The 60948-nt window shown below is 37.3% G+C and overlaps 5 protein-coding genes across 5 annotated transcripts; 2 read left to right on the top strand and 3 right to left on the bottom strand.

Annotated features, from left to right (window-relative positions):
* Positions 1-2407: 2407 nt before the first annotated feature.
* On the bottom strand, positions 2408-4323 carry ndufab1a (NADH:ubiquinone oxidoreductase subunit AB1a). The gene is made up of 5 exons (XM_079811648.1): positions 4144-4323; positions 3281-3409; positions 3091-3178; positions 2758-2864; positions 2408-2669 (listed from the first exon to the last, which is right to left on the bottom strand). Exons 1-4 carry the CDS (start codon positions 4300-4302, stop codon positions 2773-2775), a joined length of 468 nt encoding a protein of 155 aa, XP_079667774.1. The 5' UTR covers positions 4303-4323; the 3' UTR covers positions 2408-2669; positions 2758-2772.
* Positions 4324-4898: 575 nt separating this feature from the next.
* Positions 4899-15670, bottom strand: palb2 (partner and localizer of BRCA2). Its single transcript, XM_079811850.1, has 13 exons — positions 15566-15670; positions 15327-15373; positions 14905-14964; positions 14585-14753; positions 10914-13178; positions 8457-9913; positions 8188-8343; positions 6643-6725; positions 6281-6442; positions 6049-6165; positions 5737-5824; positions 5511-5659; positions 4899-5427 (listed from the first exon to the last, which is right to left on the bottom strand). Exons 2-13 carry the CDS (start codon positions 15363-15365, stop codon positions 5220-5222), a joined length of 4953 nt encoding a protein of 1650 aa, XP_079667976.1. The 5' UTR covers positions 15366-15373; positions 15566-15670; the 3' UTR covers positions 4899-5219.
* Positions 15671-20469: 4799 nt separating this feature from the next.
* rasd3 (RASD family member 3) lies at positions 20470-21105 on the top strand (the record flags this gene model as incomplete). The annotated part of the gene is made up of 1 exon (XM_079811397.1): positions 20470-21105. The coding sequence occupies one exon, from the start codon at positions 20470-20472 to the stop codon at positions 21103-21105; it is 636 nt and encodes a 211-aa protein (XP_079667523.1).
* Positions 21106-25752: 4647 nt separating this feature from the next.
* On the top strand, positions 25753-33118 carry plk1 (polo-like kinase 1). Its single transcript, XM_079811851.1, has 11 exons — positions 25753-26504; positions 27008-27176; positions 27285-27429; positions 27549-27642; positions 27751-27973; positions 28132-28198; positions 30446-30546; positions 30758-30835; positions 31282-31436; positions 31549-31731; positions 32231-33118. The coding sequence occupies exons 1-11, from the start codon at positions 26142-26144 to the stop codon at positions 32435-32437; spliced, it is 1785 nt and encodes a 594-aa protein (XP_079667977.1). The 5' UTR covers positions 25753-26141; the 3' UTR covers positions 32438-33118.
* A 1270-nt stretch (positions 33119-34388) lies between these two features.
* Positions 34389-56858, bottom strand: ern2 (endoplasmic reticulum to nucleus signaling 2). The gene is made up of 22 exons (XM_079813615.1): positions 56469-56858; positions 54211-54328; positions 53923-53956; positions 52992-53064; positions 52830-52902; positions 51686-51808; positions 50459-50563; positions 50079-50346; positions 49022-49100; positions 48792-48945; positions 48078-48205; positions 47365-47493; positions 46186-46405; positions 45747-45837; positions 44637-44826; positions 42830-42929; positions 42446-42645; positions 42144-42291; positions 38513-38640; positions 38311-38434; positions 38094-38161; positions 34389-36503 (listed from the first exon to the last, which is right to left on the bottom strand). The coding sequence occupies exons 1-22, from the start codon at positions 56529-56531 to the stop codon at positions 36333-36335; spliced, it is 2787 nt and encodes a 928-aa protein (XP_079669741.1). The 5' UTR covers positions 56532-56858; the 3' UTR covers positions 34389-36332.
* Positions 56859-60948: the final 4090 nt, after the last annotated feature.

Genomic DNA, 60948 nt, shown 5'->3' on the forward strand with positions numbered 1-60948 from the left:
TTTTAAAAAAACTATACTAAAACATATTTCAAACGCTAATACCAAACTAAGCTTAACCATTCCCAAATGCACAGAAATTCTGACACACTCAAAAAGAAGGAAATGCCTGAAGCGTCCCTCCTTGGCTTCTCATCATCACAGTGAGAGGTGTGTTCACAGACATCCACTGACATACTAACACACACATAAACACAGAGGGAGGGAGAAGGGTTTACTAGTACACTCGAAGGAAATGTGGGCTTATTTAAGTTCATAAGTGGGAGATAGGAGTGTCTTTTAAATCTAAACCCTTTTGAACTTAACAACAACTAAAGTTATTTTGTTTCTTTCATTTAAATGTAGCCTAAACCCCGAGTCTGAATAAAAGCATGCATGATTTTATGACAATGGTATTTTGCTTATTTATTAACCCTCACATGGCCTTTAGGTTCCGTTCGGACCACATTTGATGTTTCCCTCATAAAAAAAGCTGTTCTCTTTATCTCAGTGGGACAAGATTTTGTGACTTTTGTTACATTATCTATCTAAACACACACAAAAAAACCTGGGCTTGATTCGGTTGTTCTGAAGGTATGTAAAAGGTCTTCGGGGCCTGAAAGGAACCCAAAAATAAAAATAAATGGGAAAGGCAAAAAAAAATCTTTTTTTTTTTCATTTTTCAATAAAATCAATAAATCCGGCATAAATCTGAAAATTTTACCACAGAAATGAAGACCTGGTACTATAGCACAAATGCAATGTGGTACAAACATGCTCACTCTCTCTCTCTCTCTCTCTCTCTCTCTCTCTCTCTCTCTCTCTCTCTCTCTCTCTCTCTCTCTCTCTCTCTCTCTCTCTCTCTCTCTCACACACACACACACACAGATGTGACTGCAACAGACAGCATTTGTACAGAATTTGGCAAACAAAATCAGCCACAAATGCAGATATGAAGGGGAGAGCTAACACAAAAACACATGAACGCACACATGCAAACACTTTCGCATACACATGCACACACACTTACACACACACACACGCACACAACTCCTGTTCTTTTCCGCTTATTACTGTTTTTATTTTCATATATTTTTAAATAAATTTTTATTCTAAAGTTAGTGATTTTTTTACATTTGGTTTATTGAAATAAATAATTTGTGAAGACAATCTGACTGTTTTTTTTTTGTGTAAATTTAAGTGTTCACTTCAAAACAACAAAAATTCTAACATATTACAAAAATACTGATTTTAATGTATTTAATAAGTTTTAAATATATTCACAAAATATATAAAATAATGCTAGGATAGGAGTGTTCGGCCACATCCAGAAAAAAAATTATGAATCTCCCATGTTGGACATGGTCAAAACACTCTCCTACAGGTTTTCTTCTAACCAGCAGATGGCAGAATTCTGCCTATTACACATAATCAATTTCCAGAAACCACTCATATTTAATTTAGAATATAAAGTAATAAAAAAAAAGTTTTTATGCAAATGCTCTGTAAATGTATGTTGCCATTGTTGCCACATGTTTACACAGACACATTAGTTCTTTTATGTTCAAGAGCAAATCCTGAAATACACAAACTTTAGAAATGGCATTAAAGGAATTCATGCACAAATGTGAACAAGAATGTGAAAGTACTACTATTTTAAGCCACACTGCAAAAAAAAATGTTAATAGCTTGATATTATTTAGGGTGAGTTAAATGTTATAGTGGAAGATTGTATTAGTTTTATTAGCATTTACTTCAGGGGTGAAGATTAACTACTGGACAAGAAATGTTTCCTAATATAACCTGTTTAAAGTCTTGGCTCCAACTCTGGAAAGTCTTCGGGTAAACTTTTAGACTTGCAAAGCATTTCCAGTAGGTGGTGCTGTAACCAAAAACAACCACTCCTAAATATAAATGTGAGCAATTGCATTTTCTTGTTTTATACATTAGCATTCAAAGGTTTGCGGTCAGTAAGATTTTTTTTTTCTGTTCTGAAACAAATTAAATTATTTTATTATTCAGTAAGAATGCGTTGAATTGATCAAAAGAGAAAGTAAAGACATTTATAATCTTACAAAAGATTTCTATTTGAAATAAATGCTGTTCTTTTGTAATATTAATTAACTACTTACTATAGGGTTATGGTAGGATAAGGGTTAGTTGCATGTAATTAAGCATAATTTACTGTTATTACTATGGTAAGTACACGTAATGTATGTAACAAGGACGCTGTAAAATAAAGTGTTACCAAAACATCTTACCAACCCCAAACATTTGAACGGTAGTGTACTTCACAATGCTACTGAATTCTTATAAATACTGTGTGATTTTGTGTTAAACAACAAAACTAACTAACCTATTAATGGCCGAACCAATCACATTGGCAAAGATTCACAACGTACATCCGAAGACATAAATAAAGTCCTTTAAAGTGATTTAAATCCTTTATTTTTGTAGTATTCATATGATTTTTTCCACATAATCTGCAAGCTCTATTGTATGAATGAGGAGCTTGTGCATGTGTCTAGCATAGAATGCTGCAGATCTGCAAATCACACAAGCACAATTATGAACACCGATTTAAACATGTATCTAAATAAAAAAAGAATAAAGAGTGAAGAAGAACAGCAGAAACATAAACAGTTCATGACAAAACCTCCATGGTCTTTGTCCTCTGACGGGATGATCTTTATCTGGATGAAAAAGAAAAAACAAGCATCCATAAGCATGAGCTCCACCTGAAGTGAATTTTCAGAAGATGTGAATAGTGACTAAACTCACAATGAACGTTTATGCTCATTCATAGACATCCTTCTTGTCTGCGATGTACTGAACAATCTCATGTGGTGACATCAACTTCTCTGCCTCGCCGTCAGGGATCTCAAAACCTGTACACGTGAGAAATCTGTATCAGCTGGGTAAATAAATACACATCTATAACCTTCAAGTGTAAGCATTATATTCTATGAATCCTTATACACCAACAAGAACAATGCATACATTCAAAGATTAAACGAATACAAATCATTGGTCAAAATGCGCTACCAGGGAGAATGGATCTGTGAAATGTAATGCATGAAATTACGGTAGATTATAAACACAGCAAGTACAAACCAAATTCATCTTCCATAGCCATGATGATCTCCACCTGGTCTAAACTGTCCAATCCCAAATCTTTCATGAAGTGGGACGTAGCCTGAAGCTATAAAGATTTGATCAAATAGTTAATCTGCAAAAGTGCAATATATTTGAAATATTTCAGACAAACATGTGGGCCGTCTGATCAAACGGATGGAGTATTTACCTTCTCAGGGTTGATCTTGTCATAGAGCTTCAGGACGTAGAGGACACGGTCACGGATCGTCTCTAGGCTCAATGGGGGCAAGTCCCCGTACGTCCTCCACTGAAAGACCTGCAATGAACTGCCAGAGATCTACAAAACAAAACATTTTAGAAAGTACATTTTAAACAAAAAGTATTTCAACAGACAACTTGAGCGGTGTTGTTTTAATATTATATATTTTAGCAATTTTATATGTTCTATTTTTATATTTATATCTTTATTTTTTACTTCAAATTTTTGTAACGTTAGTAATTCAACAGTTAGTTGCCAAGGCCAAGTTAGTTCTCAAGATTAATTTTCTCATCTAATATTTTATTTCAATTACCAAAAAGTTTTAGTCTTAATTAACAATAACAACACTGAACTGTTCGGTTCAGTGATAACTGATGATACATGAGTATTATGATGAGATAAGTCAATCATATAATCATATAAATTGCTGCCAAGATGCACACCAGGATATACTATATATATATATATATATATATATAAAAAAAACTTTTAAACACTAATAAGGGTTTACGTACAACCATGTAATGCATATTCTAGAAATAACTAATTACAGCAAAAGGGAAAAAAATAAATAAAACATAACACCAGTTTAATTATCTGTTATGCCACATAAAGGTGATAACACATTAAATATGAAACATTATCGTTGACTACATTCAGCTCATTGGGTTCAAACCTTTTTCGTTGATTCACACCGTACATAAAACTGAAATCAAGTGAACAGAGGCTGTTTGTCCATCATGTTGAAGTCATTAGAACTAAAGACACGGGTAGGTCATTGGATGTCATCAGTCAATCACTAACACACACACCTGCGCCAGCGGAGACTTGTGTCCATTAGTCAGATGTGAAAATGTTCGGCCATGGGTGAGCGGAGCAGCTGTTAATGTCGCGGCAGGATTTACACGGTTCAAATATACAGAACGGTGGTTCAGTGATCGGACACACCGGGCAATGATGCGCGCCGCCATGTTTCTCAATCCGCTCCCACAATGCACGAGACTTCACTGCGCATGCGCGACACACTGTCCTTACGGAACATCCGAAAATACTTTTTTGTTTTTTTTAAGTAACCTATAAATGTAAACTTTTATGTGAAAATGACAATTTTTATCTGATCACACATACTATAAAAGGCTACATAATAATACATATGGACTATTCTACAACATAAAATATCAATCTATCCAATTTATGACATTGAGCGTCAACTGTTGTGACCTGTATGTTGCGCTGATATTGGCATTCAATTACAAAAAATGATGGGAAAAATAGTATAGTTCAGCATTCTCTCCACTAAAACCTTAAAAGTAACATTAAAGATATAAAGGCCTGGTTTCACAGATAGGGCTTGGGCCTAAGTTTAATTAGGACATTAAAGTAGCTTTTATAAACGTGCCTTAGAAAAAAAAGACTTTACTGGTGTATCTTGAGACAAAACAATGGCACTGATATATATTCTTAAGATGTCAGTGCACGTTTCTTTCAGTTAAAACAACTCAAACGTGTATTTTAGTCTGGTACTAGGTTTAAGCCTTGTCTGTGAAACAGACAGAAAAAGGGTTTTAGTCTTTCACAGAAAAAGTCCATTCACAGAATCATTTTATTTTGTAAAATATATATATTTATACATATCACATCCAAAAAATACAAATATTTCACTGGTAATGCTTATATTAACTAACAAATAGCTGTGCCAGTATTGAGATTTAATAACTCAACACGAACACAAATTTACAAATCTATCTTGTGTATTCTTTTCATGTTTTTGATGATTTTAACCGTGCAAGATTTTCAATTTCAATTTTGTATTATTTAACAATGGTGTTAACACTATTAACAAGTAATTAAAGTGATTGACAAACATGAACTGGGATGTATGATCCGTTTACGCAGATTTATAATGAAACACACTAACATCCCCACTTAGATATCCAGTCAGCAGAGTGTTTGGCCCTGCCCAGCGAGCTAGTCGACACAACTCATCAGGCACACCAACAACTTTAGCCACGCTTCCTCCGAGATCCCAAACAGCAAGATGACCAGACTGAAAAACGCCAACAAGCCCAGAGCCCAAGACATCACCATCTATTAACCTAGAGAAAGAGAGTAATACTGATTCAACTTTCCTGCTAACAGTGTGTCCTAATATCAAAACATTTATGGCTTCTAGTCTTACTGCTGTTTGTGTTGATCAGGATAGTTTATAGAGGTCAGTGTGATGTGTTTGCCAGTGAGAGGATTTGTGGCAATCAGAGTAAAAAGGGGTGCGTTACTCTCTTCATCACACACATTTGCTGCATTTTGAAGCAATACACACAGCACACCCTGCAGGAATGAAAGCACAAAGTTATTTCTCACACATATTCATTCTAGTACCACAAGAACAATACACAGTTACTTACTCTGTAAGAATATCCCTTCATGCAGTTTGTCATGGTTAAAGTCTTTTCCAGGTATATAGTCTGAAGCAGCTGGCCTGAAATTATGCTCCTGAAATACACAAATATGACAAAAGAGATAATCAATTATAAAATTAAAATACTAACAAAACAAGATATAAGAATTACTAAAAGTCATTTACGGATAACATGCTCAAAAATGGCCTTGTGACCCAAAATTCAACCCAGCCTTTATAATTGATTCAAAAGGTAATAATAAAAAGTCTCAATGTAAAGGATGGATACAATTAATAAAAATGTTGTCCAATTAATCACCATATGAGGAGGGTTTTACATTCTGTCCAACCGATCAGAGCATCTTTTTCACCCTCTACAATGGCAAGATTCCGAATGTTCTGCTTAGCAGAGACCAAGGGAAGAGTGTTCACTACCCTGTTGTGAAATAATGAAACACAGGTGAATAATGCATAGCTCTGCAGAAACATTTCAAGTGAATGATATATTCAAATGGTTTCAGGTCTTTAATATACACATGATGGTTTGTTACCTTCCCTCTCGAGTCACTGTTAACACATTGACTCTTTGTTGATCTCCAGGGGTGGAGCAACACACAAGCCGACAGTTAGACACACCCACCACTGCTTGCAGTGTGTCCTTGCACACCACGTTCTGAGAAAACGGCCCATCCATACTTGGACAGCAGAGGACTCTGCACTCAAGAACAGTGAATTAGCTTAATGTTCAAGTTTATTGAATTCTAAACACATCTTGGTTTTTGAGCGCAGTACTCCAAGGGTTCGAGTTCATTGAGAATGTTTTTAAAAGAGGAATTAAAAAAACAATTGTGGTGATGTGAGTCAAACACTACAGTTTTGGCCCACATACTGGTAATTTTGCAATTTGTATTACCTTGCTTCTGTGATTTCCAAGTGACCCAGAGTCACACAAAGCAAGCCCGAAGAGTCAGGAATCACTTGCAAAGACATGACGGGCTACAAATACAAACACAGGAGTCAAATCAGAGGGACGTAGACATATTTTTAAATGATATTGTGATAAAAGAGTAAGTCAACCACAACTGTAAATTCATCATTTAACATCATCTCACCCGCATGTCATTCCAAACCCATAATACATAATCTTCAAAACACAAATTAAGATATTTTGAATGAAACAAGTTTGTGTCCCTTCATTCAAATTCCAGGTAACTAAAACTTTTATTTACACCTAAACTATGGTCAACACACATACATAGAGCACGTCACATATGGTAAACACAGAATCTCAAACCTGCTTGCGTGTTTCACGAGAATCAATGAGGCTTGTTCTAGCGTATGATGCATACACGTGATGCACGGACAAGCTGTCATGTTTACCATATGTGATGCACTCTATGTATGTGTGTTTATATGTGAATAAAAGCTTAAATTAAATCGGTGCATATAAAATCATCATATCTCTTCACAAGATTTGGTTAAACCACTCGATTCATATGGCTTCGTTTTACAACGCCTTTGTGACCTTTTTAGTTTTTCTAAGTTTTGGTTATTTGAACTTTCAATGGAAGGAAAGACAAATGCAAAATATTGTGTTTCGAAGATTAAAACAAAGTCTTATGGGTTTGGAACTGGATGAGGGTGAGTAAATGATGACAGAATTTTAATTCCTGGGTGAACTATCCCTTTAAAGTTGGCATAAAACAGAAGTTGTGGTAGTCTTTTCTTCACTATTGTGATGTACATCCAGGTGAAATGGCTTCTGGAATGATACAAAAAAATGTAAGGCAGGTTTGATTTTGTTCTCTGTAATTGATTGGATCGTAGGAATTTTGGCATTGCAAACTAAAGCCCTGTTTCCACCGAAATTACCCAGAACAATTTGTCCCAGGAACTCTTTTTCCCCCAGACCTTTCCATCGCGGTCTAAAGTACCTTGAAGATTAGTCCGGTGACGTAGATCAGCATGTTCAACACCCAAGTCTCACCCCCGAAAGTTCCTGAACTTTGAAAAAGTACTACCTCGCGAGCAGGGCTGTTTTGAGGGGGAAATATTTACCCGGAACTTCATTAGACCCCGGTTCCTGCGGTCGAAACACACAGAGTACCACCCCGAAATCCCTAGTTTCTGGGGAAAGTTCCTGCGGTGGAAACTCGGCTTAAATGGAGGCAGACCTGAATGCCAATTTGCAGGCAGTTGTGGAGGATATTTAGTTCCATCTTTTGTCGAGACACGCGTCATGAAGAGAGCAGGTGCCGTTTCGAGGGAGAGAGGAGGTTGACGTTTATGGTTAAAGATTACGAGGGCACATGAATTTTAAAAAATTATGAGCACAGACATTTTTTTTATTATAAACATTATATTTTGATTTCATGGTGACTTTAAACTTGTACGCCATCTTGCAATTCTTTTAATTTATGCTGTCATTTATGATGAAAACTGTAGCAAATTAGATTACCTGTGCAAATGTCCAGGTGTGTAAAAGACTCCACTGCTGAACTCCCTTCATCTGAGCCCAAAGACAAACACTCCATTCTCCTGCCACACAAATGCACCAGTCCTCCGACGGCCATCGCACCAAACACAAGTCCAACACGCATCCTCCCTCCAGTGCCTGAATACAAAGACAAGCACCACCCACATACATATGCAGGTAATTAGACCTTTTAACAATTAAGCACATATCATATCTTTGCATATCAATTATTTCTTATAATTTATTGGCACCTTAAAAGTGTGCATCTCTTGCAGGACTGCAGAACAACCAGCTGCATCAGAGAATGACGTGGCAGTTAGGGTTTCATCATGTAATAATGTCCGATTGTTGGATGCATCAGTGTTAAGTTCCTCTGATTGAGTTCTGTTATTGTCGGAACCTGTCGTTGTTTCCGTTCTCCGATTGGTGGAAGTGTCCAAAGAGGTTGTCTCAACAGGAGTTTGACCTACATTTCCAAATTTAAACTGTTTCAAATTTGTAACAGCATTACTTGGGATTTCTGACCCGAGTTCAGAGTGTTTATAGGTTTGAACCTCCATTTCAAAATTGTTCTGGGTTTGGATTATAGACTCAGAAAGATGTTTTAAACTCTCTGGTTCAGGAATATTGTGGAGTTCATTTTCTGGTGTGCAATTGACTTTATTTCCACATTCAAGATTGCTTTCTGTATCGAAGCGGTATTCACGTTCCAGTTCATTTCTCGAGATGCACGAAGACTCCTTTTCTGGGCCGTTTAAGTTCTCATATCCCAGTGCAGTGTTGTTTTGGGGTGGAGTACCTGGTTTTACAGTTTTGTGAACTTTTGCCATTGTTTCTTGACTAATTTGAGTTTGATTCTGTGCATCAGAACCTCCCTGATCTCCACTTCCAGTAAAGATACAATTTTTGATGATCCCTGATGTTTTAGCTGAGACTGATTCTGGAGACACACACCCCATTAGTGTGACTGAAGAGGGAGACCTACGGACACCAGACGAAGAAAAGAGTGGTGACCGGAGGTCTATGGGTGAACCTGGAATCAAAAAGTGAGGGGACATTCCCAAAGATGGTAGAAGAGGATCTTGACCTTTCTGCATTTGTGGGGTCAGAGACGGACTTAAGTTCAGTATCTCGGGGCAAAGTGAGGTGTTCTCAGAGAGCATGTGAGATTCTTTTTTCATCTGCTCTATGAGAAGCTCACTAATATTTTCAGTTTCTGAAGATTCCCCCTTTGTCTCATTACTTAATCTTTTGTCTGGTTCAGTTTGGCAGAACTGTCTGCTTCCCACCAGATCTGAAGAGATGGTATTGTCTTCATTCACAACGTTGAGGTCCTTCTGTATCTCTGTCTGCGATTTGTCAGTGGGTTCTGACTGACAAAGTGGTAAACTATCCTCAGTAGAAGAGGTAGTTATGGGTTCTGGAGTAAATAGTTCACCCTCTGAGTAGCGTACTTCACGATAACTTATTCTTCCACTCACTCTCTGCCGTCTGCTGCTCTGCCGTGTGTTGTACACTAGGGGACGCTGTGCAAAGTGTTCTATGGCTGAAGTTGACAAGCACAATATTTTGAGCTTTAGTTGTCCAAAATCCTCATCAGGTAGGTGGAAATCCTGGATATCAACAGCGCCCAGCAGTCCAGTTTTCATATCCTTTTCTTGAAGAGCGTGAATGAGTGAAGCTAATGATGGCAGAAGAGGTGACTGATCTAAAATGCAAAACATATTCACAAACATTATTGCGTACATGACTGTTGCACAATAATTCTTATTCACAGCTATGCATTTGGCAGATGCTTTTATAGAGGGCATGCACATGACGTCACAGTAGGCTCACTGCGGTTAAACCCACTGAATGGCAAAAACACTGAGTAGCAGCGTTGGTGTTCAACTTAAATGCTGCAAAAACACACAAAACATCTAAAATGGGAAAGAGCTTCACGATTAACTGTACAAATAGATTCAACAAGAAATTGGATCTATATTTTACAGACTGTCAAAAGCTATGGAAAAGAGAAGCCAATTGATTGCTGCAATTCGCAGAAACACCTGGAATTCAGGCAGTGAAACATGGATTTGCAGCTCTCATTTTGTGTCAGATATGCTGGATTTTGGGGTAAAATTATACCCTACTAGGTTATGTAATGTATTGATAACTCATCAATTAAATATTTACCATCTTATATTCTGCGTAACTGTAGAGTTTCCGTCAACATTTGTCAAATGTCGAGTCCAATTTCCTTTAATTTAAGATAATTGTTTGTTTCACTCCCGTTCTCATTTTCACCTATTTAAACAAGTCATGATGGGGAAGTGACGTCAACGCATACCCTCTATTCAAACATTTTATCACTATATTCATGCATTCCCTGGGAATTGAACCCATGACTTTGCCGTTGCTAGCGAGTAGCCATGCAAGTACCCCCAACACTGCACATTTGGGATGTCTCTCTTATCAGATACACACATCTGAGGTCTTACTGTCTATACCAACAAGCACATCAGGTGTGTTTGATTGGGTCGACATCTAAACTGTGCAGAGCTGGGGGTACTCCACACCGGGATCAGGGTAGGGAACCATTGCTTTCCAGTTTGAGTTACACAGGCATAAATTCTATATATTCATAAATATAAAATAGTGATGGAGAATTATCAAAAATAACACACTACAAAAATTCTCTGAAAGAAAAATTAAACCATAAATCTCACCATCTGTATTAGAATTTTTCTGAAACTCGCTTCCAGTTTGTCCATGTTTTCTTCTGAAAATAGGGTATACATTTGCATCTGGGAGGAGTTGGGTTTCAATGTTAAGCTGAGAATCTGGGAGATGCTTAAAATCTTGAGTAACTCCTTGCTCTGGACTTGGCTTCAAACTCACTGTAGTCCCAGGTGATTGGATAGGCCAAGACTCTGTCTGCGGCGGTCTGAGGACCAATTGTGATGGGCTGGGTGATTCAGTGTTAGACTTTGATTCCACAAGACATTCTGAATCTACTTGAGAATCACTTGCAGGATGTGATATTGCACAATCTAGAGCAGCTTTGGCACATGAGGGCCTACCAACAGTGCTTCTTCGACGGCCTCTCCTCCCTCGCTGACCTTTCCCACTGGATCTGGCCTGGTACAAATTGGAATCCACAACAAGTTGGGAATCAAAGTAAAGCTGAGAATCTGGGAGATGCTTCGAATCTTGAGTAACTCCTTGATCTGGACTTGGCTTCAAACTTACTGTAGAACCAGTTGACTGGATTGGCTGAGATTCAACCTGTGGCTGTTTGAGGACCAATTGTGATTGGCTGGGTGATTCAGTGTCAGACTTCAATTCCATTAGAGATTCTGAATCTGCTTGAGAATCACTTGCAGGATGTGATATTGCACAATCTAGAGCAGCTTTGGCACATGAGGGCCTACCAACAGTGCTTCTTCGACGGCCTCTCCTCCCTCGCTGACCTTTCCCTCTGGATCTGGCCTGGTACAAATCGGAATCCACAACAAGTTGGGAATCAAAGTAAAGTTGATAATCTGGGAGATGCTTCGAATCTTGAGTAACTCTTAGCTCTGAACTTGGTTTCAAACTTACTGTAGAACCAGTTGACTGAATTGGCTGAGATTCTACCTGTGGCTGTTCGAGGACCAATTCTGATTGGCTAAGGGATTCAGTGTTAGAGTTTGATTCCACAAGACACTCCGAATCTGCTTGAGAATCACTTGCAAGATGTGATATTGTGCAATCTAGAGCAGCTTTGGCACATGAGGACCTACCAACAGTGCTTCTTCGACGGCCTCTCCCCCCTCTCTGACCTTTCCCTCTGGATCTGGCCTGGTACAAATCGGAATCCACAATAATTTGGGAATCAAAGTAAAGTTGAGAATCTGGGAGATGATTCAAATCTTGAGTAACTCCTTGCTCTGGACTTGGTTTCAAACTTACTGTAGAACCAGTTGACTGGATTGACTGAGATTCCACCTGTGGCTGTTTGAGGACCAATTCTGATTGGCTGAGGGATTCAGTGTCAGACTTTGATTCCATAGGATATTCTGAATCTGCTTGAGAATCATTTACAGGATGTGGTATTGTACAATCTAAAGCAGCTTTGGCACATGAGGGCCTACCGACAGTGCTTCTTCGACGGCCTCTCCTCCCTCTCTTACCTTTTCCTATGCGTTTGGCCTGGTCTCTGGGCTTGCAGACTGATTCTGAATGCTCTGGGGTCACGTGACCTCTACCACTCGTTTGGGATTGGCTGAGCCTGCGTCTGCCTCGCCCCCCAGTGAGCTGGCTGTAAATGACAGCATCTAGATTGACAGAGCTGTGAGATGCAGCCATACCGCGTGTGGTCCGAATATAATACTCCACAGGAAACGGTAAACCCTCAATCAGCGTGCAAGACTCCAGAATGCCAGATGTAAACGAGGGTTTAACGTCTATCCTGTCAGAATTTTTATTTGAGTCTGTGAGCCACTCGTTATTCTGTTGAAGCCTCTCTTCTGACTTGTCAGTGATCTGTACTGCCTCAGATGGCTGAGGGAAAGATGAGGTTTGAATAGACACTGCTGAACCTGACAGTATTTTTTTCTCAACAGCCCGTGCAATCAGAGGTACATTAACCTCTTCAACTGGCATCATCTCAATTTTTATTTCTTTTTTCTTTTCACAATCCTCTTCCTTTTTACCTTCATTTCTCACTCTTTTCAGACTATTCGCTTTATCAGTACATTCACTACCCTTTTCACGAATATTGTCTCCACTTCGATCTCTTTCTTTCTCTTGGCTGATGTCAGTGTCTGATTCTCGCTCTTTGTTCTGTAGGCGCAATCGACTGCGCTTAGAACGCAGGCGGTGGGCAGGACTTCGTCTGCATGCAGGGGAGTACAAAGGCGGCGTGGATGCAATCTCTGCAAGTTGCATTTGAATGGCAGGGTTCTTCTGTACAGCAAGAAATCCAGAGTAGTTTCTTCCTGCAACTACGTCTGAAACAGCAAAAAGAAAACCAGTTTATTAGTATTTGGAATTCATTACCATCTGAATTGTTATTCATACTGTTATGCATTTAACAACTTTTTTAACACTCTTTAACATTAACATTACAACTAGGTCAGGGTAAATAAATGTTTTGGTCATTTTTCAATGTAAGTTTATGGGTTGCATAAACTTACAGTGTCTTAGGTATTCCTAAAAGGGTAAGTTCACCCAAAAATTTAAATTTTGTCATTAATTACTCACCCCCATGTCGTTCGATTTCCATAATTTTGTTCATTTTTAGAACACAAATGAAGATCTCTTAGATGAAATCTGAGAGCTTTCTGTCCCTCCATTGACAGCTACACAACTGATGCTTTGACGCTCGTAAAACGAATCCATATGAATTGAGCGGTTTAGTCCAAATTTTCTGAATGAACCGATTGAATTTTGGCTTTTAGTCTCATATAAACATTCATCAACTCACACATCAGGGGCTCGTTCTTCGTACGTCGCTAACTCAGTAAGCTGGATTTGATTGTTGCCGGTTCTTCGAAGCTCATCCTGGACTTGCTGTCATAGCAACAGGTCCGTAAACTTAAACCTGAGCTGTGCATTAATTTGAGTGGTGACAGATATTATGGGAGTGGCTTGATGCAGTGCATGAGATAACTTGATCTTGACCCTTAAGAGACTTTAAATAATGCTGTCACGTAACAAATCTGCAAATATAAAATTAAATGAATTGCTAATTACATAAAAATGTAAAGGCTGTACAAACACTAGAAATTGTGAATATAAACAATTGAGAATCATGTTTAAAAAAAAATTTGTGCACATTTAATTTATATATTATAACTTATATGTTGTTTTGGTAGCTTGGCTGTTTCCTTATAAAGGTCCAGAAATTTGTCAAGTTTACGTGACTAAATTAAATCATTATATTATTCATTATATAAAGCGATCGTGTCTCTTTAGAAAATTTGGACTAAACTGCTCGATTCATATGGATTAGTTTTATGATCGCTTTATGAACTTTTTAAAGCGTCAAAGTGGTAGTTGCGTAGCCGTCAATGGAGGAACAGAAAGCTCTCAGATTTCATTAAAAAGATCTTAATTTGTGTTACGGAGATGAACGAAAGTGTCTTACGGGCTTGGAACGACATAAGGGTAAGTAATTAATGACAGAATTTTCATTTTTGGGTGAACTAACCAAGTAATAATGGTGAATAAAGATAAATAGAAATATTTAATAAATAAATAGAAATAACAAAAGCACACAACAAAATTACTTGAATTAAAACTAAATCTGAAAATAACTCAGGCTTCCGAATGAATAGTGCTACATTTACAATCTTCTGTAGTCTAGGAAAAAAAACACTGAAGCATGTTTGTATCTATTCATGGTTTGCCTTACCGGTCTGTAATGGCAGATTCTGATGGCTTACAGAACATTCTGAGGTCGACCCGGAGGAAGTCGCAATAGACGTCTCATATGTGTGTGACAAGTCAATCTGTGTAAATCTGTTGTGGTCCGAGTATCTATTCTGCACACGCCTGAAAGTGGCATCATGATGCTCTGCTCTCTAAACAAAAAACACACAAACATTCATTAATAGGTTTTAACAAGTTCAATTTTATGACAATCCAAGCTCTATTATGCCACGTATATCATTGTTTTAACATCAGTTTTCTTACATAAATTCTTACATAATCACAAATACAGCATGTCTTTACCTGAAGTCTCTGTGCCGTCCTCTCATACTCTTGCTTGAGATGCTCCAGTCGTCTCCTCAGCTAAAACATTAAATGAATGACAAAATAATGTTTATCTCTGTCATGTTATAAACATTAAAAAGACACTAAAACATAAATACATTTTAATCTTACATATAATAATAGTGGTACCTTTAAAAAGTACTACTAGGGTACAGAGAGGATATCAGATGCTAATATCATGTCACTACACCAAGTATGCTGAAAGGTACCATAGTATGTGCATAGTACTCCAGTGTACTTCAAAGAATACTAATATACAAGTAACTGTACATGTCCAAAACAACATAGTATGACCATGGCAGTTATTGGTTAGTTTTCTGAACACAAATTTGGCCTTTGTCAAATTATGCTTCCACAAATATATAAACACATGAACTTACTGTCTCTTTATCTTCGTTATGTAGAATCTCCTCTGACATCCTGTAAACTAATATGCGAATATGTTATTTCTTTATTTACTAGATGCAGGTATACATTTGACATGAAGTAATTACGAGAATCTCAACCAACTGTAACTGTAAACAACCACACAAACATCTGACGGAGATGCACTTATGAATAAACACAGATTCGGCAGGACAAACAATCATTTTCATTTACTAAACGTTCGTTTACATACCCAGGAGAAAATGTTTCTCTAAAGTTGGTTTTGTGTTTTGTTTCTAACCTGACAAGACTTGCGGAATATTTTGCCGCACTCAACCATCCCGCGAGTTCTGACTGCAGACAAAAACAATCGATAACAGATCACATTTTGTGAACTGTAGGGAAATGTTTACTGTTTACTTTTTTTTTAATGTACAATAGGCATATAACCTATTACATATTCAGATTAAAGGAACTCTAGAAGAGCAGGATTTAGATTTAATTAGACATTATCCTTCTCATCGGGACTCTTAAGTAATGTCTGTTACCAGACTTTCTTGGAAAGGAGGAGCAGATTTGGGGCTGATGTGCTTGGATTCAACTTTTGTCTCGCTTCTGTAAGGTTATTAACAGCAGTGTGGTAGATTAAATATTAGCTAAAGGTGTATATTTGCATTAGAAGGAATGGAAAGGGGCTTCATATTTTTTTTTCTTTTTCCAAAGTAACGTTAGTCAAGTATCATGATCACGTGTGTAGTAGAGTGAGTAGACTAATATAGGCTAGATAAAATAGTTATATTAGAAGGTGCTAGTGGCAAATAATAGCACGTTTTATTGAAGCTTCTGCATGACAATTGTCATTACTTAAACAAGCATCTTAAATTATAATTAATGTTCTTAAACTATCCTGAGGCCTACCGCCCACCACCAACTAGGCCTAAAAACATTTTGTTTTACTTGAAATTAAATAAACGTTAACTAAAATAAAATATAGAAAAACTTTCATTCAGTTTAACTTGATGTTGGCCTACTAAAATGACTTAAACTTTTTAAAATTAATTAAAAAAAACGAAATGACAATAATAACAACATACAAATAAATTACTTTGATAGTACTGTAGCTAGAATAATTTTTCTTTTTCTGAAGAAAATGTGAGTGGTGCTTGTCCATCTCACTTCATTGACACCGGTGGAACTACTTTGCCACAAAGACTCCCTCAAAGAAAAAAAAATAGGCCCACGTTTTTTTTTATTCCAGAAAGGTAATAGCACACGTCTCATTAATAAGCTGCACAATTCGGGTGCAACTTATTAAGGAGGGTTTGCATCAAACAGGACATTCATTCTTTGCAAGCATGGGCCGTAAGGGTCCATGCAAGGACGGTGGGTCTCCATATACGTCATGGTTCCTTGGAGGTGATAGTGTTAATGCATGGAGTGAAGAGGATGTCTACCCAATATGTTAATCCTGGAGATTTACATACAAAATGTCAGCTCTCTGACATTTGCTGTCTGATGTCACAAAGTCATATGCACCTGAGACCTACACTGAAACAGCACTGACAGGCTTATATTGCACTAATAAATAGTCTATAAAAATATACTAATATACTGCATTAAAAATACTAATAAACAAGACAATGTTCAGAAAAGGCAGAGCTGAAAGCCATAGTCTCATATTCACTATCAGATAGATAGATATATGGAAATAGACAAAGCACTTTAACTGCATATAGCCTTCAGACTTGCATAAACAGTGTTTGTGTGGAAAATGTCGGTGCTCTGAGGTGGCCGCGTGTATTACAATCCCTGATTTTAATATGCAATGGATGGAAACTCACCTCTGACGTGATGAGCTCATGACGTGATGAGCTCAGTGTTACTGACCTCGGGATGCACTTTCTGTTTAGTTAGGCTTAATGGTGCTTAATGACAATTAGCAAGCAAATAATGCTGTTTTGGTCATTTTACTTATTCAACAGTTTTCACATGAAGGACAACAAAATGGAACATGACAAATTAAGCTCATTAAATAGGTTATTTCCCAAGTGGTGCTCACTGCAGAGCCAATTGACGTCCAGCTCGTAATAGGTGGATCTTGACCAGAGGTGGACAGTAACTAAGTACATTTACTTGAGTACTGTACTTAAGTACACTTTTTGAGAATCTGTACTTTACTGGAGTATTATTTTTTAGGGATACTTTTACTTTAACTTCACTACATTTGAAAGACAAATATCATACTTTTTACTCCACTACATTTCTATCAAAGTCCTCAAAGTCGAAAGTCGTTTCTGTAGCAGCTTTGAAAGTAAGTGGATGATTTTTTCTTCTGAAGTTTCCAAACAATTTTTTGAACACTGATCAGTTTATAGCAAAATGGAAAAAGACGGTTCCTTGGCACAGTGTGTGCACCATGTCATACTAAAAGTGTGTTTCAGTTTTCTCAAAAGATTAGTTTAGTTGGCATATACTTGACGCATGTTTCATAAAAATGTAAAAAAAAAAGTAAATGTCTGGGAGAAAGAGAAGAGAAAACAGTTGGGAGAATATCGGATGTGTATCAGAGTATAGGGTCCATGCATTCTGCCTTAAAGTGACAGCAGCTTTGTAAAGAGCGTTGTAACTTTTATACAAGTATTGAAATTAGTTTAAGGTGGTCGTATGCTAGCATGTCGGATGGAGCATCACTGACTGGCTTAAACCACCATGATGACATAGAGTGCATTTATACAACAATGCAACAGTAATAAAATAATGCATTGACATACAAAAGGAAATGTACTTTTGATACTTAAGTACTTTTAAAAACAAATACTTCTGTACTTTTACTTAAGTAAAAATCTGTTTTTAGAACTTTCACTTGTAACGGAGTAATATTTGACCAGTAGTACTTTTACTTTTACTCAAGTAATGGAGTTGTGTACTTTGTCCACCTCTGATCTTGACCAAGTCTAGCTCCAGCTCTGTGAACCAAATGGGTGGAGCTATGTTTAGCGATACGGCTATAGGGTTGGGGTGTGGTTGGACTGTCTAGCTCCACCCATTATGTCCAGTGAGGGGGAACTGGATGTCAAGCTCCATCCACTGGCTCTACTCTAATTTCCTGGAGTCTTATGAAAGTCTTTGAAAGGTCAGCCAATACACAAAGATCGAGAAGATTAAATATTAGACTTCAAATAACAGGCTTGTTCACACATTAGTTCAATAATTAACCCTGATGTCAGATAAGCGTATTTACAGGGCAGAGTAAAAAAAAAAAACAGAATCAGGCTCAGAAATCCTGATTGGAATAGCATAAACTAGCACATACTGTATCCAGCAAATTCAAACCTCTCTATTTTTTTAAACGGAACAAAGTATGCAGCAATAACCTTTGCTTTCCCTGGGGAAAAAATGTGGCGTAGGACTTACTTTGAAACAAATTCCACTCTGAAATAGCTAGCAAATTTTACAAATAATTGCTAAGGAACAGCAATAACGCATGGAGCTAAACATGGAATTTTGAAGTAGAGTTAAATAGTCTTGTAAAACACACTCCAACGATCTTTGTTTTATTCTTTGTTTTTAAATCACTGTCACATGAAGACGTCTGATAAGGGGACAATTATGGGGACTTTGGAGGGCTCTCACACCGTTTCATATTTTTAAATGAATCGATTATGATCCACAAATAAATGTAAAGAGATTAAACAAGATTTTGAAGACTTCTTTTGAAGAATTTACACAAATATATTTTTCACAAAAAATGCAGTGTTGTTGTACTCAAGACCGGTCTTGGTCTTGAGACCGGTCTTAAGACCATTTTTTGAAGATCTCGGTCTCGACCATATTTGTACTGGGTCTTGTTTCGGTCTCAGACTTAGAGGACTCAAGACCACAACTGCTGGGATATCACTAAATTGCCGGTGCATCGTCTGATTTATCTATTAACATCATTGATGTAATTTCATTTGATTGGTAACAGCTCTATAGTGTCTTATTCTAATTATATTATTGATTAAAAATAAGTCATTTATTAGATGGTAATGTGAATTTTTATGAATTTAAGGAGTACTGGTCTCGCCCTGCCTTGATCTTGTCTTGGTCTCAACCCCTCAAAGTCTTGGTCTTGTCTTGGTCTCAACACACATTGGTCTTGGTCTCGACTTGGTCTCGGATTAGGGTCTTGACTGCAACTCTACAAAAATGACTTTAATTGACAAATTCATTAAATGAGATTTGCCAATGTGCTTATTTTTTCAAATGCTTCAGCAACCACAAAAGTTAGGTTATTAATTTCACTAACTATAGACTCAGGCTAAACAGAAACCATGAGTGTTACTCAAAACTCAAGCGTTTAGTGTTACATTCATAAAAGGTAACCTACACTCTAAAAAATGCTGGTTAAAAACAACCCAAGTTGGGTTGAAAATGGACAAACCAGGCAATTGGGTTGTTTTAACTCAGCGGTTGGGTTAAATGCTTGCTTAAAACAACCCAAAAGCATTTTTTACAGTGTATTGTAATTATTCATCACTTTATCATATATTTGCATATCACAAGTGTTTCACAAAACAAATGTGTTTTATGTAAAATAAAATAATACAAAAGAACTGGAGCTAAATGCACCAACAGAAAACGTTTTGAAAACATACAGAGCTATCAGTGTAGTTTGATTCCCAAGACTCTAATGGGTTGGTTGTTTAGTTATGATTAAAATTATCTGATCATATGCATAATAGAATTACAATTTTTCCCTAAAATATTTATTTCTTAAAAGAAACCAAACTGGAATCGTTCCAAATTGGAATCCTTAAATTATTAAGATTCCCATTCCTATTCATGCTATAATTATTTTTGCTGTAAATTCACCATAAAGTGGTTTCTTTTTTAATAACTGTGTGGTGCCCTTTTGGATTACTCCTGCTAATTAAATGCAATTTGAAACTACATCACAGAAACCCACGCGTCACGTCACTAGTTTCCATCCATTGGCTACAACAGTGGATACGTATGACGCATTCAGGTAATATAAGGGTAGCATCCTTGTCTCTTCTCAACACTCACCGACATTGGCACGCTCTGAGTATTAGATTTATACGCGTTATTCAATCTTTGCGCATTACAAATATCTTCTTGCAGACTTTAAGTTATAGAATTAAAGACTGAAGGAATATGTCTTTGCTGGTGCAGGAGCATCGGACTGTGCGCTTTGTGTTTCTGGGCGCCGCCGGGGTCGGGAAAACTGCCCTGATCACCCGCTTCTTGCAGGATCGCTTCGACTCCAAATACACGCGCACGGTGGAAGAGCTTCACGCGCTCGAGTACGACACGGACAGCGCGAGGGTGCGCATTGAGATCTTGGACACGAGCGGCAGTTATGCCTTCCCAGCTATGCGCGCTCTGTGCATCCGAACCGGGGACGCGTTTGCGCTTGTATACGCCGCCGACGAGCCAGACTCCCTGGATGAGGTGCAGCGACTCCGTGAGGAGATTCTGGAGTTGAAAGGGGAGAAGTTTACGGGCATCACGGTGATAGAGAACAAGGCGGACCTGGGCAGTCGGAGTCGCCAGGCTACTGCTGAGGTGATGCGCGCGGTGGAGGAGGACTGGGGCGCGGGGTTCGTGGAGACGTCCGCGCGCACCGGCGAGAATGTCAAAGGTGTGTTTCGGGACTTGCTTCAACAGATGAAGTTACCGAGCGGCGTGAGCCCGGCACTGCGCAGACGGACGCAGACAATGACCAGAGAGCTTACAGAGACGCGGGAAAAACCTCCATTGAAGAAGAACAACAGCTGTATCTTGTCTTAATGGACTTTTACGTGACGTTATATAATGTTATGCATCATACTGATGCTTGAGAGATCTGGATTAAAGAGACTCCATAAATGTTGGACAATTGAGGGACGTTGATGTTTATAGTTTCATAACCATAAACTGTGCTATGTCTGATCTCTCTAACTGAGAGCAAAAGCCATCTTTAATGAGTGAATAAATGAAAATTATGTTCCAATCAGTATGTGTTCTACTCTGCATTTAGTTTTGTGACCTATAAGTACAACATACAACCAAGTTGCAACAGACTTGTTTAACCTATGAAGGAGATATAATTTATGTTCATTCATTTGACAACATTATCTTGAGTCTAGTCTTAATAGGCTCTCAGTGTTTTCTGCAGCTTTCTGCTCTCAGATAGAAAATAGCACTCTGTGCATTTAACTTCTAGAACATGTGAAGGATTTTGCTACATGTGCTGAATGACCTGACCTTCCTTCAGGAAATAAAGTCAGCTCTGCACCTTACAGATGGCATTTTTTCATCAGTAGGGCTTTATCAGTCTGTGTGCTCATGTCTTTGCATGACTCAACACAATGTCACACCCTTTCTTTGCTATGGGATCAGGCGTGATACACAAAAAAAAGGTTCTATATGGCACCAAAAATGGTTCTTGGCTCGTAATCATAGGGGAACCTTTTTTAGTGCTATATAGCACCAATTTTGGTGCTTCAGTGGTTCTTCAGAGGTTCTTCACCGGTTCTTTGACTAAGGTGCTATATAGCACCTCTGAAGAACCGCTGAAGCACCAAAATTGGTGCTATAGCACTAAAAAAGGTTCCCCTATGATTACGAGCCAAGAACCATTTTTGGTGCCATATAGAACCTTTTTTTTTTTTGAGTGTATGGAGCACATGGGCTATGCAAATCATCATGTCCTTAATGCTCCAAAAAATTATAGTTATTGTGGCCAATGAGTTCAAACATATAGTTTGTGGCGTATCAAAGGGATAGTTCACACAAAAAGGAAAATTCTGTCATTAATTACCTCATGTCATTCCAAACCCATAAGACTTTCGTTCATCTTCGGAACACAAATGAAGATCTTTTTTATGAGCGCTTTCTCTCTCCATTGACAGCTATGCAACTTCCACTTTGATGCTTCAAAAAGTTCATAAAGAAATCGTAAAACTATATGAATATCCAAATGAATTGAACGGATTAGTCCAAATTTTTGAATTTAGGCTTTTATTCACTAAACATTAATCAACTCACACATTAGTTGTTGGCTTGATGTACGAGAACCAATGAGGCTCATTCTCGTGTTACGCATCACGTTTGAGCTTCCTCAAAAACCAATGAGGTTTGTTCTTGTGCATCAAGCAGGTTTGGTTGAGCTTCTTTTACGATTGCTGATCGAGGTTTATATGTGAATAAAAGCTTAAATTCAATCTGTTCAGAGATCGAGTCTCTTCAGAAAATCTGGACTAAACCTCTCAATTCATATGTATCAGTTCTACGATCTCTTAATACATTTTTTTGAAGCGTCAAAGTGTCAGTTGTGTAGCTGTCAATGGAGGGACAGAAATCTCTCAGATTTCATCAAAAAGATCTTCATTTGTGCTCCGAAGGTGAACGAAAGTCTTACGGGTTTCGAACGACATGAGGGTGAACTAACCCTTTAAAGGTGCAGTAAGCAATTTCTGAAAAACGCTGTTGAAAATGAATCGGACTCAAGCACAACAACACACTTGTAGCCAATCAGCAGTAGGGGGCGTGTCCACTCATGATGGAGGAAGAGAGAGAGAGTGAGCCAGAGGGAGATTTGAAGAAAGACTTTAGAAAGAGAGATGGCTGAGAGACATTACAAAAGAGAAAAGACCAGAGGAATATCACTGGAAAAAAAGTGTTATGATCAGGCAAGAGCTCTAGGACCCGCGTTTACATTAGAAAAGCTTTCCAGCGCTGGAGAGACCTAAGCGAGAAAGCCTGAAAACAGGCGCTGAGGTTGCGTTGTTTCTTCAGTAACAGTTTTGCTATGTTTCAAAGAACCAAGCTTTGCTATTGTTGTAATATTAGCTAGAGGACAGTTTTGAGTGTCATTGTTCGCCTGGAGCTGGTGTGAGGCTGGCGACTAACAACAAACTCTTGTTTGTTTTTACTATATATGTTAATTTTTTGTTCTTTGTCATTCATTCGTCATCTTCACTTTATTTTTCACAAAGCATTATTTTGCTAAATATGATCAAGAGAATGAAGGGAAGGGAGGGGTGTGTTTGTTTGGGTTGATTTCAAATATCAACAGTGTTTCTCAGAAATCGTTTACTGCACCTTTAAGGCCCGTTCACACAAAAGACAATAACTATAGAGATAATGATAAAGATATAGTTCTAATAATCATTCTAAATACACACAACTACTATAACGATAAGGGCACAGAGAAATGTTGGTTGGAATCACTTTCAGAATGATTTTTCCAGCTGATGAACGATAAAAACAGTGAATCCATCTTGATTTAAAGAGATAAAACAATAAACAGAATGATATCATGCGTAGGATGCTAATATAGTTATATTGTTATAGTTATCATTTTTGGTGTGAACGGGCCTTTACTGTTATTTCTTATCGGCCCCAGTTTCCAGAAGCATACAAATCATTTCCAGTTTCATACAATATTTATTTATAAACCAATAAGACAATGCAAAATGGAATATATATTATGAGCAAAAATAATAATTTTTATGAGTTAGTCCACTGTTCACATGTAGCCGTGATAGCATAATAATGCACAACACAACCATATAGCCAATTGAAACACAAAAATGCCCAAAAATAAAAATAAAATTGTGGTAAAAACTGCTAAATATGCCAGCCACAGTCATATCTGTGTTGGTACATAGTAATGCATGACCCAAAGATAAATGATTATGCGTAGGTGGCAGTATTTTGGAACTGTCTAATTTAGCCTATTTATAATTTATTCATCTTTCAAGGAGGCTTACATGTTTTATGCAAAGATTGAGTACTTCCTTTCTCACTGCAACCATTCAACCCACCTTTTTATATATGCTAAAATTATCAAACTGCCATGACGACCTATTAGAGAGACACTTGTGCTGTTTTAAAAGTAGTGAATGCATGCAGTTGTGAATGAACCAGAGAAAGACTCGTGAGCGCCAGAATGGAAAAGCTTTCATGAAAAGCAGTAAACAACCTTATTAGGAAACACTTCACAGTATTCAAAGACACACACATACACTAAAAAAAGCAGCTAATCTAAGTCATGTCTTCTCTTTATGGGTTGATTAGCTATTTGAAGAAAAACAATACATTTGCATATAATTTATTTTTTCATATGCCTTCATGAATGCTAAATATATTGTAAGTCTGTGAGCAATAACTGAAGATCCTGGTACTGGATGAGACACTAATAAATGCTAAAATGGTCCAATAATGTAATATATTGTGTAGTGTGTTACTGCTCACTGAGCTAGTAACTGTTTTGGTTTGTGCCTCAAGGGCACTTTCTGTTTATCTCTCTTTCTCTCCTTTAGAACCTACACCCCACACGTGTACAAACATAAAACGTGTGCAACGATAGGTGACACTGTACAATTTTTTCTCCTCCACAATCAAAACTGTGCCCTTATTTGACCATTCTCACACACAAACATGTACAAAGGTACACAAAGAAAAAACACATGGGATAACTGGCTAGAGGAAATTCTGGAGCAAGGTACTGACATCCAAATATACTTCTTGAGATTAGATATGTATGAATGAATGTGTATAAACAAAAACCCATAAGTGCACGTGGCATGATTAAACAAATGGAATAATGTACAAAACCAAAGGATTAGCTGTATAGGCCTATGAGCAAATAATACACAGTGACATATCACCAGTCTCGCCCGCAATTAAACAGTGTACAATTTAATATAGCTCATTTACATTTAATAAAAAATATATATAAAAAATAATTAAACTTGAAATTGTAACAAGTGTACACTCCAAAAAAATGCTGGGTTAAAAATAACCCAAGTTGGGTTGAAAATGGACTAATCCAGCAATTGGGTTGTTTTAACCCAGCAGTTGGGTTAAATGTTTGCTTAAAACAACCCAATTGCTGGGTTAGTCCATTTTCAACCCAACTTGGGTTATTTTTAACCCAGCATTTGTGTATGTAACATCAGGAACAATGGAAAACAAGACATAGCCTTTATTACGGAAATAATACAGATAAAATAACTAAGAGCCAGAGGGAGAATTAATAATAAAAAATAAAGTTATATACTTGGTTATCTTTGACTTTTCAAATATTTTTGTGCCCATCATAGGAATTTACAACATAGGAATTTATTAAATTATAGTTGTTAACATATAATTGTAGTCTATCAGAAAAATTGACAGTGGGACTGTAAAAAAAAAAAATAGGATCTTACCCAATATTTAATTAATACTTTATTTATTTAATTATTAAAGTAGAGTTTATATAATGTAACATTTAAAACAGAGACTTGTTAAAATGTATAATTCCTATTATAAGTCATAAAATACAATACTATAAGAAAACTATTTTACGTTGCCCAATGCTTCCCCAAGTTAAATATCCAGAGAGAGAACACAAATAAAGTTTTTCAGAGCGTGCACGCGGAGTCCCATGATGCTTGGCTGTGTTTGGTCAGAATTTAAATCCCAGCAGCCAATCAGAGGCGAAGATAACGAATCGAGCACAATTCAAAAAGTAGCAGCTTCTCACTGCATTCCCATCAGAGCAGCTGGCCGACGCACTTCCTTTATGCCCGTTTAATTTCAGTTTTATCAGCGAAATCCAATTGATGCGTTTTTTAGTGCTGTGAATATAGAGCTTTTAGATTAAATACGGTGTTCATCGTGGGATTTCTAGTTGGTGAAGTTATTATTTGAATGTAGTTTTCGGTGCTTCGCAACGGATGTGGATGATTGGCGATTTGTGTGCTGTGTCGGGATAAAGGAGCAAGAAACTTCGCCTCGGTTATTTATTTTTCAAGACTCTAAGGTGCCTTATTTTACTTGAATCATCTTGTGCAACGATGAGTGCTGCAATTGCAAAGACGGCGAAGCCACCGGCTCACGCCGATCCCAAATCTGCTCCCCTGAAAGAGATTCCTGATATCCTTGTGGATCCCAGAACCATGAAGAGATACATGCGAGGACGCTTTTTGGGAAAGGGCGGATTTGCGAAATGCTACGAAATCACAGATATGGACACAAAGGAGGTTTTCGCAGGGAAAGTGGTGCCGAAGTCGATGCTGCTGAAGCCGCACCAGAAAGAGAAAATGAGCACAGAAATCTCCATTCACAAAAGTCTCGATAACCCGCACGTTGTGGGATTTCACGGGTTTTTTGAGGATGATGACTTCGTGTACGTGGTGTTGGAAATCTGTCGGAGAAGGGTAAGAACAGGGAAACAGATTTGAAAACAGACCGTCAACGGTCAGTATTCCTGTCACTGGCTGATAGTATGTTACAACGCTTGAGGATTTTAACCCATTAAACGAGTTAAATCCTATTAAGATTAACAGATACTCATTTTATTATCTCGAATATCAATTGTTTATTCACTTTATTAATGCACAGTTACGGTATACTAAAACAATTTCTACTCACGTATTCCGCTAGTGGATTTTAAACGGGAGGATGTGACGTCAGTTGATTTTGTGCTTCTCGGAGATTGTTAAAAAAAAGCGATAACGTTTACATCAATTTGTTTTTAATGTAGGTTTATGCGTATGTTCTGTCAATTTTGATGGTGTTCTAATCCTACCATGTAAATAAATTATGAAAAATAGAAATTTGATAGAATTCTGTGAGAGCATTGTATAGATTTGTGTGTTTGAGTTTGTTTGAACTTTCTGCCTGCTCTAGATTTTGGTACTCAATTTCTTTCTTTCCTTAGTCTCTCCTTGAATTGCACAAGCGGAGGAAGGCAGTGACGGAGCCTGAGGCCAGGTACTTCATGCGCCACACCATCCAGGGTTGTCAGTACTTGCACAACAACCGGGTCATCCACCGTGATCTCAAACTAGGGAATCTGTTTCTAAATGATGACATGGATGTGAAGATCGGTAAGCAAGAAATGGTTGTTCTTAGCTTTTTTTCACCTCCTGGCCTTGTTGTTGTTGGTTTTTTTTTTAAATTATAAATCTCAACTATTGGTATTTCTCACTCTTTAGGTGACTTTGGTTTGGCCACTAAGATCGAGTTTGATGGCGAGAGAAAGAAGACCCTGTGTGGCACTCCAAACTATATCGCCCCAGAGGTGCTCTGCAAGAAAGGCCACAGCTTTGAAGTAGACGTATGGTCGCTGGGATGCATTCTGTAAGTCCCACATTGATTTACGTAACGAAGCGTTTTCATAGCGTTTACTGGTTTATCCTTGCACAATGATTATTTTATAATTGGGCATGTGTGGTTGATAACTGAGTTTTGTCCATCAGATACACACTGCTGGTTGGAAAACCACCATTTGAGACATCCTGTCTGAAAGAGACCTACATCAGAATCAAGAAGAATGAGTACACTGTTCCTAGAGTAAGTATTTTTGCATCAGGAGAATGCCTTATATCATATCTCATAAGCCACTCAACAACCGATGCCTTGGAAGTAAACTGTGAATCTGATTGGTTTTGTCTTGTTTAGCACATTAATCCAGTTGCTGCTGCTCTGATTCGCCGGATGCTGCACGCTGACCCTACGCTCAGACCTTCTGTGGCAGAGCTGCTGGCCGATGAGTTTTTCACCTCCGGTTACGCGCCTGTGCGGCTGCCCACTTCCTGTCTCACTGTTCCTCCCAGGTTCTCCATTGCCCCCTCCAGTCTGGATCCTGCCCTCCTTCGCAAACCCCTCTCGTCACTTAATAAAGGTATGAGTATAGACAAATCCATGTTTAAAATGCAAATTGTATTTTGGCACACCTGCTTTTTGTCTGTTGGATTTCAGTGTTTTTTGCCCTTTTTTTTTAAATTATCCTGTCACTATTGAAATAAAGTACAATGGATACCTGTATGCTTCTGTGTACAGGAACAGACAGTCCTATTGAGAAAATGGGGAAAATGGAGCAGCCACAAAGGGAAGATCTTCAGCAAAGGTCAGTTTTATCTTTGTTAATATTGGAGCTGTTTAAAGGGTTAATTCACCCCAAAATGAGTGGTCTCTTTTGATGTTTCACAAGTTCATAAAGAGATGGTAAAACTAATCCATGTGAATTGAGTGGTTTAGTCCAAGTTTTCTAAAGAGACTCGATCGATTTGTATGATGAACCGATTGAATTTAAACTTTTTCATTTAAACCTCGATCAGCGAGCATAAACCGAAGCTCCGCACGAATCTGCTTGATGCGTGAGAAACGTAATTGGTTCTTAGGGAAGCTCAAACGTGCTGCGTAACATGAGAATGAACCTCATTGGTTCTCGCATGTCAAGAAAACATGCTTAAAGCTACACTGTGTGATATTTTCCCCCATCTAGTGGTGAACTTGTATATGACCATCCAGTGAATTTTAGTTTCTGTTCTGTTCAATTCCGATTTCGTTTTAACTCCTACGGTGGCCGATTTAGTCCAAGATTAATATGGCTTCTAGTTCGACCTCGTCCACATTCGACACGGTGCCTGTGGGATATTCTGTGCGCAGTGGGATGGTTGGAACTCAACTGGCCTAATTATTCGGCTAGAAAGAACTGCAGCTAATCCAGAGTGAACTTTGATGATAGTAATGTTTATTCAGTCATCCAATTGCAAGGCATAAACAGGTTTGCATGGATATGTACATAAATGTGGTTTCTGTGAGAGAACAAATTAGGATGGTAAATATACATGATAATGACATGACAGAATATACACAGTTAAGAACTGTATAACTATACTTATAAGTTACATTTGTATAATGTAACTGTAAACCAGAGCTTATTGTACCACATATAGGCGCTAAATGCAGCTGCATTAAAAGGAGCGGAGCTGCCGCTGCTAACAAGCGGTGTCCGGTTACAAAAGTGTGTGCGCAGGTTTAGCTCTGTATAACAAGTGTTAATATGCCGATCAGACCTGATACATATTTCCATCAACATACATTACAAGCAAATATTTTCTATAAACGAATAAACATTGTTAATAACTGAATGACTATTCAAATAGGTGAGCATTACGCTATTGTATGTTGACACAAAAATACTTCTGAGGTAACATCAACTGAATTACATGATGACACACTCTGAAACACATCCACAATGACAATAACTGTTATTACTTACGGAGTTATTAACGCACAGAAATACCACACAAGGAAAAACAGACTTTTGAGGAATAAACAAGCCAGGAAAACTCCGTATAACTCTGTTACTGGAGCTGCTGAGATGAAAACTCTCTGCGCATGCACCAGACAAGTCTGAACAAGTTGACGCGCACAGTGTTAAAACCGGTTAAAAACGCGAAAGGCGAAGCTTGAATTTACGGGTATGTCCCTCTTTGGCTAATGTACTTTCAAGATGGAGGGGCAACATGGCGACCACCGTTAGATCCCATTACCTTATGTATTTTCAATGGCATATTATAAACTTACGAGAATACTTTATTACTTGAAAGAAGTAAATATACATTAATGAGCACATATATTTTTGAAAGAACTAAGTGTTTTTAGCTAAGAATAGACTAAAAAAGTTACACAGTGTAGCTTTAAGCTTCTGTTTATCATAACTGTGTCAATTAATGTTTATGTGAAAAAGTCTAAATTCAATCTGTTCCTCATATAAAGCAATTGAGTCTCAAGAATTTCATATAGATTAGTGTTACCATTTCTTTATATATTTTTTGAAGCGTCAAAGTGGTAGTTGTGTAGCTCTCAACGGAGGACAGAAAGGTCAGATTTCATCAAAAAAATGTGTGTGTAATTAAAGGGATGGTTCACCCAAAAATGAAAATTGTCATTTACTCACCCTCAAATTGTTCCAAACCTGTATGAGTTTGTGTTCAGCAGAACAAAGAAAAGAAGATTTAGGAGAATGTTTGTAACCAAGCAGATAAAGCAACCATTGACTACCATAGTAGGGAAAAAAATACTAATGGTTGCTCTATCTGCTTTGTTACAAACATTCTTCAAAACATCTTTTGTGTTCAGCAGAACAAAGAAACTCATACAGGTTTGGAACAACTTGAGGGTGAGTAGATGACAGAATTTTCATTTTTGGGTGAATTATCCCTTTGAATCTAGTTTTGAACACACATTTGGCCAACACTATCAAAACCATGATTATTATAGTTGTGAACTGTAGCTTGCGTTCTAGTCCATTATAAATTCAGTACATTTGTATTCAATGGGTTTACATCGCAGTTATTTTATGCAGGGATGGAGCTGAACAACATGACTCCAACCTAAGTGACATGCTGCAGCAGCTGGCCAGTGTCAACACCGCCAGGCCTTCTGAGAGAGACTTTATTAGACAAGGTAACATGGATTCTCTGCGTCTTGCAAGTGAAGAGCTGTTGCTATATTTTAATGGAATTATTAGTTGCTTGCTTGTATGATAGCAGAACTCCAAGTATACTTCATGTATTTGTACATAAAGCCAAACAAAGTGAGGTGGTGTTTGGTTAGTGTAAAAGTTATACATGCTCAACTATTGTCAAGCATGATGCAATTTTTCTCCCCTTTACAGAGGAAGCCGAGGACCCTGCTTGTATTCCTATCTTCTGGATTAGTAAATGGGTCGACTACTCTGACAAATATGGTCTTGGTAAGACACCATGCTAACATTGATATATTTAAGTCAGAAGCTAATTTTTATTTTTTTGTTCACCAAAATGTTAGCAAATATATGCATGGCTGAAACTGCAAAAAGTTAAAACTTAAAAAATCTACCACCCCGGAACGCAGGATAACATGACAACATTTATTGCATTTCATCTTTGTGCTCTGAGGTGCAAGTTTATGTAAAATGCTGTCAAATGACCATGGTATAAGCGGGATAATGGACGGGTAGCTGTTCATTAAATGATTTGAATGCACTCTGTGGTGGCACCACCCTAGCCGTGGTGGATTATCCCTTACATGTTTGTGATATTCCAATTTTCCACAAGTTTGTTCATCACGACTTAAGATGGGAACTTGGATACTGATCAACATGCTCTCCAAAAATATTGCCCTATTTACAGTATGCTACTGTATTTCCCCCCTTCATAGGCTACCAGTTGTGTGATAACAGCGTAGGCGTTCTGTTCAATGATTCCACACGTTTGATCATGTATGCGGACGGTGACAGTCTGCAGTACATCGACCGCAACACGGCAGAATCCTACCTCAGCGTTCGCTCCTACCCCTCTGCACTCTCCAAAAAGGTCTGTCTGCACTGGAAAAATTTAATGAAATGAGTTTCATAATTCATGAGTTTTTGGTTATCCAGGATTGCTGACTAATCACTCATTTTTTAAATATATTTTTTTAATAAAGATTACGCTCCTCAAGTACTTCAGAAATTACATGAGCGAGCACTTGCTGAAGGCCGGGGCGAATATAACACCCCGCGATGGGGATGAACTGACCCGGCTGCCTTACCTTCGTCACTGGTTCCGCACAAAAAGTGCTATCGTGCTGCACCTGAGCAACGGATCTGTGCAAATCAACTTCTTCCAGGTGAGAAACCACCTTGTTAAGGGCCCTATGAAAGTTTTTTTTTTTTTTATTATTTTACTTCTGTTCTATTTTAATGTTTAAAATTAAATGTTATAATGTCTAATTGCAAGTTTAGCAAACATTTTTAGGGCCCTATGAAATGCGTTTAATCTGAATTTTTTATTTATTTTTATTACTAATCAAATAACGTATTTTAAACACAAGTAGGGCCCTATTAAATGCTGCTTTTTTTTTGGTCAAATTGATAATCTTTCTGGATTTAATTGAATACAAATTTCTCGTGGTTATTGTAAGGGAAGGTTTATCACTGAAAAATTGTATCGTACTATGTCCACTCTATAAATGGCATTATGGTGAAAATAATTTCTTACCTGTACATGACTGCATTCAGAATGGCATTTTCTGTAGTGTGCCTGGGTTCTTGTGACATATCAAACTAAAATGCAGGAGGAGCCAAACTGACACTGTTAACTCACCACTTTCTCTTTGTGCCCTCCAGGACCACACCAAGCTTATTTTGTGTCCCCTGATGGGAGCAGTGACATACATCAATGAGAAGCGAGAGTTCTGCACCTATAAGATAAGCTTAATCGAGGAGTTTGGCTGCTGCAAAGAGTTGGCCAGCCGTTTGCGCTACGCTCGCAACATGGTGGAGAAGCTCATGTCCTGTAAAAGCACTGCGGCAGCCACTACTTCCGCCCGCTAACTCACCGACGTCACAAATTGTATAGCTATGAGGTCCCTATTGATTCTGGTCTCCCTCAATTGAGTCTGAGGGCTCTTTAAATATTCCAGCAGTGAAACTTGTACAGTTTTCTGGGTTCTACACTATGAATTCCTTTTCTGGATTTGTTGTTTACTCTAACTATCACTCGTTTTTCTGGGTTGGGGAGTTTGTGACCATGTCTGCTATCTGTATCATGTGGATGCTCTTTTGTACATGTTTTAATGTTTTAGAACTTGTCTGTTTACCTTTTTGACTGTTCCTTGTATAAAAGCTTTTGGACATTAATCTTTTAATTTGTAAGAGAATATTTGAAATAAGTTGGTATTCCAAAATAAAGATCCTTTTAGAGAATTTGTGATTGTTAGATGCTGTTAATGATAATTATGAGTTTAATTAAAATATAAGTGTATTTTGGAAATAAGTGTTTGAAACTGTTTACTATCTATTAACCTGTAATATTTCACTTATTCAGATAACCCCACCCACCACATTTTAATAACATAATTGATATGAGGTCCACTTTGTTTAGTAAGGTAATTCATATACACTACTGTTAAGAGATTGGTGCTTTTTTTGTTGTTATTCAAACCCTGAAAGACAATTTTGCAAGTGGTTTCTTTTACTAATTATTATTATTTAGTTTGAATAAAATAGTGTGGTAAACATAAGTTGATGATACTTGATGTTTAAATTACACTTACCTCCATATGTTCTTATCTAGTAACTTGTTAGAAACATATTTTAAAACAATGGCTTCAAAATTGGAGCTCGGCCATGGAAACCCATTCCATGAAGCTCTCTACGCACTGTTCTTGAGCTAATCTGAAGGCCACACAAAGTTTGGAGGTCTGTATTGACTGTGGAAATTTGGTGACTTCTGTGCACCTCAGCATGTGCTGACCCCACTCTGTGATTTTACATGGCCTACCACTTTGTGGCTGAGTTGTTCCCAAGCCTGTAGTGCTCCAGTCAGAAATTGAAGCTTTCGCGCCTCGATCGCCCCCCGGTGGCCGGTCCCAGTATAGCTCCTAAACCCCGCCTCTCCATGTATATGAATGGGCGCGAGACACACTAAACTATTTAATTACACTTCAAATAATTGTTTCCTAAAGATGGTTTCTGTCATTTTAGGCAGTTTTTATTACAATAATTTCATTTCAAGTGTTCGTTTTTTAAATAAGTTTAGTTTTAGTGAGTTATTTGATGCTATAAAAACGGGGGTGTGACGTCATGATTGACAGCTGAGATTGACGGCTTCTCTGAGTGAAGTTGTCACTGAGGCACTAACGGACTTTTTTCTGGATTTTTGTGAGGAGATTGGAGCTTTAGCTTTCATTTCTACACTTCCATAACTGTTTATTTCACACCAACATAATTAATTATTCTGCATCTGTGAGAGTGTGGGCGGGCTTTTGATAATCGCGCCTCTACTTCCTGTTCTCTACTGCGCAACTCCGGTCCCGAGATCGCTACTGCGCAGACTCGGTCCCAAGATGTCAGCGCCGTGAGCGGGCCTATGAAAGCTTCAACTTTGGTCAGCGGAAGTCAATGGAGTCGCGTCGTCCATATTTTTTTACAGTCTATGGTTGTTCCCAATTGCTTCCACTTTAATACCACTAACAGTTGACTGTGGAATATTTAGTAGTGAGGAAATTTCACAAATGGACTTCTTAAACAGGTGGCAACCCATCACAGTACCACTCTTGAACTCACGACCTATTCTTTCACAAATGTTTGTAGGAGCAGTCTGCATGCCTAGGTGTATGAGGGGTGTCCCAATACTTATGGCAATATAGTGTATTGCATATTTCTGCATTAGAGGAATGACTTTGCCACAAGCATATGTACTTTCTAAGCTTATGTTTCAAGACAACATGTTCAAATAAGACAATGTTTGAGTGAAGACCATGAGGGTGATTGCACCACTATGAAGTGTCACTTAATTCTGTCCTCTTAGTAGTGTTTATTCACATTGCCATTAAGTGCACGAACAAACATTTACTGTCTACTCTTCCTTTTAAGCTTGCCATTTGCTTCTGTCAGTAACCAAGATCAACTGTATTATCATTAAGAGTAATGCTGGCCATCACAAAGCTGACAAATTATTTAAAATATTTTCAGCATTAACAGCATATACCACAACATAATATTATGGACTAGATGGGATATTCTTGTTCTGTTAAGAGCTGAAGATTTATTATCGATAAAGGAAAACAAAAATGCAAACAAAATGCTTAAAAAGTACAGTTTATTTATTTGTGCACTAAGCAAAAAACCAGAGTATCACTGCCCAAAGTGTTTTTTCCAGGGCACCAAGTCAGTGTAAAACATATTTAATTTATTATTATTATTTTTTTCATGTAGTTACATACAGTTGGCCAATAGTCTGTCGTAGATGCTATAGTAAAATGGCACATAAAAGTACCATGGTATTAGCATGTTTTTTGTACATGCACCATGGTTATATAATGATATTTTGGAGTACCTTGTAATTATCACAGTGTGTGACCACCTGATACAATCAGTATTTTGTGCAATGAAAATCCAAAACAAACCTGTTTGCATCAACATTAATCTGAATCAAGTATAACCATTCTTGGTAGTTGCACAGATTTTTTGTTTTGTCTGGTAAAACAGCATACATTTACTCAACATTTGGTAGAAAAACAAAGGCACTAGTATTTCCACATTTGGTGAATATTTCCAGTGGCAAAAATCCTCAACACTTAATTTATAAAAATAATAGTTTTTTTTAAACTAGCAGTATAAAACTAGTGTACAGCAGGCAGTAAAAAATACTTCAATGACACCCTATTTGTGTTTTAAAGCTGTGACATCGAGACATGAGGATGAAACTGCATGGTACTGCATGTGTGGTAGACTGTAAAAGATCATAAATGTTGCATGAAGCTGCAATTAAAACCACAAAAGGGAAAAAAAAAACAGTCCCAATTTACCTGAATCACACAAATACATGTACAGAACACTAGGTGTACAATATGACACAAAAATAAATAATATTTTTTTGTTTTTAGTCCTCAAATTATCAAAGATCTTCATATATCTGCAAATATCAATGGATTTTGTGCATTCTTTTAGCATGTAACCTGGCTAAAGTAATAGTTCACCCAAAAAAAAGAATATTCTGTTTATGCTCATTAATTAATGACTCTCTGTCTGTTTTGGCTTTAGAACACTTGGAATATACTGCACAAGATTTATGTATTTTTAGACTTTTCACCCTTTTCGAAACTTGAAAGCATTAAATTAATTGTAATTGAAACTTTCTCCTTTTTTGTCATATGACTTTAGAACAACATGAGGGTGAATATGATGACAGAATTTTAATTTTGCAGTGAGTTATCCCTTTAAGAAACCATAATACAATACAAAAATACTTTTACCATGCAGAATTCTACCTATTAAGAATATAAGTAGTTGGCTGGAGATTCCATAATCTTGCGTGTTAAAATCCAGAACTAAAATAAAACAAACTGACAGAAATGGTGGAACATATGCCAATCTATTGGCTGATGTCAGCTTATTAGAAAATATGGCCTTTTTATTTCTTTGCTATTTGGTTCCAGCAGCAAACAATGGCAGCTTTGTAAAAGCCCATTAATAAACTCACTTGTTTAATCTGACCTATAAAACCTGTCTCTATATAAAAGCATAGGCATAAAAAATTCAGCAGGCTCATTGAGATGTTTAGGAGAAAATGTCCGTAGTGCCCTACAACAAAATGTGCTCACAGTTTTAAATTGTAGATCGATAATTTAGTCTAGTCTAGTCCTCAAGGTCTCCATTTCCTCAAGCACCCTACTTTTCCTCTCCAGTCCAGTGTAGGAACAAACAAGCATGTCTCTGTGGATGTTTAGTGGTGGTAGTATGGGTGAAACAGTCTCTCAGGGGCACAGATGCTAAGCGCTGAATGTGTGTGAAGCAGTAACCGGGGGAAACGGGAGGTAAAATAAACCACAAAACCATCAGGGACTTCACCGAGAGCTATCTGAACCTCTGATGGGAGTTCATGGTAATGGTGTTTCTGTTGAAAAACATTTGAAGAGAGGTTATTATATCATATTATTCAAAAGATTGGGGTCATTAAGATTTGTATACATTTTTTTAAAGAAGTACTTTTATTCAGCAAATAGGGGCTAACACAGAGCGGATCATATGCGCGAGTCGGTGCAGACCAGAAAACATATCAGACCCTTTGAATTCTGCAGACTGCTGTATTTTAAAGCGATATGGAGGATATTAGGAGGAGAAACGGTTAGACAGACCTGGCATTAGAAACAGCACTGATGATTACTTATTAAGTCTAAAAGGGGAATCTATTACACGTTTGCTGTCGTAAGCCGTGAAATGCGGCTTTACTGAGCACAATGGCTCTGGCTGAGCTGAGAAGATAAACAAAATGGTATTGGCTATTTTTAAAAAGGGGAGGAGCTGCTCGATAGTCTTCCTGTTTCAGTGGAAATTACGTCAACACACTGAATAACACTGCACGATTCAAGACACATCAGTGGGCCTTTAAAGGAACACGCCAACTTTTTGGGACTTTAGCTTATTCACCGTATCCCCCAGAGTTAGATAAGTCCATACATCCCATTCTCATCTCTGTGCGTACCATAACTCTGTCTGACGCACACACGCTAGCCTAGCTTAGCACAAAGACTGGAGGTAAACGGCTCCAGCTAGCCTACTGCTCAATAAGTGACAAAAAACGCCAACATTTTCCAATTTACATGTTGTGATGTGTATAGGTACATTGTGTTCTAAGACCGACAGAAAAATGAAAAGTAGTGATTTTCTAGACCGATATGGCTAGGAACTATACTCTCATTCCTGCGTAATGATCAAGGAAATTTGCTGCCATACCATGGGTGCAGCGGCGCAATGATATTACACAGCGCCGCAAAGTTTCATCTTCAGTCGGTCTTAGAACACGATGTAACTATACACATCAGAACAAGTAAATGTAAATATTAAAATGTTGCCGTTTTTTGTCACTTATTGAGCAGTAGGCTAGCTGGAGCCGTTTACCTCCAGTCTTTGTGCTAAGCTAGGCTAGCGGTGGGTGCGTCAGAGTTATGGCACGCACTGAGATGAGAATGGTATGTATGGACTTATCTAACTCTGGGGGATGCGGTGAATAAGATAAAGTCCCAAAAAGTCGGCGTGCTCCTTTAAAGGGATAGTTCAACCAAAAGTAAAAATGCTGTCATCATTTACTCACCCTCAAGTTGTTCTAAAGTTTCTTTGTTGAGTAAATGATGACAGAATTTTAATTTTTGGGTGAACTATCCCTTTAACACTATTGCACATTTTGCACACCTGTTTTAATAAACATTGTTTATGTTTCCATTTTTTCTATCATGGAGAGATTCTCCTTGTGACCGCTTGCGCTTAGGTCCTTATCACATTTTGTTTTTACTGTATTTTTGATCCAATAAATACAGCCTTGGTGAGCATAAAAGACTTCTTTCAAAAACATTTAAAAAAACTTACCAACCCCAAACCTTTGAATGGTATATATTATATTATATTATATAATTAGAGCAATGTGAATTGTTTTTTGTGATTACTGACTTCTGTATGCAGTAGAAACACATTAGTTCTAAACACTTACTTTATTTCTCATTGCTCTAAGTAGGTCTCTCACAGAGTTTCCTTTATATGTACGAAATTTTCTAAGATCTGCCAGATGGAAAAAGATTCATATTAGACATGCACATTTATAGACATGAATAAACATGGATTGAAACATTGTTCATTTCATATACATCAAAACATTCCACATTTTATTCAATATTTTTTATAAAATTCTTTTAAGTAGCAGTGCTTACCAGCCTGCAGTGGTGCCGAGATGTGCATCCTCCAGTTGGTTCTTACGACAGACCTGCCTGAGTTCTCCAGACGGGCCACTATAGCGCTGTCTGCTGGCTCCTTCTCTATTCTATCACTGACATCCTATAGCCAAAGAATTAATTCACTGTCTCACCATACCCTTCAACATACTTCACTGAACACACACAAACACACACACACCTGAAAAAACTGCAGTTGTTTCTCTGGACTCCAGAAGAAGGGATGTTTGAGGATGGACGCTGCTGAAGGACGGGTCTCAGGTTCTGCACTGATCATCCTCTCAATCAGATCTCTGCCAATCACGTCCTCTACAAACACCAAAACAGCCATGAAACCATTAAAGGGATAGTTCACACAAAAATGAAAATTCTGTCATCATTTACTCACCCTTATGTTGTTCCAAACCTGTAAGAGTTTCTTTCTTCTTTTGGACATAAACAACATGAGGGTGAGTAAATAATTACATCATTTTTCAATGCATACAAATAAGTTAAACATTTATTTTACCTAATTCATAGTTTTCATGTGACATCACATGCAAAACAAGGCTATCCTCCACTGCCCGCCAGTCATTTTTTACCAGGTTTGTAGTCAGTATTAATGCAGTAAGACAGTGATATTAAAATACCAAATTCAATATACACCTTATTGATGTTGCATACTTTGTACAGGAAAGCAAATGAACACAGTTAATATTCTGCAACACAAGGTTTCTCGTTAAGCATATTTTTACCATTGAAACCCATTATAAAGAAAACGTGTTGCGTTTTTCATATTCTTGGCTCATCTGCTCGCCCTGTATATAGTATGCATCATCGAAAAGGTGTAAACTGAATTTGATCTTTTAATATCACTGTTTTAGTACATTACGGCACTTTAAGGGTGGGTTGCACAAATAAGGATTCTTTAGCCTGTCGTCAGTTCAGCCTCCGCCTGCTGCTTGATCAGCTCTATAATTCTAACGGTTTTACTGAGTAATTAATCTGTGTTTAAAATTAACTTGATTTAAAATAAAACCCATATCAACAAATCCTAGATTACTGTTAAACTTTGCTTAATTGAATCCTTATTGGTGCAACTCACCCTATAGTGTTTTTCACGTTAAGCATTTTAAAAAACGTCCTGTTGTTTTTAGTGATTGAAATAATGCAGCAGGTGCTGTATATGGATCATAAGTGCCCAAAACGTGCATCTTGTTTACATATTTTTGTTTTAAGATGTAAATTTGACAGGCTTGTGCTGCAGTTCCATGGCGGTTTTGCCCTCCAAGGCTCCGCGACAGTCACGTGACTGAAAACTATGAATAAATATAAAAAATTGATCAATAATATTTTGAAAATACAAAATTATTCATTGACAAGGGTGATTTTAGAATTGATTTATTGAAGGGGTCCTATTTAGTTTTTTTTTAGACTTTCTTTAGTTTGTAATGTTGCTGTTTGAGCATGAACAATTTCTGCAAAGTTACAAAGAAAAAAGTCCAGTTTGTGAACTCCCCAAAAAGCCTTGAGTTTAGTCTTGAGTTTTCTTTTTGGAATGTACACGTCACAATATTCTTCATTTAAATAATTTCTGCCCAAGTTATTTGCAATAACGGGGCAAGGCCTGGTTGACTTGCATTAGTAATGAGTGAACTCGCTTTTTTACGGTTAAAGGCATGATATTTCCAAAACTCGTTCGAAGTGGTGGACCAATCAAAACACACTGGTCCAGCTGACCAATCAGAGTCACACTGATTGGTCAGCTGGACTGATTGGTTGGCTGGACCAGTGTATGGAAGGAGGGGCTTCATAGAGACCGGAACTAAACAGGGATGAATATCTAGAAAGCATCGTTAGCCAACTATGGTCGCAAGTTCCGTCGTTATCAGCAAAGTTCAAAGAATCGGTGTTTCCCGAAACCATAGTTACAATTAACATTCGCAAACAGCATCGTAAAGTTGTGGTTGGAAGGACAGCTCTCGACTTGTGGTTAGAAGCCCAGTTTCTTGTTTGCATGACATGTGGACTTAATAAATCCTTATCTTGAGCAAAATAACCAAGTTGACATTCAGTACAATCTATATCTTTTAATTTGAATACATACAAATGTCATTTACGTCTTTTAGTTCGTCAAGAGATTCAAAGCACCGTTTTTGAAGAGCGCGCATGTGTGTACGTGCTCTAGTATGCAAGAACGAGCATATGATTGAATCTGGAAATAAAGCAAAATAACTGAGACAACTCCACCAATGTGTGACATCATTAACCAACATGGTTGAATGACAAATTTGCGACAATATGGTTGTCGCGACTAACTTGTTGATTTCTTCAACGATGCAACAATATGGTTTCGTCGCGACCAGCTTGTTGATTTCTTCAACGATGCGACAATATGGTTTCGTCGCGACTGGCTTGTTGAATTCTTCAATGATGAGACAATATGGTTTCGTCGCGACCAGCTTGTTGATTTCTTCAACGATGCGACAATATGGTTTCGTCGCGACTGGCTTGTTGAATTCTTCAATGATGAGACAATATGGTTTCGTCGCGACCAGCTTGTTGATTTCTTCAACGATGCGACAATATGGTTTCGTCGCGACTGGCTTGTTGAATTCTTCAATGATGAGACAATATGGTTTCGTCGTGACCAGCTTGTTGATTTCTTCAACGATGCGACAATATGGTTTCGTCGCGACTAGCTTGTTGATTTCTTCAACGATGCGACAATATGGTTTCGTTGCGACTAGCTTGTTGATTTCTTCAACGATGTGACAAAGTTTTTTTCGCGACTAGCTTGTTGATTTCTTCAACGATGCGACAATATGGTTTCGTCGCGACTAGCTTGTTGAATTCTTCAACGATGCGACAATATGGTTTTGTTGCGACTAGCTTGTTGAATTCTTCAACAATGCGACAATATGGTTTCGTCGCGACTAACTTGTTGATTTCTTCAACGATGAGACAATATGGTTTCGTCGTGACTAGCTTGTTGAATTCTTCAACGATGCGACAATATGGTTTTGTTGCGACTAACTTGTTGATTTCTTCAACGATGCGACAATATGGTTTCGTCGCGACTAACTTGTTGATTTCTTCAACGATGAGACAATATGGTTTCGTCGTGACTAGCTTGTTGAATTCTTCAACGATGCGACAATATGGTTTCGTCGCGACTAACTTGTTGAATTCTTCAACAATGAGACAATATGGTTTCGTCGTGACTAGCTTGTTGAATTCTTCAACGATGCGACAATATGGTTTTGTTGCGACTAACTTGTTGATTTCTTCAACGATGCGACAATATGGTTTCGCCGCGACTAGCTAGTTGAATTCTTCAACAATGCGACAATATGGTTTCGTCGCGACTAGCTTGTTGATTTCTTCAACGATGCATCATACTATGGTAGTTGAGTAGCGAGTTACGTTGTTGTATGAGATATGCACCAAGCGTTACTGAAAGACTGGGATGTGAAGTGCTTCAAACAACGTAAAATGTGGGAAAATCATGCATGCAAAAAAGAATGAAAGCCTATTCTAGTAGACGCCAAAAACAAAATCAAGACTTTCAAAAAGGGCATAATAGGTCCCCTTTAAAAGACACTTCTTAATCAGCCAAAAACAGTTATTAGTTGTTGCCAATCATTTCAAAATTACCAAATTAATTGGCCATTTGTTCAGTCGATTTTAGAAAAAACAACCCTACAAACAAATCTTTTCTTCTGATGGGACTTTTTGTGTGACATTTATGGCAATACATTTATAAGAATTTCTAAACAAAGCTGGACACTGAAAAAGAGAGAATACAAGCACATTAAAGCATGCACACAAACCATGTATATCCTCCATAAAGTGGTCGAGGTTATAGACTCCAGTGAGGATATTAGATTGACGCCGCAGAGTGTCACCAAACGGATGCTGTCCTTTGGATGTCACATAATAAAACACACATCCGGCAGAAAATATGTCCACTGCACTCGTCTGTAGAGATAAAAATAGAGGCAATAAGAAACAATGTAATGAATTCCAATGAAATATTTGAATATATCTTATTAAGTTTTTAAAATTCAGTCCACCACAGTATCAGTTTTTTAAACTCAACGTGTGACGCATGTGTTTTGTATGGAAGTCGTACAGGGTTCCCTTTTGGTGCATTTATGAGTAATTCAGGGGCAATCCAGCCTTCGGTTCCTGGTATTCCAGAGCGTAGGCTGAAACTATGGCGACCATCTGGAAGCTTCTTACACAAGCCGAAATCTGAGATCACCGCCCGGACTCGACCCAATGCCCCCGGGAGGGAGAGCAAAATATTCCGTGGCTTTAAATCCCTGTGAACTGAGTACGAGAGGGTCACGTAATTACAAGTGACAGTGGGTTGCATATATGCCGTCACCATCCAGTTACTCATTTAATAAACATCAGTGCAATGCAATACTAGCATCTGCAACTATAATGCATTTTTATGTTTTACAGGAAGGAAGTTATCGTTGGAATTATTGCTATGACAACAGTGACTCACCGATGTTGAGGGAGTGAAGGTGAGTGAGGCCACACATCGTCTGGTCCAGCAGAGACACTGGGTTCAGGTTTAAGTAAGGACAGCTTGGGTCTTCCACATACTACATACAAAAACCGAAAAACACAAATCAGAGTGCATGGAAACAGATCTGTTGTGATTATACAGCTGAAAATACAGTTGATTATACAGACAAAACTGAATACTGAAAATGTGATTATACAGTTAGAATTTTTTTTCTTTATCCTTAACCCGTCTTTTAAAATGAAGCATTTTTTATATTTGTCAGAGAACGCATCTTGAATATAAGTCCCTTTAAGGCAAGTCATTTCACTAGGCGACCATCTTTGAAACATCTCTTGGACAGCCATGTCAGTCATGCATATTCCCCTCTGAATGGAGAAACATAATATTCTCAAATTAAAATTCTCTAAATTCTCTTCACTAAGCTTACCATTAAATTTCATATTTGAAATCACCAATGAAATCTGACAAAAACGGTCTCATAAATTTTGTTTCTAAACGCTCAAATCATGACGTATTTTTTGAAAAAGAACACTGATTGTTTTTATAGAAACCTGAGTTTCTAAAGGCAGCTGCAGTGACGCAATGAAACCAATTGCCGATTGGCTGGTTTATTTAGAAGGGTGGACTTATTCCGCCATATTGTGCTTTAATGCCATTCTTATTAATGTGGCTGCGTCCGAAAGCTTAAAACTGCTGCCTTCAGAGGATGCATTGCAAGGTAGGAAGGTATCAAGGCATGTCCAGTGTTAGCTCCACTTCCTGTCTCCCGAGACTGATCCTGATCATTTTTTGAAGGCAGCTTAGATGTATCCTTTGCTGTCTTATATATCTCAAAATCTTGTGCTTTCCATTCTGTGACAGTTGAGTTAAAAACAAAGATGGTGTCTGCAGTTGATGGTCAGTTTGTGTGTAAATGTACATTTTTGATTGTTTTCCACTCCTGCTGTCATTTCTAGCTAGAAATTACTATTGTAGTAATGAAATATTTGCTTAATTTTCACCAAAGCTTTTTCTATTTTGCTGTATCATTAAACCGTTACGCTGCCTCAGAAGTCTGTCTGAAATCAGTTTCATGAAGAAACCTTCATGCGCAAACGCTGCCTGCAAAGTCATTGCCTGATAGGGCAGCGAGGCAACAAGTCAGTTCTCGGAAACAGCCTATGATAGGCAGTCTTTGTATATCTAAAGTCTTTGATATAAATGCATTTTTATTTGCCATATGCAGATCATTTTAAGCAAAAAATCTTACTAGTTTAATTTTATTTCCTATTTTCAGGAAGTTTTTATGATTTAGGCTATTGTTACCTAAAAATTGGTTTACATCATAAAAAATTATGTTAATTGAAAAAAAAATACAAATATTAGATGAAAAAACTTAAAAACATTATTTACTACATATATTACTAAAATTATTAAAACTGTAATAAAATCAAGATAAATACAAATATTTTAAAAAACTAAAAATAAACATGACAAACACACATAGCTAAATTACTAAAACTTAAAATCTAAATAAATAAAAAATAAAGGCTAATTCAAAACACTAATAAATACTTTAATCGTATATTAATAATGTGTGACTTTTAATAATGATGTGTGACTTTTTGTGCAATTAGCTTAACCCTAAATGCAAAAACACACACACACGCGTGCGCGCGCACGCACACACACACACGCACGCACGCACGCACGCACGCACGCACGCACGCACGCACAAACACCCACAAACACACACTCACTCATTGAAACACACACAAACACACACTCACTCATTGAAACACACCTGCTGTAGTGTGGCGGCACACAGCTCTATGGCAATGTAAGTGAACTGTCTGTCCCGCTCTGTGCAGAAGTAACGGATGACGTTGGGATGCTCGTCTGATTCACGGAGGAGCTGAACCTCTCGCTCCGCAAACTCTACACACTCCGGAAGGATACGCTTTACTGCCACACGCCGACCATCAAAATGACCCCTGTGTGCACAAAACCAGTGAAATTATGGTAAAAAAACAACCATCCAACCAAACCAGTGAACAACACCAAAATGCTCAATTACAAAACCTTAAAGGGGCACTTCACTGCTTTCAATAAAACGTGGCTGCCTATGCAATAGAATTGTATTTTTAATTTAATTTTTAAAACGATGCTACCCGACTAGAGAAAACCAGTCTTCTAGTCAAATGCTGTCTGCCTTGCTTTAGTAGGAAATACTTCTAGGCAAACTTTATAATGGTGTCCAATTGTATTGTTCCTGGGTGCAAGAATTCAAAGAGTAAATGTTTTGCGGGAGTGAGTTACTTTCGGTTTCCAGTGAAGGATCCAGAGCGTTGTAGGCAGTGGCTAAAGGCCAAAAAGAATCGTAAATACGGTTGTAATATGTTTGTGGTCAACATTTCAAACTGGATGACCATGAACACAGGCCAAAAGGAGGGGGAAATTTCCGCCTGAAACAAAACAGTCGCGTACAGGTAAGAAAACTGTTGCCATTAGTGTTCCATTTTTTACCATAATGCTGTTTATGGAGTAGGCGAAGTACGATACAAATTTCAGTGATAAACCTACCCTTACAATAACTGTTCTGTTAACAACCCTCTGCCGATCCGACTGGTGGGAAACAAAAATGCGGAAGTATAATCTGTAGTTTTCACGGAAGCTCTTGAGCTGTCAAATGTCCTCTGGATGATGCATTTTGCTTCATCTGACTGACTTTTGCTAACACATAAACATGAATTTCTCTGCCCAGGTAACATGGAGAACGAGTAAACATTGTTCATTCATTTACATATACAACCGACATTGTGACAATACAAAGCGGGTTGAAAATTGCCGAAGTTAAACTTTACCTTCACAACACAGTATAAGCAAACTAGCATCACAATCCATGAAAACCCACCGGAACACAAAGGTTCCCGCCGTCCCATGGCCCAACACCTCAGCAGGACTGAAAGAGATTTTACCAACTTCCACAACGTCATGTTGTTCATCTGAAAAATATGAACACATAAATAACAATGCTATGCACTGGGGAAAGAGCTAAGAAATTATACATCTGACATTAGTTACTCACTTTAAAAACACACAATTAACTCAAATTAGCATTATAGTGAATAATATATAGGTTTGTAAATTAAATAAACTGCTTATTTAGATAAATAGAAATAACAATGGGCCTCATTCACGAAATACAAGCAGAACAATTTTTTTGTGTAAATTATTTGTAAAATCCCAAACAATTTAATAAAGGATAGCTTTACTTCTTGGATTTAATTGTATTTACACAGAAATTAGTTTTTGTGTTTCATTAATGAGACTCAGCAGAATAGATTCCATACTCTGTGATTGGCTGGATGTTGTTATTGGGGCGGAGTCTTTGCTTGAGAATGGCCGTGTTTGATTGGATGCAACAGAACTAGTCTTCTCTGAGTTGCTGTTGTTGTAGTAGGATGATGTTGAGGATGGAGTGTTGGATTCTGTGGGAGTGCTCTGATTGGTCATCCCGAGCAGAAGGTTGGAATCCACTGGCTCGTCAGACCGCTGGGATATTTTGACAGGCTGTTTGATAAGAGAACAACAAACAATTTTTACAATTTTTTAAGTACAATTGCTTATATATATATATATATATATATATATATATATATATATATATATATATATATATATATATATATATATATATATATTACTGCTGTCAATCAATTAAATTTTTTTACTTGATTAATCGCGATTAATATCCATTAAAACACTTACATTTGTATACGTTTTAGAACATTTTAAAGTATTTAATCTCTAAATTATTGGAGAGTTTTTTTTTTAAAGTATATTTTAAATACTTGACTAATGGCATCTTTTTATGAATGAAGGCCAGTATCACCGATACTAATACTGCTACTGATGTCTCAATGAAAAATATTTTTTTCCCTCCCAATTTTAAACATTAATTATAAATTGAAAGTTACATTTTTGAAATGTTTACATGTATTAGGCTTCAAAATATATAACAACTTTTAATTGATGGCTACTTCCAGCAGGATAATGCACCATGTCACAAAGCTCGAATCATTTCAAATTGGTTTCTTGAACATGACAATGAGTTCACTGGACTAAAATGGCCCCCACAGTCACCAGATCTCAACCCAATAGAGCATCTTTGGGATGTGGTGGAACGGGAGCTTCGTGCCCTGGATGTGCATCCCACAAATCTCCATCAACTGCAAGATGCTATCCTATCAATATGGGCCAACATTTCTAAAGAATGCTTTCAGCACCTTGTTGAATCAATGCCACGTAGAATTAAGGCAGTTCTGAAGGCGAAACGGGGTCAAACACAGTATTAGTATGGTGTTCCTAATAATCATTTAGGTGAGTGTATATGTATATTTATATATGTAGGTGTATAGGTGGTGTCACCACTAATGATGAATCAATTATATATTCATTAACTTTAGAAGGTAACACTGATACTGATATACCAGTTAATTCAAAATACACTTTGTAAATCTATTACTCACCCTTTTATTTGTTAGCAGGAAGGCAATCCATGCTCCCAGCACCAGTGTCACCACCAGCACGGTCATGGGGTCAGAGGTCAAGGAGTCTGGCAAAACGGGGGAAGAGCTGTGCTTTGTTACTGGTGGCAACTGTAAACAAAAGATGACAAGTTTGTGCTTGGCTGTTCAGAATGCTTGCAATTTCATCATGCATGAGATTTTCAACGGCCTACAACCACTTATTAAATTGCTATAGACACCGTCATCTGAATTTCAGTTTATTTCACAGTTTCATTTAAGAATGTACAGCTCAACATTCATGTTAATCCCCCCTTTAGCTAAATACCTCATTATTCACAGCATAGTTTGCTACATGGAAATAGCCATTATAAACAATCAAATCACAATATAAAGGTATAAGTACTATGTAAGATTGTATGCTAATAATAACGTAAAATATTATAATAACTTAAAAATTATATTCCTCCAAAGCTATCATATGGCTTAAAAAAACTTGGAATATAGTTACATATATTACTTTTATGGTAATTTTAATTTGTACTTTTTGAACTTCTTCTGGACATTGCACTGTACATATTATACAAAATATTGTGTTTTTCACAAAATAAATAACAATGCACACACTAACATAACTGTTCATGTTGAATAAATGACATATTTTTATTTTTAAGTGAACTATCCCTTTAAGAGTGTGAATTATGCATTGGACTCACTGGGTGAGAGGCAGAACGGAAAGAAGAACCAGAACCTCGAGGTGGGATGACATCACCAGAGCGCTGCAGGTTTTCTGGGAAATCTCTCAACATGGTGGTGTGAGCCACAGGAGGGACTTCATGGTGACCTACTCATACACACACACACACACACACAGGTTGATTTTTCAGGTTTTATGGGGACATTCCATATACAGTTTGTACAGTATAAAATTCATTATGTCTATTCCATCTCCAACCCCTAAATCTACCCATCAAAAAAAAACGTTCTGAATTTTTACATTTTCGAAAAACATAATTAACTATGATTTTTAAGTGATGAAAACCAAAAAGTATCCCACAAGGTCAAGGATTTTGGATATTGCCATCTTTGTGGGGACATTTTGTCCTCTTAACATAAGGTATACCTAAACTAAACTGTTTTAGGACAACAGTTTTAGGTAAGATGATTTTTGCTGTGCATCTCTTCACATTATAATCAGCTAAGGTTTTAAAACATGTTTGGATAGGGTCAGAGGTAAGAATATTAACCTCAGTCCTGAAACTATTGAACTAGAACATAACCTGTGGGTGTTGCAGCATTGCACATGCAATGTATCTTGAAGTACACACTTTTAAGTATGTAAGTGAGCAAAATGTAGAGTGAAATTTAGAGAGTGTGTGCATATATAGAGATAAATACGTTGTGTGTTCAAATGTATTAGTTTGCCGAACCAATCAGCAGCCACTGGTTCTGCAGGGAGGTGCTGCTTCCTGGTGGATATTTTACATCAGTGCTGGGTGTGATCTCACACTCGGGCCGTCCATTACCCATTGTGACGCCAGCTGTCATTGGCCCCTCAATGCGTGCAAGAGTGAGACCTTTTGGCTTCCATGGGAAAAGAATAAGGTTAATCAGAAGGAAGTTGAACTATTGGTTTTGAAAAATGATTAGCTGAACTTACCACTATTGCAACACCTTTATGCACAAGGGAGGTAGAAGCATATAGATGAGAGTCCGTCTTGCCAACATAAAGAGTGGGGCTATCAAAATATGCACAAACAAATACATAATTACATTAAAGGGGACCTGTTATGCCCTTTTTTAGAGTCTTGATTTAGTTTTTGGGGTCTACTAGAATAGGCTTTCATTTAAAAAAACATAATAAAACACAAAAAACACATATTTTACATTGTTGCACCATCTCTCTTCCCAGGGCCTGTCCCAAATGGTGCACTTTATGAGCACTTGTGGACATACAATGACCACCGATTGGCGTGTCTGTTAAGTCCACAAGACCGTAGAGTTTCCCATTTGTCATTTTAGTTTTCAGAAGGGTGCTCGCTAGCGCCCATTTGCAGCCAATAAGCGGCATTACGTCACGAAAGTGCGTACTGAGGGGAAGACCATGAGGGCTTAGCGTTCCATTTGGGACAGGGCCTCAGTCAGTGAGTAATGCTCTGTTTAGTTCCTATCTCTATAGAGCCCCTCCAACCAAAAAAAGCACAATGTGCTCGTATGGTCGGCTGGACCAGTGTGACCAGTTTTCATTGGTCAACCGCTTTGAGCGTGCTTCATCAATATCTCCATAACCGCAAGTTTTTCCTGTGGGGTTTTATAATGTGGTTTTTCAGTTTATCAGTAAAATAAAGCCTGTGGTAAACATAACGTGACGATGTTCTACAACGCACATCGCACACACTCACACCATAAGCTGTCTTATCTTATAACTTATAAAAAAAAAACTTGTTTTCAAAAATGAACATAAATGCTTCAAAATTCGTGTTTTTGCTATGTGTGTGTGTAATTTACGCTGTAAAACAAAACATCAAAGTATAGTCAGGTTATGTTTCTTTTTGAATTTTTAAGTGAACCTGTACCACTCTATTGCCTTGATCAGTTACATGGAACAAAGAAAGTCATACAGGTTTGGCGAGTAAATGATGATACAATTGTATTTCTGTGTGAACTATCCCTATAAATAATTGGGTTTTAAAAAAACTATTGCAAGATTGTCTTACACTAGCTGAGTCTTTGTGCTGTGGTTCTCCTTTGTGAACTGGTAGGCCCACTTCATGGTCTGGGACTGTGTGTTTTCTGCGGTGAAGGTCAGGTAACGCAGGGTTTCTGTTGCAACTGTCAGGTGAGGAGCTCGCCGCAGACTGTCCTGACTCCATAAGTAGAACCCTGCCACTGGAGAATCAAACTTCTGCATCCACAAGACCTCACCAGAGTCCCGATCCACCGTAACCACCAGACCGTCCCCACTGGATGCAAAGTGTGACATCTCTGTGATACACAGACAAACACAACCATGATGAAATCGAAAAACAAACCTAATATACTCACAAATCCAAAAGATTCGCTCATAAAATCCGTGCATGCGTGGTGAGGAACCTACTGTATTCATATTTTTTGTCATCATAGAGAGGAGCGGAGTAGTCATTGTAGGTGGCATTCCAGCGGAGTTCCTGAGTCTTCGTATCATACATTGTGATCATATATTCTGCAGACATATGTGTATACATGCGACACGTGAGTTTGGGTCAGTAAGATAATTTTTATGTTTTTCAAAGACGTCTCTAATGCTCACTGAGGCTGCATTTTTTTAAATTAAAAATACAGTAAAACAGTAATATTGTGAAATATTATTTTCTATTTTAATATACAACCTCGTTTCCAAAAAAGTCGGGACATTTTTATAAAGCAATAAAATCAAGAATCTATGATTTGTTAATTATTTTAAATCTTTATTTAACTCACAAAAGTACAAAGAAAACATTTACAATGTTTTCATTGACCAACTTGATTGTATTTTATAAATATAAACAAATTTTGATTTTGATGGCTCTAATACAATCCAAAGGAGTTGAGGTTGCATTTTAAAATATAATTTATTCCTGTGATACAAAGCTGAATTTTCAGCATTATTACTCCAGTCTTCAGTGTCAGATGATCTTTCAGAAATCATTCTAATATGCTGATTTTCTGCTCAAGAAACATTTCTTATTGTTATCAATGTTGAAAACAACTGTGCTGCCAAATAATTTTTTAATATGTTAATATTTTTATTCTAATACTTTTGTCTTCAGTCACCTTTAATCAATGTAATGCATCATTGTTGAATAAAAGTATTTAAGAAAAAAATGAATCAGTAAAGAATGTTTTTTACTGTATTTTTTATTTAAAAAAACCCTCCTTGGTGAGCATAAGAGACTTCTTTCAAAAACATTAATGTTACATTGCAACTAGAATGCATTGCAACTATATCTGTGAAAATTTCAAGATGTCAGTAAATTTTTACAGTTTGTCGTGCAAAACTTGCCACCATTATGTTAGGCTGTCCTTGGTGGTTGCCAGGGTGTTGCAATGCAGTATATATATATATATATATATATATATATATATATATATATATATATATATATATATATATATATATATATATATATATATATATATATATATATATATATATATATATACAGTATCTTTAAAAATACTGTATGTGTGCAGTGCCAGAATGACTCAGGGTGTATATAGAGGAATCTGATGTGCCAAGGGACACACATAGACAGGCATGAGTGTGTGGAGTTATAAGACAAGGTGTATGTATGTGTGTTCAGACCTGTGCGACCAATGTACAGCAGAGGGGCAGAGGGGCAAATGGAGTCTGAGGAGGAGGTGCTCAGACTCGTCTGTTTTTCACCTGTCTGAGGATCAACCACAAACCAAGTGTCCTGTTTTTTACCTGGGAATGAACACAGTACAATAAATGAAATTACACAAGGGTAAGCAGATTTTCACACGTTTCACATTTTCTAAATGTGATTCCCACACCTCTTAATGTTATCATGTCTATGCAAACACTCACAAAAAACTAAACCAGCCTATTAAGTTGCTCAGAAAAACTAAAAGTATGTCTGTGACTTTTTGGGCTCTATTTTAACGATCTGAGCGTATTGTCTGAAGCGCATGGCGCAAGTGCACTTAGGGCGTGTCTGAATCCACTTTTGCTAGTTTAATGACGGGAAAAATGGTCGGAGCACCAGGCGCATGGTCTAAAAGCGATGTACCTAGTCTCTTAATGGGTCATGAGTGTGTTTTGGGCGTAATGTGTGTAATAAACCAATCAGAGTCTTATCTCCCATTCCCTTTAAAAGCCAGTTGCGCTTACACCATGGCGGATTCGTTATTTACATGAGGAAATTTGTGAGGTGAAAAACTGAACACTTCTCTAGAGAGGAATATTTTTAATTTTAATATTTGTGTGCTGATGCACGTCCCTGTGTGTGTAATAAGATGAGGGTACATGCGTTGTGCACCCGCCTATAGGCAGATATTGCTAACGCGCCCTTTAAATAACACAAAAAATACTGCGCTATTGACTTTAGACCAGGTTTTTGTTGGTCAATGGCGCAGCCGTTTTCAGTTGCCTCAAAATAGCATGGCGTCAACAATTATGCGCCTGAATACACCTCGTTTTCAGACCAGCACGCCCATGGGCGCAGATGCATTTGCTATTTAAACAATGTGGCGCTGGACGTGAAAATGATAACTGCGTTGGGTTGAAATTAGCAAAAAACACTTGCGTCTGGCACCACTTTGCGCCGGGTGTATGATAGGCCCTTAAGCTTTTATTCATTTTCATGAATTTATTTTTTTGTTATTTTTCGTTTATTTTTATATGACCATGGGAATTCTTCACTACAGATATCAAACACTGATTTCACCATAAAACATTGCAAATAAACAAACATGTATGACGTTACCCGTGTAGAGCACTCCATCGGAGCTCCTGCAGGGAGAAGACTGGACCAGTTCTGGAATAGTGAACGGGAGTTTCTGCAGAGAACATTCATATAAATGACATGAGTTTTAACTGTCTCACAGTCTCAGACGAACACATTCGCAGCCCTGCCCGTGACACTCACCATCAGACCCTCTTTGCGCTTGCCTCCTAGAACATACAGACTGCCATCATTGGGATCCGGTAAAAAGCCTGGCCTACAAGATTACAAAAATACAGAATACAAATTGGTTCGTAAAAAGTGAGCATTACAGACCAGAATGGAGGCAGATCTGAATACTGAAGAAATACTGATATCTGAAGATTTTTTTTAAAGCAATTCACAAAATGGTACTTGGCTATTGGTAACATTATCCAATAGCCTGCATGGCTTAAGAAGCAATGTCATTGGTAAAGGACTGTTGTTTCAGAAAAACGTATTACAATTTGATGAAAGACTACAAAGACAAAAAATTATTCACAAGACCAAGAACAAGCAATAAGAAAGTAATCAGGATCAGTTTTGATTTAATCTGGATTTTAACAACCACAAACACATGCACACACACTACCATTCAAGCATTTGGGGTCAGTGAGATGTTTCATTTTTTGTCTGTATCTATACTTTTATTCAACACATTAAATCAATAAAAAAATGACAGCAAAGACATTTACAATGTTACAAAAGATCTCTATTTTAAATAAATGCTGTTCTTTTGAACTTTCTATTAATTAAAAAATCCTAGGGGAAACATTTTTTGGTTAGTTTCCACAGAAATATTAAGCAGCACAACTGTTTTCAACTGCAATAAATCAGCATATTCAAATAATTTCTGAAGGATCATGCTGAAAATTCAGCTTTGCCATCACATGAATAAATTACATCTTACAATATATTACAATAAAAAAGCAGTTATTTAAATTTTAATAATATCTCACTGCTTTTACTGTATTTTTGATCAAATAAATGGTGAGCAGAAGATACTTTTTTCAAAAACATTAAAGAATCTTACAGACTCCAAACTTTTGAATGGTAGTGTATGTTCATTTTGTTTGTGAATCTGTTAAACACTTACTCTTGGAAATATGTAGGAACCTGTATGATGGGATCTAGGAGAGAGAGAGAGAGAGAGAGAGGATTAAATGGTTATGGAAGTTGTTTGGCAAATATTAATTTACACTACTTTTAAAAATATCAAATATATCATGTTTGTAACCACAAAATGCTGTTTACTTTAAACACTTGCTACAAAACAGCACTAGTACAACATGATCATATTCTTTCCGTTATCACTTGTCATAATGCACACACACACGCACACGCACACGCACACGCACACACACACACACACACACACACACACCTTCCTTCAGTGTCCATTTGATGTCTCCTGTCTGTTTACTGATGGCATGCAGACTTCCATCCAGTGTAGAAACAAAGAGCAGAGACTCAGGGAGTGAGACTGAACTTCCTCCCTCACACTGAAAGAGAAACCAGTAAAACACCTGCAGATATCAGACTATTTAAAACTAAATGCTACCTGATATGTAGCCAGAAATACCCATAATGTGTGTTCTCTTAAGAGTGAGTGTGTGCGTGCGCTTGTGTACAGGTTTGGCTACTTGCTAAGACTATTAAAATCAATGTCAACAAGTCTGTAAGAGTTAGAGGAAGAATGAATGTCATTATTTAAGTAAACCATTGAGTCTATAAGATGTCCTCATAGGTCTGTGTGTGTTTGTGTTAGAGAGCACGGTTAACAGACAACGGCTTTAACCAGGATATCCTTCTTCATAGTCGTTAACGCCACTCCTATATTTACCAAAAACTGCCTAACATTATACAGCTGAGAAAGTGTGGACAAGGAAAGAGTCAATTTCACTAAACTTTACATCTTGTATTCCCTTTTTTTGCCCTGGCTCTGAATAACATCATTTCTTTAACCTTCCCACATATTCAGTTCATTATAGTAAAAAATCTATCTGACTGACCCCACAAACATTCTTCCAGTAATGTTTGTAGAACATTTGTTCAAAGTTATCTCGTCTTAATTTAACATCCTGAAACATTTTAGTTGGATGTTCGTTTAACATTAATATATATATATATATATATATATATATATATATATATATATATATATATATATATATATATATATATATATATATATATATATATATATATATATATATACAGGTTACTGCTTGTTTTCTGAATGTTCAGAGAACATGTAAAAGTTACATTCTCATTATGTTTGCAAAATTATCAAATTGAATGTTCCCTTAACGTTTGTTTAACAAAGGAAAAACTGGATCTTTTCAACATTCAGAGAACATGCATATATAATGTTTTCATAACTTAATCGGGAAAGTTAGCAAAACATTCTTAGAACATATTTTTGTTAGCTGGGTCCACCCTGTAATGTAGGCCTATTAGATGACTGTAGAACTTACAAAAGCGTTGGAAAAACTTGCTCCACCAAAATACACCAGTATAAAAGGTATCACATTTACTTTTAGGAGGACATTATTAAGCTGGTATTTCATTAATGCCTATAATCATTATGTATTTGAGGGAATATTTTACATTTAGGCAGAAAAACAGTGATATTTATTCAGACTGAAGCCTTCAAACAACACATGGGCCAGTAAGTGCTTAACATAAATGATCATACATCACCACCTAACTTAACACTGAACACTCTTTTTTCCACGGATGATAGTAACTCTTGTTATAACACATGCACCCGCTCTGGGAACAATGCATAATGAATTGCGCGAGCTCTCCAGTACAAGCCTATTAAGCGCGCTCCCATGCAGGTCTCGTGCTCAGGTTCGGGTTATATGACACTATTGTAAGAACACAAACAGAAATGAGCTTAAAAAAAACTCAATTACTATGGTGTGTTTCCAACTTCTTCCAGCCTTATTGCTTGGAATGGATCACGTACACAATGATGTCCGATTCACTCACTCATTCAATCCTCTGAACTGATTATTTTCAATGATCCGAACGAAACGATTCAGGAATCGTTTGTAAATCACTCAATTGGTCGGAATGATTTGTTCAGGGAAAAAAATATTTTACTTTTAATTTAATATTATATATCAATACCATTACAAAATTCACATTTCTGCAAAAATGCCATTAGTTACAGCGAATATTGTTCGTACGTATTAGATGCAACCTACTCGAAAACATAACTATAAAAAACAACAATATCATTACAAAATGAGTATTAAAAGACAGCGCAGGACTTCTATGGAGGTTTTTGAGTGATAATAAAGAGAAAGGGGGTTTGTTTGAACCGTCCGAATGAAGCGATTCGCCTAAATTAATCTGACACACATTTCATTATTAATATTAATATTATTATTATTATTATTATTGATAACAATAATAATAATAATTGTATGACTATAATGATAATAATAATACGTTCTTTCTAATTCTGATGTATTTGTTTATTATTTTTAATTATCATTCCGGGAACCCCCAGTACTACCCCTCCTCTGCGTATCCAAATATAGATCAACACATATCACTGTCCTCTTGCATTCCCTATGGTGACCAGCAACATAAAGTGGTAAACATGAGATTTATTCCCCCCGTTTTTACCTGTGACACGATTCCTGCGAAGCTGAGCAAGAGCAGCAGCATCATCTGCCTCCAGTCCATCATTCTCTCCCTGAATCTGGTTAAAGTTGCGGCGTGTTCTCGGTCTGTGTCAGTAAATATACACTAAGGTCGAACGGGCTCCAAACTCCTCCAACAAAACGCCATTATCACGTAGCGTCGGGAAAACTTCACAGCGACATACTCAATCACTTACAGTACTGTTACGGTTCAGCATATGTCTGTGACATGCCAGGCAACTGATCCTGTAATAAAATAACAAATATTGCACATTTCCGCGTTGGGACGGAACTGGTGATGTCACTCAAATCAAACAGCATACAGTAGAAAACTAGAAGGCACGGCCATGTTCGTTTGATTGACAGCTCGTTTGACCAATGGCGTCTCGCTGCGGTGAGTTGAAAGGCGGAGTTTCGAGAAAACTGGATGTCATTTTAAAACACGTGGAACAATAACAGTTTGGCCCTGACAATTGATGACAGCAGGCCCTGTTGTGTCTATTTTTTCTTTTCCTTTCGAAGTTCAACATAGAATATTCTCTCTGCTTATTAAGTGGGCAAAAGAAAGTAATTGATCGCTTTATATGCTGCAATTTAAGTATCGGACCTAACAATGTTTTATAACCTCACTTAAAATAACACAATGAAACATATACATTTTTTTTGTTTAGTCGTTTTCTCTATGTGGTCACATTGAATAATATAGATACTGTCTGATAGACATTTAGAACTGAATTGAAAAAAAAAAAAAACACATATAAGTTAATGTAAAATAGGCGGGTTGTGATAATCTTTATTCCAGTATTTTCATCGTAGGTTTATTTTTAAGTCAATTTCTGTGTAGTAGACATACCTTAAGTGAACATTAAACAGTAAAACAACAAGGATGTAAAAAGGTAACATAAAAATATAAAACCATTATATGACCAATAAATTCTGTAATTAAAACTTGTAAAACATTTAAAACACTTAAACACATTGTTTTAATAAAATGTGGCAAATTGCATTGAAATTGATGGAAATTATATACTTACATATGATGAACTTTGCTGCCCCCTTGCGTAAGATTGTTTAACGTCAAGGCCACCAAATTGAAACAAAAGAGCTAAAGAGCTTCATAATTTACATATCAGTATATAATATATTATTTATTTATTACAAAAAAAGAAAAAAAAGAGATATTACAAATACATGTTTGCTTCTAATATAAAATAACTGTTTTCATTTGACATTGCAATAATGTAAAAAGTCTAAAATATTTATTGTTAGAAGTATGTTGATGAAAAAACATTTCATTTCACATTTTGTAGCAGCTACAATAATAAATGGAATAAAATCACAAACAAGCTACCAAATTATTGATTGGTCGCTCCTAATTTCACGGTTTTTGTATTTAATACTTTATATGACAGTTGATAAAGAGTTTTGAAATAATTGAGAACGTTTCAAATGTAAATGTATAAATCACAAAAATTGGATACGCTTCACGATTATGCGTGTCATCCTCGCGCCTCCTGCAAGCCGATCTTCGGTCCAATTTGGTTCCGATTTTCCTATTTGCCTGCACGCTGGTTGGCGCAAAATATAGATCGTGATTGGTCAGTAGGGCATTTCAATTAACGTGCACCCTAATTGGTTCCTGATGCGAAGCTTGCCATTTGTCCGTTTGGGGTTCCGATTTTTTTTATTAATGCTGATTGGCTGATCGGTCAGCGCGTTTTTCAAACGGGAGGAGGAGATCGTCAGAACTGAACAGTGCTTCGGTGTGTGTGCAGAACTGAACAGTGCTTCGGTGTGTGTGCAGAACTGAACAGTGCTTCCATCACTTGAAGGATTATATCATTATCTAATTATCTTATTACATTCATTTCTATGCAGCAGGTAAGGCCAATCTAATATTAGCATATTTTTCGGTGGACTTTGTTAACTGTAAATACTGTAAGGGATGAATGAAGTTCAAACAGCTAAGGGTGATTTAATATTTAGATTGCTGTCGATTCAAGATTTTTAAAAATCAAAAATGTTTGTACTTTTGTAGTAACTTAGTTGAAGTGTCACTTTTATGTTAGGCATTATAAATAGTTTTTGTTAAATACAGTAGTTCTATGATGAATGCATCCTCTATGACAATTAAAAAGTGGTACATTAATGTGTTAAAAGTTTTAGTTTATAAATATTATAAACATCACCATGGTTTTGCTGCCAATTATTGACATGATTGAAATATGGTTACTTTAATAAAACAATGAGAAGTGACTGTGGTTTTGGCTTTACTAAAAATACATTGGTGGACCTTTGCTTTACTGTAGTAAACCATTAATTATTTTTATTTGTGGCTCAGGTGTTGTTTTAAATTACAAATTACACATTGTTATTTGGGTAACACTTTAGAATAATGGTCATTAGTTAACATTAGTTAACTGCATTAGTAAACATTAACTAATAATGAACTGCACTTATAAAGGGTTTATTAATCTTTGTTAATGTTAATTTCAACATTTACTAATGCATTATCACAATCTTGTTAACATTAGTTAATGCACTGTGAACTAACATGAACAAACCATGAACAGCTGTATTTATATTAACTAATGTTAACAAAGATGAACAAATACAGTAACAAATGTACTGCTCATGGTTAGTTCATGTTAGTTAATACATTAACTAATGTTAACTAATGACCATTATTCTAAAGTGTTACCGTAATTTGCAATAACGTACAGTAAATATGAACAGTTTCAGTGTTTTTGTACAGTGCCAAGTGAACTAGTTCTGTCATTCTTTGTGTTGACAATACAGTTTACTCTATGAAATTCTAAATACATTTTTTAATGATGAAGTTCAAGGTACAGTTTACTGTATGCAAAAAACAACCCCCCCCCCCCTGCAGTGCTGTGCTCCCTGGGACAAACATGAAAGATCAGATGTCTGATCTTCTTGCCTATTTGTTTAGTTTGTACTTTGTAGTGGGAAATAGACCAAAGAGTTGATTTTACACACTTTTATGTCTTCCTCTTATCATTGCAGTGCTTGATGTATTGAATAGCTAGATTCGACTAGTGTATTTGTGTGATTTAACATTGCTCTGTCATATGTTTCTCTGTGCCTTACAGAACATGGATTTCAAGTTGCGGAGAGAGGCCTCTGGTGAGCTGACACTAATGCCATCACCTGAGGCAGTGGCCCTGGCCACTGCCTACCGAAAAAATCCCACCCCTGGACGGTCCTGGCCTGTTGCCAGGGTCAAGGAGGAGGCCATGGCTCGTGTTGCCACTGCTGGAGGTGACACAGGGAATCGGCAGCTAGTGTTGAGCGAGAGCGCCTTGCAGTTTGGCCAGTACCGTGGCAAAACCTTTAAATGGTTACTATCCAATGATGTTGGCTATGCAGCCATGGTACTGGCCTCTCATCAACAAGAGCGGGAGTGTGGTGACACCTCAACAAATGCTGTAATGGGCAACAAAGATGCCTTGTTGCAGTACGCTAGCATTTTTACTGACATTGTGGCAGTCATCCAAGAGCGGCGGGTTCGAGAGGGTTCTGGGACACCGGCCCAGGAGGACAAGCTGCTCGTCGGGTTTGGCAATTTTGCCACCTTGACTTTTAAAGATTTATATAATGCAAATGACAAGGAAAGAAAGAGGTGAGGAGATGTTGGTCTAATAGAAGATGCTGGCCGCAAGAATGTGTGGTGTATGGGCTTAAGTTGGTAAAAAACAAAAAATTCTCATTTCAGCTTCATTAGGTGGGTGAGGCAAAAAAAGGACACCCGACCTGGCACTAAGATGGAAGCATTAAAAAATTATATAAGGCGTAGAGATGCTGAGAAGCGCCCAAACATTCCTGGAACAGCACCTCCAGGTACAAGGCTTAATTCTTTTTTTGCTTGCTATTGCATTTTATTGTTTTTATATCTTGTAATTATTAATGCTGTTCATTCTAATATTAACAGCAGTCGCCTCTACCTCGGCGTTTAAAGAAGAGCCATCAGATGCTGATTTGCTTGCTGCAGCTGCACATCTAGATGTTATGGGTGAGTGTGACATTTACATGATTGGGTTTACATTTGTGGTTTCATTTTCAGCAAAACTGTTGTGCATTGTTTAACATGTTGTGCGATTCTGTATTATCAGTCTTCAGATGATGGTTTTGGAATCAATAAGGTAGGAGGTGTATTACACCTTCTGATCATGCCAGCCCGATAACCTGGCTTTTTTACCTCTCTTTTCTGCCTTTTTATAAATTGATTTGCTTTTTAAATTCCATTGCAACTCCATTTATACTTTTTTCTACCACCACAATTTCAACTTTGGGCTTCTAACTTTTTTTAACTCAATGCTACCACAAGCAATTGTGTGTTTGTAACAATCTTATTATTGACACCTTTTTCGCACATCTTTTCATCAATCTCATCATTAAGCACATCTTACACAATTGGTACAGTTCTAATCATTAATCCTAAC

This window comes from Gobio gobio (genome assembly GCF_949357685.1).
Source record: "Gobio gobio genome assembly, chromosome: 3".
NCBI lineage: Eukaryota > Metazoa > Chordata > Actinopteri > Cypriniformes > Gobionidae > Gobio > Gobio gobio.

What these genes read in the sequence shown, in the direction of transcription:
- ndufab1a (XM_079811648.1), bottom strand. Translation starts at nt 4,302, where the DNA reads ATGGCGGCGCGCATCATTGCCCGGTGTGTCCGATCACTGAACCACCGT. An exon ending in ACAAGATCAACCCTGAGAAG is followed by an intron (nt 3,179 to 3,280) that starts GTAAATACTCCA and finishes AAATCTTTATAG; the next exon opens with CTTCAGGCTACGTCCCACTT. An exon ending in GGCTATGGAAGATGAATTTG is followed by an intron (nt 2,865 to 3,090) that starts GTTTGTACTTGC and finishes TCACGTGTACAG; the next exon opens with GTTTTGAGATCCCTGACGGC.
- plk1 (XM_079811851.1), top strand. Translation starts at nt 26,142, where the DNA reads ATGAGTGCTGCAATTGCAAAGACGGCGAAGCCACCGGCTCACGCCGAT. An exon ending in TGGTCGCTGGGATGCATTCT is followed by an intron (nt 27,430 to 27,548) that starts GTAAGTCCCACA and finishes TTTGTCCATCAG; the next exon opens with ATACACACTGCTGGTTGGAA. An exon ending in TGCAAATCAACTTCTTCCAG is followed by an intron (nt 31,732 to 32,230) that starts GTGAGAAACCAC and finishes TGTGCCCTCCAG; the next exon opens with GACCACACCAAGCTTATTTT.
- ern2 (XM_079813615.1), bottom strand. Translation starts at nt 56,531, where the DNA reads ATGATGGACTGGAGGCAGATGATGCTGCTGCTCTTGCTCAGCTTCGCA. An exon ending in GTTCCTACATATTTCCAAGA is followed by an intron (nt 53,065 to 53,922) that starts GTAAGTGTTTAA and finishes GTAATCTTGTAG; the next exon opens with GCCAGGCTTTTTACCGGATC. An exon ending in TTAGAGCAATGAGAAATAAA is followed by an intron (nt 36,504 to 38,093) that starts GTAAGTGTTTAG and finishes GTTTTTCAACAG; the next exon opens with AAACACCATTACCATGAACT.
- palb2 (XM_079811850.1), bottom strand. Translation starts at nt 15,365, where the DNA reads ATGTCAGAGGAGATTCTACATAACGAAGATAAAGAGACA. An exon ending in GAATCTGCCATTACAGACCG is followed by an intron (nt 13,179 to 14,584) that starts GTAAGGCAAACC and finishes TTGCTGTTTCAG; the next exon opens with ACGTAGTTGCAGGAAGAAAC. An exon ending in GAAAAATTCTAATACAGATG is followed by an intron (nt 9,914 to 10,913) that starts GTGAGATTTATG and finishes TTTGCATTTTAG; the next exon opens with ATCAGTCACCTCTTCTGCCA.